Source organism: Melospiza georgiana, chromosome 14 (genome assembly GCF_028018845.1).
Source record: "Melospiza georgiana isolate bMelGeo1 chromosome 14, bMelGeo1.pri, whole genome shotgun sequence".
Classification (NCBI taxonomy): domain Eukaryota; kingdom Metazoa; phylum Chordata; class Aves; order Passeriformes; family Passerellidae; genus Melospiza; species Melospiza georgiana.
This window is the reverse complement of record NC_080443.1, coordinates 3,653,660-3,722,880: the sequence shown is the minus strand read 5'-3', so window position 1 is coordinate 3,722,880 and position 69,221 is coordinate 3,653,660. Positions and strand designations below refer to the sequence as shown.

The following is a 69,221-nucleotide window of genomic DNA, read 5'->3' as shown; positions in this document are numbered from 1 at the left end:
GCTGGGTGGTAAAGAAGGTTCTCAGGGTGAGCTTCATGGAGCATCCTCATGTGGAGAAGATCCCTCTTCGGGGGGAAGTCTGCTTCCCAAATCTCCACCTCCCCACCAAGGCCGTGGACTTTGGCTGCATCATAAATGACACTGAACAAGAGTTGAAGATGGAGATGACCAACTGCAGCCCACTCCCTGTCAACTACCACTGGTCATTCCTGACAGACAGCCAGGTGAACACCATCAGGTATGAGCATCATCATCCCCGTGCTGCTGCGAGCATGGAGCTGCTCCAGCCTGGCTCTGAGTGGCTGTCACTGAGCTCAGCACACCAGCACCCAGCCAGGGGCTGCAGTGCAGTGAGGAGCTGCTCTTGCAGGCACCTCTCTCCCCCACTACAGGTCCACCATCACAGTTATGTTATTTTCCAGGTTCATCCCTTCACCACCTAAATTCAAGCCACGGTCATTAAAGAAGAGGAGAGTGTTTCTACGGAGATACTCCATGACTGAAAGTGTGGAGGAGCCGACCAAAACCCCAGAAACAACGCAGGATTCTGCCCAGGAAGATTCTTCCCAGGAAGATTCTGCCCTGGAGGATTCTGTCCTGGAGGATTCTGCCCTGGAGGATTCTGCTCAGGAAGATCATGCCCAGGAGGGTCCTGCCCAGGAGGATGCTGCCCTGGAGGATCCTGCTCAAGAGGACTCTGATCAGGAGGATTCTGCTCAGGAGGACTCTGACCAGGAGCCAGAAGATGCAGAGCATTCCCTGGAATCAGAGGTGGATTTTCTTGTGCACCTACCACTTGCTTTGCCTCCTCAACTTGCCACCAAAAAGTCATACTCGTGCCAACCTCCCTTTTTGCTGCCCTTCCGTCCTGTGCCCTGAAAGTGGCAGTTGGGCATGGGGTGTCTGGGGAGGCAGAAATAGGAAAGTTTTGCTCAGAGAAGCTCACTCAGATCCTACACACCTATGCTGACTTTGGGACTTTTTGGCTTAATTTCTTTACAATGTAAAATGAGGTCTTTATCTGCATCATGATGAGAAGGCCTCCAGCTTCCCATGTCAGTCCATGAAGAGCCCTGATCTCTACGTAGCCCCTTCCCAACCCAGCTAGAGCACTCACATCTGTGCCTTTGCCCAAAAACTAGTATTGTAGAGACAGCTCCAGAGCAAGACTTTGCAAAGTCACTTATTATGGAGCAATAAAAGTCACTTATTATTATGCAGTTTAAAAACAAAAAAAAGATGTAAGGAAGCAGAGAGTTTCACAAAAGCCCAGTGTTGGCATTAAGTTTATGGAGAAGGGTTGTACCTGCTCACACACAAATACCAGTTGTTTCTACACTGCACAGTTTTTCTGAATCAGGAGAAACAAAGCCCTATATGAACAGTGTGGCTGAATGTTTTCAAATAGAAGCACAAAATCATCTTTATTTCCTGATTGTTGCCATGTATGCACAAGTAAACCAGGGAAATTCAGGTGGCCATCCTGGAATCCTGGAATGGCTTGGCTTGGAAGGGACTTTCAGAGATTATGTAGTTCCAACTCTCCCTGCCTGAGTGCTGGGGGCACCCAGTTCCCTCAGGCAGGTTTGATGTAGGAGGTGCAGATGGAGCCCAGGTCTGATCTGTGGCTGGGCTTGGGCCCACACTCGACTGATGGCCTGGACATTGTCACCCTTGGTTTGTGCCCAGGCCCCTTTCCAGCTGCTCCTGGTGTGGGAGGTGCTGGAGCCTGCAGCAGCGTGACCTTGCTCAGAGCAGCCAGCTCACTGCAGCCCGTGGTGCTTTTTCCAGGGGCTGTCATCCACTCCTGGGGCGTCTCAGAGGCCGCTGAGGATGAGGGGACTGAGCTGGTTCTCAGAGATGGAGCACCCCAAGCTGGGAATGCAGGAGGTAAGTGGGAATTTGTCTCACGTCCATGTTTCCAGTGTGGGAGGTGGTTCTGTAGCCCCAGTGCCACTGGTGCCCCTCAGCACTGCTCACAGAGGGGCCTCACATCCCTCCCAGTGCATCACAAAGCTCTGCTGAAGCCAGTGCTCACTGGAGAGGCCATGTGGGATGTTTTGTAGGGCTGCCCCAGGATGCTCCCTGTGCAGCCCCTGTGGCGGGCATTGCTCCCATTTACCTCATCAGGTGGTTTTCAGCACATTTTTGTAGGAACTTTGGCTGTAGCAGCTTGAGAGAACAGCACGTAAGTCAGAGAGAGGGAGAAAGGCCTCAGAAGTCAGATGAGCCTTCCCCCAGCTCCAAGGGCTCCCACCTCCAAGTCTCCTGTTTTTCTGAAGACAGTGAGAAGTGTTTCCAAAGACAAGTTCTGCAGCAGAGAGAATTTCTTGCTGCCAGGAGACATTCCAATTGACTCTAATGTAGTCTATACTCATGGATAAGTGATTATGGGAGAAGATTTTCCCCATGGTCCCTCCACTGGTCAGTGGCACGGACACAGGATGAGATCAGGGTGATTCTGGCTGTGTTTGGGGAATAGACCCCTCCAGCTGTGACTCTGCTTTATTTCAGGACACAGCTGCTCTTCTGCATCCATGTCCACTCTCACCATCTCCATCTCTCCTCCCCTCCCTGCAGGTTTTTGACGTGCGGCCGCTGTGGGGTGAGCTGCAGCCGGGAGAGAGCGAGCAGGTCACCTTCACCTTCTTTGGGCACGCCAACGTGGTGGCGCGTGTGCGGGCGCTGTGCCACGTGCAGGGAGGCCCCAGCTACGAGGTGGTGCTGACCGGGGAGGCCTCGTGCCCCAGCTACCAGCTGGACCTGCAGGAGATCGACTGGGGGCTGCAGGTACCACAGGCTGCTCCTGCCACAGCTCCTTGGCTGTCATCGTGGCCACCTCCGTCCCAGGCTCTCTCCCCCTCTCAGCCCCTCTGCTGGCTCTGGGGCTTGGAACACAACCTGTGAGAGACAGGCCAGCATCCCAGCTGGTTTGGAATGGCCATCCCCACCCCTCCCTCCCTTCCCCTGGCTGAGGGACAGGACACTGTCCTCTCCAAGGCACCTGACCCTGCCGCCTGGGGAGCACAAGGCTCCCAGGGAAGATGTCCACAGGGACCTGTCCCTGGGATATCCCTCCACTGATCTGCTCCTAAAGCTTGAGCTCCAAGGAGATGCTCTTGTCAAATGCTCTGGCTTCATCCACAAAATCATCCAGGGAGGAACTTGGGCTTTCAGTCACTTCAGTACCTGAAAACAATGTCCCACAATAATCCCCACTTTACTTCTTTACACTTTAAAGTCCACAGGTACTTCCAGCTGCTGGCACTGCCTGTGTTGTCCTGTGTGTCTCTCTTGTCACCTGTCTGTTTCTTGCCAATATTTGCATGCAGGTGCCTTTTCTCCTGGAATGCCTCTCAGAAATGCACTGACTTTTAGATACAATTCAATGGGGACAAAGTTGTCAAAGCAAAACAAAACTGTTCATTAGTAATAATTCAGCCGAGCTGGGTGTGTGTCTCCCTGTCCCCGGAGAGGAGCAAACACACCTCCAACAAAAGGGCAATCTTTGTATCCCCTTTGGGACAGTCCCTGGCCCCTTTACCCTCGGAGGGGTACTCAGGAACTTCCATTCTCTCTGATCACCAACTTTTCTGTCCCCTCCCCTCTCATCCTCTTTCCTTTTGGTCAGGTCAGGTTGTCAACCCCGTCCCTCTGCCAGCTCACAGCAACACCCAACAAACCAACCTGAACAAATCCAAACCACAAACAGCAACATGCAGAACCAACAACTTCCATTCTTTAACTCCATCAGCTTTTGGCTTCATCTCACACATCTCAGTGCCACCTCCTCTGGTTCTCCTGGCTGTTGGTGGCCCCTCAGAGTGCAGAGGACCTGGTCCCCTGGTTCATTTCTTTCTGACCTTTCCAAGGTTTTACCACCTCTCTGTAGCTGTGTGGTTGCACTGTGGCTGTGTGCTTTCAGTGCCATCAAAGAGGCAGGAGGTTGCCAGCCTCAGGCCTGTGTCTGTAACTTCTCCCTGCTCTGTCCTCTCTGCAGAGGTTTAACAAAGTCCTCAAAGCAGAGGTGACCCTGCGCAACACCGGGGTCATGGAATTCACCTTCGTGGTGCCAAACTGCAGCACTGGCACTGCAGCAAAGCCTCTGCCTGGAGTGCCCGTGGTCGTGCCCACCACAGTGAGTAGCACAAGTCATTGCCCCTGGCCCTCTGTCAGGCAGCCCAGGAGAGAATTAAAGGAAAAAAGGGGGGAAAAGAGGGAAAAAAGGGGGGGGAAAGAGGGAAAAAAGTGGGGGGAAAAGAGGGAAAAAAGTGGGGGGAAACCCCAAGCTGTGCTGAGACTGCAGCCCTGCGACAGCTCAGGAGCACACACTGCACCCCAGGGTTTTGAGCACAAGGAAGGTAGAAAGTGATGTGGTCTGATGGTTTCTTCTGCATGAGAACCTGTCCCCTCAGCCTGTCTGTCCCCTGAGCCATCCCACAGCAAAGCTCTGATGCAGTCCCTTCCTCCTCTCCTGTCCCTGCAGGGTTCCCTTGCACCTGGCCAGAAGCAAGTGTTGAAGGTCTATTATCTGCCAGGACAGCTGGGAGCCTTCCACAAGACTTTCCAGGTCAAAGTGGCTCATCTGGAACCGGCAGAAATCACCCTGAAGGGAAAGGGGACCTTCCCTGGGGTTACCAAGTACCGGCCCAGGAAGCTGAAAGGTGAGCACTGTGTTGGCTCCCAGGAAGATCCCCTGGTTTCCCCTGCCATCACACATCAGGCAGCTCACACCCATCTCCACAAGCCTGGAAGTTGCAGGGCTGCCAGACCAACACTTTGGCCTCTCTGGCTGCTTCCTGAGTTTTGAGCAGTTGAGTCCGTTTAGGCTTTTTCCCAGGATCCTTTTCCCAGGATCATGCCAGCACATTGTTGTAGTCCTGGAAAGATGATGGCCAGGCAGAAAAGCTTGGGAAAGCTGTGAGAGAGGCTGGCAGGGCTTTTGGCAGGGTTGGATGTGCGTGGCATTGCAGGGGATGAGATGATCCCCTGTGAGTGAGAATGAACATGAGGATTCAGAGAGGAGCAGCAGCATCCATTGTTTCTGGGACAGGCCACTGTTGGGGAAGTGGGACTTCTCAGCTTCAATGGGATTGGCAATGTGCCTTGTCTTCTATTCATGGATAATTCTTTCCTTCAGAAGAGGAGATACTGCAAGAAGAAGGAAAAAACCCAGAGGAAGAAGAAAAGGAAAAGGATGAATCATCTGTGACCATCTGTGACGATGGAGTCACTGATGGAGTCACTGATGGGTCACTGATTGTCACACCTGAACAACAGGCTAGTGTCCAACGTCTCCCCAGGGCCCCTTCAGCTGAGGGGTTCCCCCAGCAGCACACTGGGTCTGGTGGAACAGGTGGGAGGGTTATTCCCACTTGGGAAATTGGAGGAGTAGCAGCTGTGCTCCCTCCCAAAGCTGCCTTTGCTTGTGGCCAGCCCATCCTCCATACTTGGAGCTCTCAGATAGGTACTGCCACAATCAGATTGCCAGATTTCTGGGCCACTTGCTGCATTTGGAGAGCTTGTGCTGTGTTCTCTTTTGTGACTGAGAGAAATATTTGTATTCAAGTGTTTATACCTAGAAAGTGAGCAGAATATTCAGAGTCAGTGAAGGGCCAAGCACCAACAAACTCTTCTTCATTTGCTGTGTAAATGGCAAGAAGGGCAACTGAACTGGTGAACTTTGTGATCTCCAAATGGCCTAATTCATGATAGCCCTCATTTTTTATTGGTGTATGATTCTACAAGACATTACTGTTCTGGAATACAGAGGTTAAGGGGGAAAATTGCCTTTTTTTTTTAAAGGCAATTTCTGCACCTGTATGATGGGAATGATGTGGTTTCTTCTCCAGTGATACTGCCAACTTTGAGATTTCAGCTGAGGATAAAGAAACGGAATCATCCAAATATTCTTCAGAAGATAAACCTTGAGAAGACCAAGGGAAACTGGGAAGCTCTTTGAAGAACCTACAGAGCCATAAGAACCTCGAGGATTGGCATTGGCACATCTTGTTTATCAATAAAGCAGAGAAAGGAATCTCCTATGGGAAGAAATCTGTGAAGGCTGAGCCCTGCCCAGGCATGGTGCAAACTCCATGAGATCCTGCACTGTCTTCCTCTTCTCCCAGTGAAGCTTTTCAGGACAGAGAACTGGATCCTTTCCCCCTCTGGGAAGCACCTGGAGCTTTTATAGCCACCCTTAAGCACTACTTGAAGTCCCACCTGTCCCTTGCCCCTGGAATTGGAGAGCTAATGCTCTAAACCCCTGTCATGAAGGCAGTGACACCCTTAGGATGGTCATGGATGACAGTCTGAGAGCAGCCACGTTACCTTGGGGTACTTTGGCCCAGATAACCCTGGGGATTGTGGCAGGCTCAGAGAGAACACTCTTGGTCAGGTGTGAGATGTATGGCACTGATCATGTGGGTCATTATGACTGAACTTATTGCCAATACAGTATCTACATATTGTCAGTGCAGTATAAAATATAAGCAGGTCTAATATGACATGAGCAGCTTTGGCTAGAAACCTGCAGGTGTACAGACTGGAACTGCAGAACTCACAGGGACAATGCAACACAGCACCCGTGGAGCTGCTTCAGGATTTTATCTCTGGACATGGCTGGGTCTTAGCTGGATCTGCAGCCAGAGGCACCAGGAAGCTGCTGGGGCATGCAAGGAGCTCAGGTGGCACAGGGGAGGGTGGCAGGAGCCTTTCAGCCCTTGCTCCTTGCCAGATGCAAGGGAACCCTGCAGGGCTCGGCCTGATGCTCTTCCTCTGCCTTCTGGATGCTTTCCCATCCATCATGGCATTTCACACTCCAGAAGAGCAGCCTCTGTGAGGTGCACTCCCAAAGGCAAAGGTATTCTAAAGTGAAAATCACTGCTCTAACTTGTGCCACTTTGCTGCTGAGTTGAACAAGAGGAGCACCCCCAGCAGCACCCCTTCTTGCAGCTCTCTGGCTCCCAACTAACTGCACACGTGCCAGCTGTGCCAAGCAATGGGGATTCTAGCTGTGATCACACACTGGGCAGATTGTGCTATCATGGTAACTGATTTTCAGAGGAATGGCAGATTTGTCTTTACAAACTACCTGTGGGTCTGCTGGTAGATAAAACCAGCACTGGGAGATAAAAGAAACAAAGGAAAGGGTTCCACTGATTGATGATTGGGAAAAGATATTTGCTTTTACAAATAAACTTTAGGTTTGCTGATAAATGAAATTAGACATTGAAAATGAAAGAAACAATAGGGAAGAAAAACCCCTAAATTCCATAGGAATTAAAAATGAAAAGGGAGGGTTATACCTTAGAGGGAAATCTTTGGTATCAGGTGGTTTGGGAAGTCTGTACCTCTCATATACCTCAGTCAAGGGGAAAGAGAGAAGGGAAATGTGGCTGGAAATTGGGATGAAAAGGGAGGCTGAGTCCTCCAAAAATTGGAGAGATCCCAAGGGAATGCCCCGTGGCCTCTCCCTTTATTCAAATAAAGCCAAATAAAGCCTCTGTCTCCTTTTTGGACATAAACCTCTGGTGTTTGTGGATTAATTTTCCTAACATTTTGATTCACTGTGTTGCAATCAAGTAGAAAAAATTATTAAAGAAAGGCCTCATAAAATCAGTCCTGCTCTGTTAGATCCATGGCTGGCCTATCATTTCTTCTAAATGCAGCTAGCACTTAGCAAGTTCCCTTGTGAAAACAATCCTGGTATGAATGGTTTGTTAAGATAACAATCTATTTCTGAGTGAAAAACAACCACACCTGCATAAACACTAGATCTATCCCATGAGAATCAGGCAAGAAAATACACAAACAATTTAAGAATAAAGAGATTTGATAGATAAGTAAAATACCTTTTTCTAATCAATAGAGTAATTGGCAAAAAAGCTGCTGACCAATTGGAGGCACACACGAGGACTGTAAAACTTCTAAATGAAGTCTTGGCTACACTGAGTTACAGGGAGTGGGAACAAAGCTCTCCAGAAACTTGTAGCTAGAAAGATTTAATGATATTCCTCACTTTGAGCCTCTTCCAGAGCTTAACTGCCAACACAAAAGCTTTTCCATGATCCTTTTAAGCAAATAAATGAGATCCATGAGAATTGGGATAGACCACAAGGGTCTGGGACAGCCTCAGTGCAGAGGCCAACGGGTTGGATGTGTTACAGAAACCCATAAGATGCACACCTAGAGAGCCCTTTCCATTCCAATAGCAGCTGGGCATGGAATTCAGCACATGGAATTCAGTCCATGGAATCCAGTTCATGAAATTCCCAAGGCCTTATCAGTTTCACACAGTCACTGAAGTCTCTGCTATCACAGAAACCCAAAATCATTGGAGTTGGAAAATCCCTGCCAGCCCATGGAGTCCCAGCTGTGCCCAGTGCCCACCTTGTCCCCAGCCCAGAGCCCTGAGTGCCACCTCCAGCCCTTCCTGGGACACCTGCAGGGATGGGCACTGCAAAGCTCCCTGGGCAGCCCCTGCCAAGGCCTGAGCAGCCTTTCCATGGGCAAATTCCTGCTGGTGCCCACCCTGAGCCCAGCCTGAGGCCGTTCCCTCTGCTCCTGTCCCTGTTCCTGGGAGCACAGCCCGGCCCCCCGGCTGTCCCCTCCTGGCAGGGAGTTGTGCAGAGCCACAAGGGCCCCCTGAGCCTCCTTTGCTCCAGGCTCAGCCCCTGCCCAGCTCCCTCAGCCCCTGCTGGGGCTCCAGCCGGGATAGCATCCTAGTGCAATACAAAGAGCAGGGTATAGACCTGCCAAAGGTGCCTTTATCACCACATTTTAAACTTATACTTAGCACCAATAAATTAATAATATGGAGTGTAATACACATACTCCAGCCACATGGCTCTGTCCCATGAGTCTCTCCATGATTTGATGGGACATGGTTGGGGATTTCTGCTCTTTGGGTCTGTTTCCTCTTTCATTTCGTTGGATTGAGGCAGTGACCTTTTCAGAGAGTGGGGAGGAGCTCTCAGAAGTGCCCGAACTTCATCCCTGCACAACACTCAAAACTCACAGCCAGGAAATACAACTGCTGGCTGAGTCCAAGAGAAGCAAGCAAGAAAAGCTGTTCCAAGAGTGAGGTGCACAGATATGTGTCCAAGTTTTAGCTCTCTCTGATAATTAGCACTGGTTTTCTCTGTTCCCTCTGCTCCCGTCCCTGTTCCTGGGAGCACAGCCCGGCCCCCCGGCTGTCCCCTCCTGGCAGGGAGTTGTGCAGAGCCACAAGGGCCCCCTGAGCCTCCTTTGCTCCAGGCTCAGCCCCTGCCCAGCTCCCTCAGCCCCTGCTGGGGCTCCAGCCGGGATAGCATCCTAGTGCTACACAAAGAGCAGGGTATAGGCCTGCCAAAGGTGCCTTTATCACCACATTTTAAACTTTCATAAATACAGAAGGACTCTGCAGGAGGCAGTAAAGCCAAGTCAGCAGCCAAAGTGCCAATGCCCTGCGCCCAGCAGCGCGGCCCGGCCCGGCCCCAGGCTCGGTGCCGCGGTTGCCCGGTAACCGCGCCCGGGCCCTCAGCGTCTGTGACGGCGCCGCGGCCTCAGCGCCCGCAGCCGCCCCGATGCTCATTCGCACCCGGCGCGCTCACCGGCGGCACTCGGCCGCTGCCAGCGGAGCTGTTCGCACAACAGTGCTGTCTGTGAGCGAGAACTCGCAAAACACTGCTCTGCGAGGGACGCCTAAACTCGCAGAACAGTGGTTTCTGCCAGAGAGTCCTGAATTTCGTTTGAAGGTAAAGATTGACTCAAGTTGTACTTTCTGGTTTTGTCACAGCTGTGCTCTGAAAGAGAATGCCAAAGGGAAATACAGGATGGAATAATGCCAGTCTTCAGTTCGGTGGCATGGAAAGTTGACGGGATGAACAATACATGGTCTGCAGATGGTGTTTTTTTCTCACTGAAGAAATGCAACATTTCCTAAATATACTTGTCTATACATTTTTTCCCATAGTATTTATTTAAACTACTTATAGGTGAATGAGTTCTGTTCAAGTTTCAGTGGGTTGTTATGAATCTGGTTATTAAAATTATTAAGGAGATGCCCCTGGATTAAGGTGTAAAACGAGACCATGTGTCAAAGTCAATAGTTTGGATTTCATGGAACAGTAAATGTGAGGAAGAGAGAGGGAGAAAGAAATAGAAAAAGAAGAGGGGGAGAGAAGGGGCTGGGAAGGAGGGAATAGAGTGACAGAGACAAATTTAGTAGAAAATATCACCATTCCATGGATCCCATCCCATTCAGTCCTTTTCTGGTCTCTGTGGCGAGGTCTCACAAAATGTGAGACTCCAATGGATTAATGCAGATTTGGGCAAGGTGGGACTGCCCAGGTACCTCCCTGGGGTGGGGCAAGTTTGGCTCTGTCTCTTACTACTCTCAAATAATATAAAATCTTTAGCACCAGTATGTCCTTTGAGTCTGCCATGAATTGGGTTGTGGATTTTCAGCTCTGTTGTGTTTCTCTGCATGCCATGCAGTCATTTGGTGCAAGGCCTCAGGAATGGCTCTGGGGGCACTCTGGAGGTCTTTGCTGGGTTATGACACCCCCTCAGCTGCCCCTCATGGGAATGTCCCCTGGATGTGGCCTTCTGGGGCTGGGGGGTTTTAGAGCTGAGCCAGTTTGTCTGAGGGAGGATGGGTGTCCTCTGCCCCTTCCCAGAGGCTGTGCCTCACCCCCAAAATTTCCTCCTTCCCCCTCTGTTGATGGGAAGTTTGTGTGCCAACCTGGCCTCAGCAGACAAGTCTGTGGCTATGACTTCCCCAGCCTGAAGGCAGAGAGAGCTGATTTTCAGGACAGCTGCTGGATTTGACTTTAGTGGGGATATATTTTTCTCCCTCAGCCTTGTTCACTTCTCCCCAGACCTGAGCTAACAGGACAATAGTGTCAGCTTTATCTTGTCTCAGGCTCCCTTAGGCAGCTTAACTCCCAGTGCCAAGTGCCAGTCAGGAGGCATTTTCAGGGAATGGTGGGCTTGAGGGTCTCAGCTTCTTTATTCAATTTTGTCACAATGGGTAAAAAGTCCTTTATAGCAATACTTAAGCCATTAACCATAACATTCCAGTCTCTCACAAGTCCTGTGAGGAGCAGCTGAGAGAGCAGGGGGTGTTTAGCCAAAAAAGAGGAGGTCTACTCATGCTGTTTTTAAGTAATATTTGAGCTACAGCTTTATCTGTTCAAACTATTATTAATAGTCAGCATTTTAGCTCCAGGTTTCAGTACAATCCATCTTTGAATGGAATGAGGTACCCATATAGTTCAAATAAAGTCCAACTTGAGGCTTAACAACACTAGCTGCTTATGCCTAATGAGCACTTAGCTACTTTCAAATCATATAAAACCTTTAGCACCAGAACATCCCTTGAGTCTGCCATGAATTGGGTTCTGGATTTTCAGAGTTCCATTGTTGTTCCTTCCAGTTCTGTTGAGACGCTGTCGCTCCTCTGTGACATCATCTCTTCACAATGGCTTCTGGAGTGCCAAAGACACCAACACCTCGTATTTTGCTCAGGGAAAGACTGAAGGCTGATTCTGTGAGTAGCCCCTGGGGCTGTGTTAAGGCTGGAAACTGCCCTGCTCTCCCTGCTCTCCCTGCCCCTGCTGTCCAGCAGTGCTCTGAAGCTGCAGAGCCCCTCCCCAGCCCTTTGTGCCGTGCTGCTGTTGCTGGGGCTGTCCTGGTGCAGTAGGGAACACTGTGGGATGTGTCAGGGACAGCCCAGTGCCCTGCCTGGCTGTGCCAGCAGAGCCAAGTGAAACCAATGTACAGCTGAAGCCCTCAGCATGGGCTTCTTTCCTTCCCCTTTGCCACAGCCATTCCTTCTGTCAGTCTGGGCACTCACCTGTGCTGCTCTGACCATCCTGCCCTTGGGCACCCGGGCACGTGAGGGGGAAAGCTCAAACTCTGCCCAAAGCCTTGAGAGCCACGGCTGGTCCCAGCTGGAAGAGCTCCCAAGGCAGCTGTTCCCTCCCAGCTCCTGGGTGGGCACAGATGCAGCCCTGCAGGCAGCACTGGATGGAGCCAGGGCCACAAAGGTCCCTTGCTGTCTGCAGCTCACTTGGCTGAAGATGCCCCACTGCTGAGGCTCTGCCAAGGAGATCCCTCTGTTTTCTTCTGTCCAGGGCTCTGTCAGCCCACACAGAGAAAACCAATGCTAATTGACAGAGAGAGCTAAAACTTGGACACATTCCTGTGCACCTCACTCTTGGTACAGCTTTTCTTGCTTGCTTCCCTTGGACTCAGCCAGCAGTGCTATCTGCTGGCTGTGAGTTTTGAGTGTTGTGCAGGGATGGAGTTTGGGCAGTTCTGAGAGCTCCTCCCCACTCTCTGAAAGGTCACTGCCTCAATCCAATGAAATGTAAGAGGAAACAAATGCCCAAAGAGCAGAAATCCCCAACCATGTCCCATCAAATCACAGAGAGACTCATGGGACACAGCCATGTGGCTGGAGTATGTGTGTTCCACTCTGTGTTATTCATTTATTGGTGCTGAGTATTTCAGCAGCAAACTTCCAGGGCATCCAGAACTGTTCTAGTGGCTGTGATCACAAATCATTCATCAGTAGTAAGTGAACAAGAAAAGCCTCCATGAGCAAGGGCATTTCTGAGACTCTTGCTGGTTTTTTGCCTTCCAGCTGACTCCCTCTGCCTTCCAGAAGGAGATGTCTCTCAACACCAAGCAGAGGCTGGCCAGAGCTAAGAAGCTGAGTCTGCCTCCCATTGTCCAGCCTCAAGACAAGCCTGGGACCTCCCATCACAAGGTAGCCTTTCCCTGCCCTTGCTGTTTGATGCGATAATGGAGGAGGATGCCAAAAGAGCAGCTTGGCTTGAGCCTGCTCAGCCTGGTCCAGGAGCTTTTGGTCAGCCCAGGGCAGAGGTGGAGGAGCCACTGTTTGCCCAGCGTGGGCTGGGCTGATGTGCTCACCCAGAGTCTGCACTTCACTGGGGATCAGAGCAGAATCTTCCTTCCAGCAGCTGAACCTGTCTCTGCTCTCTCTGGCCTCTCCCTGCAGTTCTCAGCAGCTGCCCCAGAGCAGCGCTCGTTTCAGCCTTGCCCACCAGAGGTGGTGTTTCAGAACTACAGCCCCGGTGAGGTCTGTGAAGTGCCACTGGTTCTGAGGAACAGGGACAAGGTGAGTGCTGGGACTGGAGGTTCAACGCTGTGCTGGAAGAGGAGAGCAGAGAAGGGTGGTTAAGGATGGCACCAGGGCATGTCCACCTGTGCCATCACAAGTGGCAAAACCATCATTCCATGTCTGTCCTGCAGGTTCCTCACTTGGTGAAGGTCACCTTGAAGAGCTCACCTTATTTCCAGCTGGTGGGCCCCAATGACGTGTGCCGCAAGGTGCCACCAGGCCTCTACACCACTGTCCGCATCCTCTTCACCCCTGGGCAGAGAAAGGTGAGTCTGGAGGGCCCAAGAGGTTGCTGTTTGCAGTGGAAAGTGGACCTGCAAGGCTGGACTCAGGGCATCTGGCCTGGCTTTTGAGGACCTGTTTGGTTTCAGAGGATCTAGAACTGGGAGATACTCTTTGCCCGTGCTAAAGATGGAGATAAAGGCTCTGTGCTGAGACAGTTTCTTTTGCCACAGGATTATTTCCACCAGCTCCTCTGCACCACTGAAAATGAAGAGTTCATTGTGCCAATTTGGGCCATCGGTGGCCGAGCCATCCTGGACTTCCCTGACCAGCTGGACTTCTCCACCTGTCCGGTCAAGTACACGACCCAGAAGACCCTGCTGGTTCACAATGTTGGAAACCGGCCTGCTCGTTACGAGCTGAGCACCCAGAGGTGAGGCAGCTCATCTGTCCTTGTACAAAGGATATCTGTCACCCTTGGGTGATGGCAGAGTTGGGAAAGAGCAGCAAAAGGAACCAGAGCATCAGAGCTGCTGCCCCACAGCCCTGGCTGGAAGTGAGCAGGACGTGTGGCGTTTGCCGTTGCTTCTCATGGTTTAAGCAGGATGCAGTCTTTGAGCTTTCTCTGTCTCAGATTTCCTGGAGAGTGCTGGAACATGTTGATAGCTGGCTTGCACCCTCCTGAGCACAAGCAGCTTCTGAAATGCTTACTCACCACTGCCAGCCAAATAGACCCATTCTCTAGGAGGCCACAGGAACGTGGCTTTCCAGTGGTCCCCGCATCAGATGCCCAATATGAGAAGACAATCACTGTTTCTCCTGTTGGCTGAACTGGAGAGGGTAATGCATTTTTTACACCGTATCTGCAAGGAAACCAGTTCAGTTGGCTGGTGGTGTGTTGAGGGTTGTGTGATCCCAGAGGTCTTGGTGTAGGAGCTGAGCTCAGGAATGCAGCACAGACCTGCTGTCTAACCTCAGGCAGCTGAGTGGCCTTGATGGTTTTTTCTCTGGCAAAACAGAGGTCAAAAGGCAAATTGACTTTTCTGCTGTGAAACATGAGGGTCCAAGAGGAGCTTCCACCAAAGCCTGCCAGGGCTATTGGCAGCTCCAATCCAGGCTCCTCAGATGCTGCTCAAACAGGTTGCTGCTTTGGACTGTGCAAACATGTAGGCAGGAACTTGTAAATCCATGCACGGTTTTTCTCTGGGATTTCCAGATCTTGTTTTGTCACCACCAAAATAAATCCCCAATAAAGTCTGGTATCCTTTTACAATGTGCTTGCCAGCAGTTCTGATGAGTGCTACAGAGCATGTTGGATCCTGCTTGATAGGGATTTAAAGAGTTTCTGAACTTCAGGAATTAAATCTTGAAGTAGATGAAATAGAGCCTAGATGTAGTGACAGAGGGAAAGATGGAGCTTGTGAGCTGCTGACTCTGGACAGAATTTTTCAGCACAGAGATGGAGCTGCTGTAACCTAACAGACTGAATTTATTAGAATAGTTAATGCTGCTTGACATCAGAATGAACTGACCATCACTTAAAAGTAATATATGTTAAGATTAGATGATATTTGAGTTTCTTCCTGCAATAAGTGTTAGTGGACACATGAGCAATTCAATTAGCCCTATTTTTTTTTGGCTCCCTTGGTGTGGGAGGCAACTTTTAATAAGATCAATTCTCCCAAAATCAAATCATTTAATAATGGCAGTTAAGACACCAGTGGACAAAAGAATGTTTGGCTGTAGCAGATAACTGTACCATGGGACTTGAAACAGATTGCAGCCTCCTTGCACACAGCATCTACCAAAAGTGCAGGTGAATGGTGCTTTGAGAGACTTGGTCACAAAATTGCCAGCTTTGCTCACTGGTCAGCTCTGTTTGTAAATTATGTTAGGAGTACTTGGTCCTTGGTATCCATGGCCATAACTTTTGCCCAGCTCTGTCAGTAAGGGGAGCTGATATCTGATGAGAGTAAGCAAGATGCAAATGACCCTTGAGCCTCATTGCAGAGAGCTGGATACAGAGTATGGGGGAGATGAGGTCATTTCATCCCACAGGATCTTGTGAGGGCTGGATCTCCTCACACTAGAGTCAGTGGCTGTTTCTGACCCTGTCTGTTCTGTCTTCTGCTGACTGTGGTTGGTTTGCTCTTTGCTTGCACAAGTGAGCAGAACTGGACTGCAAGAGGGTTAACATCCCCAAATCTCCACCAAGAGTCCTACTGTCTCTGTGTTGCAGCCCTTTCTCTGTCACTCCGGCCATGGGAACTCTGGATGTTGGTGACGCCGTGGAGGTGGCAGTGGAATTTCGGCCACTGAAGACTGGTGACCATTCCAGGTCCCTTGTTGTGCACTACGACACAGGTGAGTGCTGGGCAGTGCTCAGGGCACTCTGTGCATCCCTCAGAGCAGAGCCTGCTCTAAGCAGAAAGGCTGGTGTGGCCGTGGGTTTCAAGAGGGAGATGATGATACTTTTCATGGGGTTCATGTTCTAGTCATCTGGTTTGTAGTCATGCAGTTTGTCATCTTGATCCTTGTAGAGCTCCATGTAAATGCCATTTCTAGAGAGCATGTCTGGTATTTGTTGTTTGCATCTCGCCTGGGTAATGCTCACCTGCAACAGGAATGGTGAGCTTGAAGTCTGAGCCCAGATGAATCCCAGGAGCTGGCTGGGAATAATGAAGCTTTGAAAGCTCTGGAAATGAGGGAGCCTTGGTAGGGGTCTGTTCTAGAGGGTGAAATGCTGGCAGGTTGTCAGGACAGCATCATGCTGTGCACATGCAGCTCTCAGCTTGTGATCCATGGACTGATCCATGGAACTGCTCGTTCAGCTAAAAGCTGTGACACTTTCTTCTGCTGCCTGTGGTGTGCTCTGTTCCTTGTGCTTCCATCAGCCAGTGAGGTGAGCAAAGACTCCCCTGTGCTTTGTTCCAGGTGAAGACACCCACACAAGCCTTCATGCCAGAGCTGTGGATGCCCACATCAGGCTGGACAGGAATACTGTGACCCTGCAGAAGACATACATCACCATGTCAAACAGCGCAACTGTGCTCATCCACAACCGCAGCGACATCACAGCCCGCTTCCAGTGGAAGGCTGTGGATACTGAGGAACAGGAGGAACAGCTGAGGCAGAGGTGGGTTTGAAAGATCCATTTCAGAGACATTCCTTGCCCAAGGGTAAAACTAACATATGGCTTCAAGAGGTACTGGTGCTTTTGAATGGCTTTGGGTAAGTAAACCAGCCCATCTCTCCTGCCTCCCCCAAGCAGTTGTGTGCCAGGAAAAGCTGCCTGAGGTGGCTGATGGATTCTCCCTCAGCTGTGGAGGAGGCTTTGAGCCAGAAGGCTCTCTTGAGGGCTGCTGCCTTTGGAAAACTCTCCTGAGCTTGCAAGTGTGGAGTGAACAAGTGACCCTCTGATCCATTTGGGACCCCATGGCTCAGGGTCAGCCCTTTGCTGTGGAGCTGCTCCTGCACTTCCACTTCTCTCTGCAAAGACGTGGCTTATTAAACAACCTGCTGGGTTTGTCTTTCCTATGCCTGCAGGCAGTATCACAGGATATACCAGCAGCAAAGGCACAAGTTGTATAGTTTTCTGAAGGAGCGTGAAGTGGACATCACTTGCCGAGAACGCCTTGCTCTTCTCAACCACACCTTCCAGAGTGAGGTAGCAAAGATCAGAGGAGATCCCATGCTGTTAGACGATGACATTTTCTCCCTTGTGCCAAAGGTAAATGATGGCTGAGAACCTCCCTTCCTGCTTCTCTCTTTCCTCTTCCTCCTCATCCCTGACTAAGGTCACTTGACTGATCCCTGCCTCAGCTGGCTTTGTGTGCCAGGAGAGAAGTCATCGGGATTCTGGTGAGGTCAGAGAGCTGGTTGCAAAAAGCATTTCTGCCCTGTGGGCTCCTGGCAGGCAGCAGGAGCCTGACTAAAGCTTCCAAACTCTGTTCTCAGTGTTATTGATGAGTGTTACTCACTCCTTGCTTGTCACTGATGCTCTAAAGAACACCTTACAGGACTGTGGTTGAAAACAAGAATTGTGGTGTCTGAAGATAAAGGTTTTGCTGTGTCCTTCTGCTTTAGGAGGGTGAGATCATGCCGAAGTGCTCGGCTGAAATCAGCGTGTTCTTCACGCCCCAGGCAGCCCAGGTCTATGAGCGAACAGTTTTCTGTGACATCTCAGGTACGGCTCCTTCCCCTGCCCCTCTCTGCAGTGAAGGCAGCTGCAAACACTCCCCCAGGTCACTGGGCTCCTGTGCCATGGCTGGGGAGGGTCTGTGCTCAGCAGGGCACTGCTGGCACATGCCCACTGTCCCTGCAGCTTCCAGGGCATCTCCTCTATTTTGATTTTTTCCCTCTCAGCTGTTCTGAATGCTGCCTGTATTTAGTCTGCTCCTCCTCCCTTGGGGAAAACACTCTGAGGTGCACCCAGAAGGAGGAAGAACAAAATTTCTGGCATTTCCTAAAGTTCCACACTCAGCACAGGGGTAGAAGAAAGGATGGTGTCTATGGATGTACTGCATCTCCTGAGGGAAGGGTCCATATCTGCTCCTGGGACATCAGGAGCTGGTCCCATGCAGCACAGAGTCAGGGACTAGCACTAAGGCAGCCTGGAAAATGCAGGAGAGCAGAAGGAATTCCTGTACTGAAATAGAAATCTCTCCCCAGGCCGTGAGAACAGGCTGCCCCTGCTCCTCATGGGGGAAGGCCTCGGGCCCCAGGTCCATTTCCACTTTGAGGAACTGAACATCGGGGAGGTTTTTGTCAGAGTAACCCACAGATATGAGGTAAGCAGAGAGATTGGGGTGGGTCCTGCTGGCTCCTAGGGTAGCAGTGAGCCTTGTGGACCTGTGGAATTCCTGGCAACTTGGGTAGTTGTGATGCTGGTCAATTTTGGGGGGATTTCTTGGAATCTGGATCTTTTGGATGGGGTCAGAAAGGTGTGTCTGTTGTTCGTGAGACCCCAGGCCCTGCTGTTGGGCAGCCTTCTTTGGAGATCAGCTGGGAGGCTTCCTGCAAAACCCCCTGACACATGAAACCAACACTGGGTCAAAAAGCTGCATGTTCAGAGGCTTTTGTTCCAGTCCCAGACACAAATCACCTTTGTGCTCAGGCTGTCCAAAAGCAGCTGGAACAAACTGGCTGCATTTGAGTTCAAGTCCATTGCAAACAGTTTTCAGCCATGTCCCTCCTGCATATTCGTGGGAGTCAGAGGAAAACCATCCACCCTCCTGGCTCAGCGCTGGTCAAAGCCCTTGGCAGTGCTTTCCCTTGCTGACCAGCCCCTCACCACACCTCAGCCATGATGTACCTCTGGCTCTAGAAAGAGCAAAGTGTTTCTGGGAAGGAGGCAAAGGAACTTCCTACATCTTTGCTTCTGGTTTCTCCCACTCCTGCTGTAAACAGGTTGGGCTGCAATGGAAGCTGAACGTGCCCTGCCCATGGTGGGGTTGGACACGTTTGAAATCTCTGTGGTGATGTCACTGGTAATGCTGTGATGCCCAGTGCTGCTCTGAGGGCCAGGTGTGAATGAACTGGGTGATGCTGAGCAGCCCCTCTGTGCTGCAGGTCAAACTGGACTGTCTCTGCCAGTGGGAAAACCCCAGAGTGCCTCTGGTTATATGAAGTTATCACTGCTTTGCATGAAACACCCAAAGCTATACAAAGCTGTATTTCAATGTTGTATTTTTGGCTTCTGCCATGCAGCAGCACAAGGCATCTTCTGTCTGTTACTGGTGTTAATAGTTTAATTTGAAAGTGACTCAGACTTCTGTAGGAAAGGAACATTCCTCTATTTCCACTTTGCTTTTCTGCTGCTGCAGGCATACCTGATCAACAAGGGGCCTATTGAGGCTCCCTTCAAACTCATCCCTCCAACCACAGCCATGGGCTCCTGCTTCACCTTCCTGCCCCAGGAGGGCATCGTGGCACCAGAGAAGCTCCAGGCCATCCGGGTCTCCTTCTGTCCCACCATCCGGGGGGAGTTTGAGGAACAATTCTATTTCCATGTGGCTGAATCCCCTAAGCCTGTGATCTTCACTGTCAGGTGAGGAGGGCTTTGGGAGCTTGTTGGGCACATCTGTAGCTGTCTCTGGGTGATCATCTTCCATCTGCCTCATTTTGTGGTGGAGCAGAGAAAAAAGGTGTTGCCTGAGGTGGCTCTGGCATCCCTTTAGTGTGGGGGTGCCTGCTGCCCTGTGTGGGTACCCAGGAGCTGCAATGACTCCTCCCTGCAGGGATGTCTCCTGCTTAGGCTGTTGCAGGCAGTGGGATGGATCAGCTTTGGGCAGCAGCTGCTCTGGGATGTCCCACCTGAACACCCAGCAAGGCCCCCAGGGCTTTGAGATGGGCCAGCCTGGGTGATTCTGCAGCAGCAGCAGTGTTTGTAAAAACTCCTGTGAATAGTCCCTGCCAGATGGGCAGCAGCAGCCTCAGGTCCCCTCTCCCAGCCATGCTGTGGGGACAAGCTGTGCTCCCAGCTCCTGTGCACAGAGGGCTCTGGTGCCTCCTTTGCACAGCCAGCAAAGGGCTGATGTGGGAGTCAGGAACTGTGCAGCAGGAACTGTGCCAAGGACTGGGGCATCTGTCAGCTGCTGAGCACTTTGCTTTGGCTGCCTCCTGCCCCCGTGGGTGCTGTGCTGAGCACAGGGTGCTGGGCTGATTTGAAACCCAGGGTGGCTCTGACAGCAGCATTTATCGACCCTCTCCCTAAGGACACCCAAACCCTTTGTGATTCCCTTTAACAGAGGCACTGCCTCCCTGCCTTTGTCCCTACAGGGGCTCTGTGATGGGACCCACTTTCCATTTTGATGTGCCTGCCCTGCACTTCGGTGACATCGCCTTTGGTGAGTGTGCCCTGGGCTGGCACCACAGTGTCAGAGCTTGCTGTGGTGCTGAAATGGAGCCCTTGAACATAAGAGCATTCATCACTCGTGTTCCTCCACCACAGCCTCTTCAGGGTGTTCATTCAGGGCTGCTGGTGCCTCAGGTACCCTTTTGTTTGATCATGAGATCAAACAGGACCAAAGGAATAAAAAGTGTCAGCATCGCTGTTTGGCCACTTCTTGTTTCCCTTTTAGTAAGTGGCACAATAAAGAAAGGCACCAGGCAGGAATATGGTTCTGTAATAGCAGATTCATCCTGCTTAATCTGATTTCATTCCTAAGGTTTCTTCAGCTGGGAGCAGCTCTTTTATCTTTGTTTCTTTAAACTGTGCTGCTGAATGTTGTCTGCATGTGTTACCTCAGTGGCATTTGAGAGCGTGACATCCTTTTTGTGCCTCTCCTGCCTCCCTGCTGCAGTCACTGTTGATGGGCATGGAGAAGCCCTGGGCTGTGCCTGCAGTTGGTTTTTCCTCCCCATCTGGGTTTAAATGACTCTTGGTAAGCAGGCTGGGAGATGTCTGCTCCACACATAGCTGGCCAGCCAAGCCATAGATCCACTGCAATGAGCTGTAGTTGAGATAACAAAGAAGTAAAATCCAAGCACAGTTTTATCCTACCAGCAGGATATTCACACCAGCAATCACGAGGTATTGATGCCTAAATGGGGATTTGTGTCATTTTCTTAGGTTTTCCTCACACCTTGAAGTGTTGCCTGTTTAACACCTCCCTGACGCCCATGGGCTTCTCCCTCTACATTCCTGGGGATGGCTTGGGAGTGCCCAGTGTCAGCAGCACTACTCAGATAGGCAAACCCAGCAGCCAGCTGTGGAGGAAGGAAGTTCGTGTTCTGAGGAGATTACAGGAATTTACCATAAACCCCCACAGCGGGACCGTCCGTGCCCTGGGATCCCAGGATATCAAGGTATGGGAAGAGTCCAGCTGCTGGGGCTGAGGCTTCACTGCAGTGTGGGAGGGCTTTAGCTCTGGTGCCAGCTTGGAGCATCCTGGGAGTGAGAGATCTGCACTGCTGGGAGGCCTCTGCTAGATGGGTTACCTGGGATGTTCCTCAGGAGCACTGTTTTGTTTCCAAAATCTTACACTGAGATCAATACCGTATGGTCAAGTCCTGAAGCCATTCTCGTGTTTTTGAGAACAATTTCTTTGATTGCAAGTGGGCAGAGGAAGGATGAAAACAGAAAGTTGCTGTTAAAGAGAGAGATATCATCGTGGAAAGCAGTTTTCTTTTCTTCCTGGTCTTGTTTCTCATCTCCTGGGCAGCAGATGAGTTGTATTCACTGCAGGAATCTTCAGTGGGGACAGAAAATACTCTGCAGCCACAAACTGCCCAGCATGTGCTGGGCCACACTCTGCCCTCAGCTTCCTGCTGTAAGGCTGGACTTGTTCCATTGGAGACAACAGACTTCTTCTGCATTTATGTCATTGTAGTCAGGTGAAAAATTAGTCCCTTTAGCAAATCTCATATTGCCAGAGGGCTTTTTTTACTCTCAAAGACTGTTGCTCTGCTTAGGGACCAGCAGAAGAATTAAAGGACAACTCTCCCTTTGTCTACCATGGAACAGGAGTTGGAGGACAGCACACATGGGTAATGAGAATTTTGGGAGTTAGGAAATACTTGCTGCACTTCATTTCTTTTCTGCCAGGTCACCCTGTGTCCCAACACTGTTGGGGACTACAATCTGGAGCTGGTGCTGGACGTGGAAGATGTTGGCAGGAAGGTGTTTGCACTGCCCCTCACAGCCAGGTACCAACACCTTTCCTGCACCTGCTTGTCTTTGCTCGGGCATCCAGCACCAGCACACTGCCTGGCTGCAGCTCCAAAGGAGAAGTGCTGCTACATGAGCTGGATCTGCCCATCTAGACATGAGAACAGTGCCAGGAAAGCAGCCCTTAGTGAGATACCCCCCTGCTCACAGCCAGCCATGGCCCTAGCCCTTTTTCTAAAGGGAGCAGGAATAACATGAATTGTTGGCCTGGGCTTTGGTGCTTGAGCTGGAACAAATTTCCAAAGGCTTGCCTGCCCCTCTTCCTGCAAGTGGTGAACTTATGCTGCTTGTGACCACCCTGCAGCAGTGGTTTGGAACACAGTGAGCAGCCTGCTGAGAGCTGGGGTCTGGGTCCCTTCAGCAGTGCATGTGCAGTGGGGAAGAGGCTCCAGGCAGGAGTGGGGAGAGCAAAAGGTCTTACAAAGAGGACTGTAGTCCTTGATGTGGAAGGTTGTGGGAACTCAGCATATCACTCCTGATGTCCAGAGTTGCCGAGATAACCCTTGGGGGGCTCGGAAATCCTGGAATGTTGCCAGAAGTGCTTGGTGGTTGGATTTTGACCCTGCAGGCCACCTCTGTGAGGACAAGAGAATCACTTGGGGATAAGTGGTGTAAGAATTAATTATTCACAGGGTGGAAATACAGGTTTTAGGATTTTGGTGCAGGGGGGTTGTAGGAGACAAGATGGAGGAATCGGGGCGTGTCTTGCCCTTCTTCTTTCTTCTTCTTGTCGTCCATCTTCTGTGGTGATGTTGGCACTTTGGGGTTGGTTCATGTTGAATGTGCACTTGTTAGTATGGGTAAAAGGTATTGGAAAGTAAAGGTAAATATATTGTACGTAGTTTTTAGTATGAAAATAGACGACCGCCCAGTGGGAGGTCAGTGTGCCCTTGGCTGCCTTGCTGGTCAGACCTCTGTCGGGCTGGAAGAAAATTTTGTAGATAAGAAATAATGAACAACACTGAAGACCGAAAAATATGAAGAGTGCACTCATCCTTTGGAGCGCGGGCTGTCCCAAGGCATAGGATGCTATGTGTGACCAGGCAGAGACAAAAGGCCGGACCGGTCAGAAGGTCAGCTCAGCTTTCGCTGCTTCCCTCTGGCTCTGTTGAGTCATGTTCTCAGAGCTGAGACCAAAAGTCATTCTTGCTGCAGCAGAATTCCATCCTGCTGTGCTGCTGTGGGTGTCAGTTTAGTGCCAAGAGGGATGCAGTTCCCTGGTGCTGTTCCCTCTCCCAGGCAGAGCCATCCAGTCAGTGCCTGGGCTGCCATTTTGTAAAGCAAGCACAAATGGGGACAGTCAGTGTAGAGACCCATGGGGGAAAGAATTGAGGCAGCTCTAGGAACTGGAAGAAGTTGATCACCTGCACTGTGGCCTTGTGCCCTTCACTGCTGGAAGAGATGATTCAGTTTTCAGGCAGGACAACAGTGCTGGAGGAGAAAAGGGAGTCATTTTCACTGATACACTGGAGTCTTGTGTTCCTTGAGCCTTGGTGGGCACTGGTCCTCACTGGAAAGGCTCCCCCAGAGCTCAGGGACCACTGGCACTGTTACGGGAGTCCTTGCAAGTGTCCTTGGGCAGAGAAGGGGCAACACTGCTGAGGCAGCTCTGGACTACTGTAGGACTGCTCTACTACTCTACTCTGTTAGATTTGCAAATACCTTACACTCCATTGCATGCTCTTGGAGGACAAAAGTTCTCCATGCTCCCAGTGTCTCTCATTCCCCTGGGGTCATTTCTTCGCCCAGGTGCATCGTTCCTACTCTGCGAGTGCTCAACCCTGTCGTGGAACTGGGGCACTGCTGCTTGAAGGTGCTCTATGATGAGAAGGTGACCCTGGTGAATGACAGTGACTTCCCTGGCTGCTACTGTCTTCTCCCTCAGGTTTGGCCTTGCATCCATCTCCTCCCCTCAGATTTTACTGGGGGGGTTATTAGGGGAATAAAAGGGTTTGGATAAGACCTTGCTGGTTTCTATTCAAAGCTAAAGGTTTTCTGAGAACAGGAACCTAAATACAAACTTTAGGAAGAAGTTTAACATCTTGAGGAAGATGTTTAGAGTCTAGTCCTTGACTTGCTTTCACGTGGCAGAGCTTCGAGGGCAGTGAAAATCCGATGCAAGGAGGCTGTCAGCACCCAAGTGGGTGTCTCTGATGCAGCAGCTTTTGGACCCCTGGGGATGCTGAGCACCTACACCTGGCATCTTGGTTTTTGCTTTCTTGCTTTCTCCTGAGAATTTTTACAAGCGTGTGGGAGTTGCTCTTGTGGTAGAGGTTAAGGAGTTTAAAGTTTCCTCCGTTCTGAAGATGCCTTTGATTCTGTCCCTGCCAGGAACACAAGGAGGAGGCTGCTGCGTGGTACTCCAGCCTTGCACCCTCTGGGATTATCGAGGCTCACAGCTCGGTGCAGATCCCAATTACAGTCCAGGCCCAGTTGCTGGGACAGTGCAGCATCACTGCCAAGCTGGCCGTGTTTGGGAGACCAGGATCCCCACTGGTGAGAGCAAGGGGACTTGTGTGCCTTGAGCAACTCCTCCCAGTGGGGTGTAAACTGCACAGGGATTCTTCCAGGAGCTTGTGATTTATGGCTGGTGTGGACAAGGACAGAAGGGACTGGTGCCACAAGCAGCAGCTCATGCCTAGGAAAGAGGAAGAGTGGAAGCCTCACAGGTGGCAATCTGAGTGCCTGACCCAGCATAGAGTTACAAATCTGGGAGATGGGATAACAAGCCCAGGCTGAAACCCAAACCAGTCCCTGGGTCTCATACTCTGCCATGTTATCAGATGAACACAAGGGCTGCTTCATTACAGCTGTTCAGCATCACATCCCTGAATCCTGCTAAAGCAAGCACTGTTTGCTAAAGGAATGTTTTGTGCAGAGCTGGACTGAGGCTTCTCTGAAAGCCAGGTCCCTCAGGTCTGAGAAATACCCAGCATATCTCCTCAAGAAAAGCCCACCCAAAACAAAATGAATGTCCGCACAACTTGCATCTGGAGCACAGGCTTTGCTTGTTTTTTCCACCAAGTTTGGAAAAAGAAAAGGCAAGCAATTACTGAACTAAAGCCTCCTAAAAGAGGACTCTGAAGATTCTGAAGAAGATTCCAAGGACTGTAAAGAAGATTCTAAAAGAGCTCCTAAAAGAGGCACATATCATAACAGCAAGTGGCTACAAAATACAGGCCCAATCTGCCAGGCATGGATGCTCTTCATCCCTCCATAGTCTGCTTTGTGCCATGAGCACCCCACAAAGGCAGCAGTGCTGCAGGATGTGGACATAGTTTAGCAAAGAATTCCATGTTCCTTGTCCCATCATCTGTGCTAGCTCTGCAAGAACAATCCTTTTGAGTTTCAGACTATTAAGTCAGTTGAGACTTTTTTTTAAGGAAAAAATACTGCTTGAATGATGCAACTACTAATTGATGCCCCTTACTCATATATATGAAGATTACACATCAGCACAAACTGAAGGCAGCTAACTTGCCTCATCTCCACTCTGAAGAGCCTGCCTTGCTTCTGGCTCGTGCTGCTTTCACCAGAGCAGCTTTTTGAATTGTAAAGAGTCTTCAAGGATGGCTGTGCAGCAGCAAAGGTTGGGAAGGTGCTTTGGGCCAAGGTGGAGCATTTGAATGAAGCAGGCAGGAGGTAAAGGAAAGAGCCATGTGGAAGAGGTGTGAAGAAGCAAGCATGGCAAACAGCAGTGCTTTGTCCTCTGATGATGGGAGCTTGTGGCTTTCAGGTGGGATCACTGCAGACCCCACACTTGCTCCAGGCCTTCTGTTTCAGTCTGCACCACTGACAACTTCCAAGGGCCATCATTGGCCCCAGTCTAGGAATGCTCTTGGAGCTGGCTGTGTTTTTAAAACTGCCTTTGTTGCGTCTTTTGACCTTTCCTACCTTCTTCCTGGAACAGGAAATCCGTTTAGAGTGCGTTGGCCAGGGCCCCGTTGTCTATGTCCATCCCAGGGAGATAAACTTTGGCTCTATCCCAGTCCTAGAGGATTGTTCCAAAACTCTCCACCTCGCCAATCAGTGTAAGATTCCTGCAGCCTTCCAGGTGGAGATGGTAAGTGTCTGTGGGGCTGTTTTCCAGGGACAGGTGCTGGTTACCAGCAGCCCTTGACTTGTTTTTGTATGCAACATTTCTGTACTGTTCTGTGTGAGTGGAAGCAAGATATTCCATCCAAGTGCAAGCAAGAGGAGCCAGGATCTCAGGCACGCCTCTGTGAAATAGTTTGCAGAGAGATTGGAGCAGAAATGAGTCTGGATCATGTTTGCAAGTTCTCTCTTTATTTTATGGAAGATACTTAGCTGTGCAAGTCCTGTTTTTGGAGCTCTGAGATCAAGAGAAGCCTGTGGCCCTTTGCTGCTAAGAGGGCATGGATTTCCCCATGGACTTCCCATTCCATCTGCATTTGTTTGTGCCAGACTTGTGTTAATGGCAGAAAGCAGGGTGTGAGATCTGCCCTCAAACTGCTCATGGGGAGGCAAGTTTCACAACTCCTGTGGGTCAAACCAGTGGTGCTGTTGCAAACAAATGCACCTGTGAGGGCTGTGCACCCCCAGAGCCTGTGGTCTCTGCAGCATTGCAGAATGGCTCTGGAGATCACCTGCAGAGGAAGGTTGTTTCATTCCTGGAGGTTACAGAGGGGGACAAGCCACAGGGCTGGAGCTACAGCTTGAAAAAAGCTTTGTAAAGAGATTTGATCTTCTGTATATTGGGTGGGTTCAACTTCTGGAGCTGGTTAAAGCCAACCCTGATCAAGTGGACTTGTTTGTATTTGTGGATAAATCATCAGGTGCTGTGTGAGAGTTCAGGCTCAGCCTCCTGGGCCAAGGAGGAGGGGCGTGAATTTTCCTCTTGCTGCTTTTCCAGCTGTTTGGGGGATAAATGTTATCCCAAAGTGGAGGACTGGCAGGGCAGTTTTTCCTGACTCCACAATGGAGTTCTGCTTTCAGCCTCTGCAGGGAGCAGTGCACCTTGGCTGGGTGCTCATGGTGTGTAAAGGTTGGCTTTCACATGCTCCTGCCAGGGCCAGACCTGCAGAGCTGTGTCTGTACAGCTGTGCTGGTGCAAGGCCTTTCCCCTCCTTTGGGCACCTTCCAGCTCCCTTGCTCAGTCCATGAAGTCCATGAGAAAGCAGATGACAAGAGTTCTTGGGAAGAGTGGGCCATGCCCACAGAGCACATGTTGTCCAGTTTTCTTTCTGCTTCCTGCTTTCCTGCTCTGCTCTAAGCATTTAGAGGTGACTTTTCCAAACAGAGGGCGCTGGGGCACCTCTCTACAGCTGATGATTGGTGGGGAGTGAGGGCTTCAGTCCTTCAGGGGGTGTTGAGAAGCACTGATGGCCCCTTGGGAAAGGAGATTTGGAATTTTGCTCAGCTGGCTTTGCAGAGTTATCCTTCAGGCTCTCAGCAGTGTCCTCCAGCTGTGTGGCTGCTGGGCTGGGATTTGAGCAGTCCTGCCTTCCTCCAGCCATGAGCCTTTGTGCACACCCAGCTCCGCTGCCAGGAAGCCAGCAGGGAGTAAACAGCTTCCCTTGGCAAGCGCTCCAAAGAGAGCCAGCAGGGGGAATTACCCTCTCCTGAGGAGGAGCTTCCCTTGGGTTGAGCAAAACAGGGCTAATGACCCGAGTCTGTTAAAGGAAGGTAAAATACAGGTTGTATAAGCTCTTGGGGAGTTGCTGTGCTGGACACCATAGCTTACATTTAGGGAAATTAAACATTTATGGTTTTTATACTCATCTCTTTAGCCTTCCCGTTTTCTGCACCTCACAGCAGAGCAGGGTCCATGGCTTCCATCTAACTTAGTGTTTGGCTTTTCCTACAGGCTGTGGAGCGTTCCTGCTGGAGGATTGAGCCCAGTAAAGGAGTGGTCCCCCCCAGTTCTGAGGTGTCCGTGGCTATTGTAGCTAACCTGAATGACACAGTGAAATTCCAGGAGAAGCTGAAGGTGTTCATTGAGAACAACCCTGTGACCATCATCCCTCTCCAGGCTGTGGGCATTGGCACCACAGTTGTCTCGGACAAACCTCTCGTTCCGAAGATCGACTTGAAGTCCTGCTTCAGGTAGGAGACTCTAGAAACTTCCACATCTCCTGTGTGTTCAGCAAGGAACAATTTTTCCATAGCCCTTCAGGCTAGATCTTCAGTACTCAAGGTCCCAGCTCTGTTTCCATGAAACCACAGGAATTCATTGAGAAATATGTCAAATATCCAGATATCCTGGAAAGCCACAGAAATGGAAAAGCTGGAAGACCTGGCAGAGCTGAAGCTTTGAGCATGGGCAGCCTTTTGGGCAGAGGTTTTATTGCAGAGTGCGCAGTCAGGGAATGCCATCGGGGTGAAGCTGAAGCTGAGTGATGCCAGGGAAATAACAGCTCCCGTGACATTTTCCATCTCTCTTCTCTTGCAGCTTCAGTCGCTGCTTTTACCACTTCCAGCTGACGAACAGAGGCCGCCGCACGCAGCGGCTCTACTGGAGCACGGAAGGGTTCCGCACCTTCCGCCGCAGCGCGCGGGCCCCGGCCCCCGCGGGCCCCCCGGGCAAAGGGGCTCCCCCCATGCCCAGGCCTGGCAGCCCCGTGTTCAAGCTGTGCCCAGTGCAGGTGGACCTGAGGCCGGGCCAGACTGTGGACATGGTGCTGGAAGGCTGCTCCAGCACTGTCCAGGTGAGGCCCTGCCCAGGGCTGAGCCCTCCCCATCAGATCCCCTCCACTGCAGCTTCTTCTGCAGCCCCTTGACACTGGCCTGGAACAAGGAGCAAGTGACTTCAAGAAACTGTTTCAAAGCCAGTTGCTTTCCTTGCTGGCCACCATCAGTTGCTAAGGCTCTTTTGTGTTTCCCTAGCTACCATAAACCCAACTTGCTGATCCCAAAATACAGACTGAAGGAAGTACTGCTCCTTTGGGCAAACAGGGCTTACCTGTGTCATGTGCTGAGGCAGAAAGGGAGAGCAGAGAAAAGAAGTTGCACTTAGGCTAGAAGCCCAGGCAGGAAGCAAATTAAACTACTGTCAAGTGCTTTTTCTGAGGGAAAAACCCTTTACCCAGGCAGTAAAACAAATGCCCTGGGAATGGCAGGAGCGTCTGGGAGCAGCATTGCTTTTCCTCTGAAGACAAATGTGGGCACAGGGCTGCTCTAGCTATGAGTCCTGGAGGGGGAAAACACAGTGTGCCAGCTCTAATGATCAGTGCAATGTCCATCCAGGCAGGAAACTGTTCCCAGACATCGTCAGAATTGACAGTTTGACTTTGGTCAACTTTTCTATCACTGCTTGCCCCAGTGTCTCAGCCACCCCTGGTGTCCCAGGGACAGCCAGGTTCTGCAGAACCCCTGGAGAGCAGCTCAGAGGGGGAGATTTTAGCAGGGTCTGGGAGTGTTCTCCTACCTGGACCTTTCTTTCCAGGGGAAATGAAACTCTGCAGAGAAGATGCCAGCTAAGTCTGGTATGCATTCCCTGGCTCCAGGAGCCCTGGGCACAGATATTTAGAATAAACAGGTGGCAGCACAGAAAGAAAAGAGAGCTATTGAGGAGAGCAGAGACTAATTACAGTCCCTAATAACAAGTGACAGGAATGGGGCCCATGGGTGGGTGGCAAGGCAGTGTGGGGTGTTGGGCCTGCCAGCACACACTGGGACACAAGGGAATCTTGTGTGCAGGAGGTGAAGGAGCGGCTGCTGTGCCACGCTGTGGTGGGGAAAGAGACAGCAAAGAAACAGATCCTGCAAACAGATGTCATCTGCAACTTCATCTGCCCTGCAGTGCAAATGTCCCCCAGAGCCATCGCTTTCCGTGTGGAAAAGGTAAAGTCACCAGATTGCATCCTGGCATTTAAAGGTGTAACTCTTAACTTGGCTGGAAGTAAATAGAAATATATGCACTTCTGGGGCTGAAAAGTGTGAAATGCATTGGAAAGGGAAGGAGGTCTATGGCACTTGAGGTTGTTTTCCCTTGTCTCCTGTTTCTGTAGAAACCCAGTGATGTCCTGACACTGCAGTACCAGCCACTGACATTAAAAAACACCAGCTCCCTGCCATTCAGCGTGGTGCTGGACGTGGAGCAGCCCTTCCTGGTCTGCAATGTGAAACGGAAGCCCCTCCCTGCAAATTGCAAGGTGAGCCTCTGTGGGCTTGTGCAGTGGGGTTTGAGGAGGAGGGATGTGGTGCTGCACTTCTGCTGGGAGCTCCTCAAGTTGAGAAGCACATTCTGTAGTGTCAGCAGTGGATTGGCCTGAGCTGAATCAGCAGAGCTGCTGAAGGAATCAAAATCTTATCTGAATTGGTAACATCCATGCTGGCTCTAAAACACGAGGAGAGGGGAGCAGGAAAGCAGACTGAGGCAAGCCATGCAGTAAAGGTGTCTCCTGGAAAGCATGCCAGCTCTCCAGCAGCCACCCCCTTGGATTGGGGCTGAGCACAGCAACGGGAGCCTGAGGGATCCTGGGCTGGACTGTGGTGCCTGCAGTCAGACCCCTGCTGTAGAGAGATGAACCATGAACTGAGGAGCCCATGCTGGGCTCACTTGGAGCATTTACTGTTTGCTGCTGTCAGGCCTTGGGACATCATCCCACAGGTGATTAATTACTGCTCATCTCCTTGCAGCCTGTGAGAGTGGGTGTAGGGAAGGAACTTCATCTCTGCATCTGCTTTAACCCAGCTTATAAGAACAGTCTGATCAGCTGGGTGGTAAAGAAGATTCTCAGGGTGAGCTTCATGGAGCATCCTCATGTGGAGAAGATCCCTCTTCGGGGGGAAGTCTGCTTCCCAAATCTCCACCTCCCCACCAAGGCCGTGGACTTTGGCTGCATCATAAATGACACTGAACAAGAGTTGAAGATGGAGATGACCAACTGCAGCCCACTCCCTGTCAACTACCACTGGTCATTCCTGACAGACAGCCAGGTGAACACCATCAGGTATGAGCATCATCATCCCCATGCTGCTGCGAGCATGGAGCTGCTCCAGCCTGGCTCTGAGTGGCTGTCACTGAGCTCAGCACACCAGCACCCAGCCAGGGGCGGCAGTGCAGTGAGGAGCTGCTCTTGCAGGCACCTCTCTCCCCCACTACAGGTCCACCATCACAGTTATGTTATTTTCCAGGTTCATCCCTTCACCACCTAAATTCAAGCCACGGTCATTAAACAAGAGGAGAGTGTTTCCATGGAGATACTCCATGACTGAAAGTGTGGAGGAGCCGACCAAAACCCCAGACACAACGCAGGATTCTGCCCAGGAAGATTCTGCCCAGGAAGATTCTTCCCAGGAAGATTCTGCCCTGGAGGATTCTCTCCTGGAGGATTCTGCCCTGGAGGATTCTGCCCTGGAGGATCCTGCTCAGGAAGGTCCTGCCCAGGAGGATGCTGCCCTGGAGGATCCTGCTCAAGAGGACTCTGACCAGGAGGATTCTGCTCAGGAGGACTCTGACCAGGAGCCAGAAGATGCAGAGCATTCCCTGGAATCAGAGGTGGATTTTCTTGTGCACCTACCACTTGCTTTGCCTCCTCAACTTGCCACCAAAATGTCATACTCGTGCCAACCTCCCTTTTTGCTGCCCTTCCGTCCTGTGCCCTGAAAGTGGCAGTTGGGCATGGGGTGTCTGGGGAGGCAGAAATAGGAAAGTTTTGCTCAGAGAAGCTCACTCAGATCCTACACACCTATGCTGACTTTGGGATTTTTTGGCATATTTTCTTTACAATGTAAAATGAGGTCTTTATCTGCATCATGATGAGAAGGCTTCCAGCTTCCCATGTGTGTCAGTCCATGAAGAGTCCTGATCTCCACGTAGCCCCTTCCCAACCCAGCTAGAGCACTCACATCTGTGCCTTCACCCAAAAGCTGGTATTGCAGTGACAGCTCCAGAGCAAGACTTTGCAAAGTCACTTATTATGGAGCAATAAAAAGTCACTTATTATTATGCAGTTTAAAAAAAAAAAGATGTAAGGAAGCAGAGAGTTTCTCAAAAGCCCAGTGTTGGCATTAAGTTTATGGAGAAGGGTTGTACCTGCTCACACACAAATACCAGTTGTTTCTACACTGCACAGTTTTTCTGAATCAGGAGCAACAAAGCCCTATATGAACAGTGTGGCTGAATGTTTTCAAATAGAAGCGCAAAATCATCTTTATTTCCCGATTGTTGCCACGTATGCACAAGTAAACCAGGGAAATTCAGCTGGCCATCCTGGAATCCTGGAATGGCTTGGCTTGGAAGGGACTTTCAGAGATTATGTAGTTCCAACCCTCCCTGCCTGAGTGCTGGGGGCACCCAGTTCCCTCAGGCAGGTTTGATGTAGGAGGTGCAGATGGAGCCCAGGTCTGATCTGTGGCTGGGCTTGGGCCCACACTCGACTGATGGCCTGGACATTGTCACCCTTGGTTTGTGCCCAGGCCCCTTTCCAGCTGCTCCTGGTGTGGGAGGTGCTGGAGCCTGCAGCAGCGTGATCTTGCTCAGAGCAGCCAGCTCACTGCAGCCCGTGGTGCTTTTTCCAGGGGCTGTCATCCACTCCTGGGGCGTCTCAGAGGCCGCTGAGGGTGAGGGGACTGAGCTGGTTCTCAGAGATGGAGCACCCCAAGCTGGGAATGCAGGAGGTAAGTGGGAATTTGTCTCACGTCCATGTTTCCAGTGTGGGAGGTGGTTCTGTAGCCCCAGTGCCACTGGTGGCCCTCAGCACTGCTCACAGAGGGGCCTCACATCCCTCCCAGTGCATCACAAAGCTCTGCTGAAGCCAGTGCTCACTGGAGAGGCCATGTGGGATGTTTTGTAGGGCTGCCCCAGGATGCTCCCTGTGCAGCCCCTGGGGAGGGCATTGCTCCCATTTACCTCATCAGGTGGTTTTCAGGACATTTTTGTAGGAACTTTGGCTGTAGCAGCTTGAGAGAACAGCACGTAAGTAAGAGAGAGGGAGACAGGCCTCAGAAGTCAGATGAGCCTTCCCCCAGCTCCAAGGGCTCCCACCTCCAAGTCTCCTGTTTTTCTGAAGACAGTGAGAAGTGTTTCCAAAGACAAGTTCTGCAGCAGAGAGAATTTCTTGCTGCCAGGAGACATTCCAGTTGACTCTAATGTAGTCTATACTCATGGATAAGTGATTATGGGAGAAGATTTTCCCCATGGTCCCTCCACTGGTCAGTGGCACGGACACAGGATGAGATCAGGGTGATTCTGGCTGTGTTTGGGGAATAGGCCCCTCCAGCTGTGACTCTGCTTTATTTCAGGACACAGCTGCTCTTCTGCATCCATGTCCACTCTCACCATCTCCATCTCTCCTCCCCTCCCTGCAGGTTTTTGACGTGCGGCCGCTGTGGGGTGAGCTGCAGCCGGGAGAGAGCGAGCAGGTCACCTTCACCTTCTTTGGGCACGCCAACGTGGTGGCGCGTGTGCGGGCGCTGTGCCACGTGCAGGGAGGCCCCAGCTACGAGGTGGTGCTGACCGGGGAGGCCTCGTGCCCCAGCTACCAGCTGGACCTGCAGGAGATCGACTGGGGGCTGCAGGTACCACAGGCTGCTCCTGCCACAGCTCCTTGGCTGTCATCGTGGCCACCTCCGTCCCAGGCTCTCTCCCCCTCTCGGCCCCTCTGCTGGCTCTGGGGCTTGGAACACAACCTGTGAGAGACAGGCCAGCATCCCAGCTGGTTTGGAATGGCCATCCCCACCCCTCCCTCCCTTCCCCTGGCTGAGGGACAGGACACTGTCCTCTCCAAGGCACCTGACCCTGCCGCCTGGGGAGCACAAGGCTCCCAGGGAAGATGTCCACAGGGACCTGTCCCTGGGATATCCCTCCACTGATCTGCTCCTAAAGCTTGAGCTCCAAGGAGATGCTCTTGTCAAATGCTCTGGCTTGATCCACAAAATCATCCAGGGAGGAACTTGGGCTTTCAGTCACTTCAGTACCTGAAAACAATGTCCCACAATAATCCCCACTTTACTTCTTTACACTTTAAAGTCCACAGATACTTCCAGCTGCTGGCACTGCCTCTGTTGTCCTGTGTGTCTCTCTTGTCACCTGTCTGTTTCTTGCCAATATTTGCATGCAGGTGCCTTTTCTCCTGGAATGCCTCTCAGAAATGCACTGACTTTTAGATACAATTCAATGGGGACAAAGTTGTCAAAGCAAAACAAAACTGTTCATTAGTAACAATTCAGCCCAGCTGGGTGTGTGTCTCCCTGCCCCTGGAGATGAGCAAACACCCCTCCAACAAAAGGGCAATCTTTGTATCCCCTTTGGGACAGTCCCTGGCCCCTTTCCTGGTACTCAGGAACTTCCATTCTCTCTGACCACCAACTTTTCTGTCCCCTCCCCTCTCATCCTCTTTCCTTTTGGTCAGGTCAGGTTGTCAACCCTGTCCCTCTGCCAGCTCACAGCAACACCCAACAAACCAACCTGAACAAATCCAAACCACAAACAGCAACATGCAGAACCAACAACTTCCATTCTTTAACTCCATAAGCTTTTGGCTTCATCTCACACATCTCAGTGCCACCTCCTCTGTTTCTCCTGGCTGTTGGTGGCCCCTCAGAGTGCAGAGGACCTGGTCCCCTGGTTCATTTCTTTCTGGCCTTTCCAAGGTTTTACTACCTCTCTGTAGCTGTGTGGTTGCACTGTGGCTGTGTGCTTTCAGTGCCATCAAAGAGGCAGGAGGTTGCCAGCATCAGGCCTGTGTCTGTAACTTCTCCCTGCTCTGTCCTCTCTGCAGAGGTTGAACAAAGTCCTCAAAGCAGAGGTGACCCTGCGCAACACCGGGGTCATGGAATTCACCTTCGTGGTGCCAAACTGCAGCACTGGCACTGCAGCAAAGCCTCTGCCTGGAGTGCCCATGGTCGTGCCCACCACAGTGAGTAGCACAAGCCATTGCCTCTGGCCCTGTGTCAGGCAGCCCAGGAGAGAATTAAAGGAAAAAACGGGGGGAAAAGAGGGAAAAAAGTGGGGGGAAAAGAGGGAAAAAAGTGGGGGGAAACCCCAAGCTGTGCTGGGGCTGCAGCCCTGCGAGAGCTCAGGAGCACACACTGCACCCCAGGGTTTTGAGCACAAGGAAGGTAGAAAGTGATGTGGTCTGATGGTTTCTTCTGCATGAGAACCTGTCCCCTCAGCCTGTCTGTCCCCTGAGCCATCCCACAGCAAAGCCCTGATGCAGTCCCTTCCTCCTCTCCTGTCCCTGCAGGGTTCCCTTGCACCTGGCCAGAAGCAAGTGTTGAAGGTCTATTATCTGCCAGGACAGCTGGGAGCCTTCCACAAGACTTTCCAGGTCAAAGTGGCTCATCTGGAACCGGCAGAAATCACCCTGAAGGGAAAGGGGACCTTCCCTGGGGTTACCAAGTACCGGCCCAGGAAGCTGAAAGGTGAGCACTGTGTTGGCTCCCAGGAAGATCCCCTGCTTTCCCCTGCCATCACACATCAGGCAGCTCACACCCATCTCCACAAGCCTGGAAGTTGCAGGGCTGCCAGAACAACACTTTGGCCTCTCTGGCTGCTTCCTGAGTTTTGAGCAGTTGAGTCCATTTAGGCTTTTTCCCAGGATCCTTTTCCCAGGATCTTGCCAGCACATTGTTGTAGTCCTGGAAAGATGATGGCCAGGCAGAAAAGCTTGGGAAAGCTGTGAGAGAGGCTGGCAGGGCTTTTGGCAGGGTTGGATGTGCGTGGCATTGCAGGGGATGAGATGATCCCCTGTGAGTGAGAATGAACATGAGGATTCAGAGAGGAGCAGCAGCATCCATTGTTTCTGGGACAGGCCACTGTTGGGGAAGTGGGACTTCTCAGCTTCAAGGGGATTGGCAATGTGCCTTGTCTTCTATTTATGGATAATTCTTTCCTTCAGAAGAGGAGATACTGCAAGAAGAAGGAAAAAACCCAGAGGAAGAAGAAAAGGAAAAGGATGAATCATCTGTGACCATCTGTGATGACGGAGTCACTGATGGAGTCACTGATGGGTCACTGATTGTCACACCTGAACAACAGGCTAGTGTCCAACATCTCCCCAGGGCCCCTTCAGCTGAGGGGCTCCCCCAGCAGCACCCTGGGTCTGGTGGAACAGGTGGGAGGGTTATTCCCACTTGGGAAATTGGAGGAGTGGCAGCTGTGCTCCCTCCCAAAGCTGCCTTTGCTTGTGGCCAGCCCATCCTCCATACTTGGAGCTCTCAGATAAGTACTGCCACAATCACATTGCCAGATTTCTGGGCCACTTGCTGCATTTGGAGAGCTTGTGCTGTGTTCTCTTTTGTGACTGAGAGAAATATTTGTATTCAAGTGTTTATACCTAGAAAGTGAGCAGAATATTCAGAGTCAGTGAAGGGCCAAGAACCAGCAAAGTCTTCTTCATTAGCTGTGTAAATGGCAAGAAGGGCAACTGAACTGGTGAACTTTGTGATCTCCAAATGGCCTTATTCATGATAGCCCTCATTTTTTATTGGTGTATGATTCTACAAAACATTTCTCTCCTGTTTTGGAATACAGAGGATAAGGGGAAAAAATATTTTTTTTTAAAAGGCAATTTCTGCACCTGTATGATGGGAATGATGTGGTTTCTTCTCCAGTGATACTGCCAACCTTGAGATTTCAGCTGAGGATAAAGAAACGGAATCATCCAAATATTCTTCAGGAGACAAACCTTGAGAAGACCAAGGGAAACTGGGAAGCTCTTTGAAGAACCTACAGAGCCATAAGAACCTCGAGGATTGGCATTGGCACATCTTGTTTACCAATAAAGCAGAGAAAGGAATCTCTTATGGGAAGAAATCTGTGAAGGCTGAGCCCTGCCCAGGCATGGTGCAAACTCCATGAGATCCTGCACTGTCTTCCTCTTCTCCCAGTGAAGCTTTTCGGGACAGAGAACTGGATCCTTTCCACCTCTGGGAAGCACCTGGAGCTTTTATAGCCACCCTTAACCACTACTTGAAGTCCCACCTGTCCCTTGCCCCTGGAATTGGAGAGCTAAGGCTGTAAACCCCTGTCATGAAGGCAGTGCCACCCTTAGGATGGTCATGGATGACAGTCTGAGAGCAGCCACGTTACCTTGGGGTACTTTGGCCCAGATAACCCTGGGCATTGTGGCAGGCTCAGAGAGAACACTCTTGGTCAGGTGTGAGATGTATGGCACTGATCATGTGGGTCATTATGACTGAACTTATTGCCAATACAGTATCTACATATTGTCAGTGCAGTATAAAATATAAGCAGGTCTAATATGACATGAGCAGCTTTGGCTAGAAACCTGCAGGTGTACAGACTGGAACTGCAGAGCTCACAGGGACAAAGCAACACAGCACCCGTGGAGCTGCTTCAGGATTTTATCTCTGGACATGGCTGGGTCTTAGCTGGATCTGCAGCCAGAGGCACCAGGAAGCTGCTGGGGCATGCAAGGAGCTCAGGTGGCACAGGGGAGGGTGGCAGGAGCCTTTCAGCCCTTGCTCCTTGCCAGATGCAAGGGAACCCTGCAGGGCTCGGCCTGATGCTCTTCCTCTGCCTTCTGGATGCTTTCCCATCCATCATGGCATTTCACACTCCAGAAGAGCAGCCTCTGTGAGGTGCACTCCCAAAGGCAAAGGTATTCTAAAGTGAAAAGCACTGCTCTAACTTGTGCCACTTTGCTGCTGAGTTGAACAAGAGGAGCATCCCCAGCAGCACCCCTTTTTGCAGCATCTGGCTCCCAACTAACTGCACACGTGCCAGCTGTGCCAAGCAATGGGGATTCTAGCTGTGATCACACACTGGGCAGATTGTGCTATCATGGTAACTGATTTTGAGAGGAATGGCAGATTTGTCTTTACAAACTACCTGTGGGTCTGCTGGTAGATAAAACCAGCACTGGGAGATAAAAGAAACAATGGGAAGGATTCCACTGATTGATGATTGGGAAAAGATATTTGCTTTTACAAATAAACTTTAGATTTGCTGATAAATGAAATTCGACATTGAAAATGAAAGAAACAATAGGGAAGAAAAACCCCTAAATTCCATAAGAATTAAAAATGAAAAGGGAGGGTTATACCTTAGAGGAAAATCTTTGGTATCAGGTGTATTGAGAAGTCTGTACCTCTCATATACCTCAGTCAAGGGGAAAGAGAGAAGGGAAATGTGGCTGGAAATTGGGATCAAAAGGGAGGCTGAGTCCTCCAAAAATTGGAGAGATCCCAGGGGAATGCCCCGTGGCCTCTCCCTTTATTCAAATAAAGCCAAATAAAGCCTCTTTCTCCTTTTTGGACATAAACCTCTGGTGTTTGTGGATTAATTTTCCTAACATTTTGATTCACTGTGTTGCAATCAAGTAGAAAAATTATTAAAGAAAGGCCTCATAAAATCAGTCCTGCTCTATGTTAGATCCATGGCTGGCCTATCATTTCTTCTAAGTGCAGCTAGCACTTAGCAAGTTCCCATGTGAAAACAATCCTGGTATGAATGGTTTGTTAAGATAACAATCTATTTCTGAGTGAAAAACAACCACACCTGCATAAACACTAGATCCATCCCATGAGAATCAGGGAAGAAAATACACAAACAATTTAAGAATAAAGAGATTTGATAGATAAGTAAAATACCTTTTTCTAATCAATAGAGTAATTGGCAAAAAAGCTACTGACCAATTGGAGGCACACACGAGGTCTGTAAAACTTCTAAATGAAGTCTTGGCTACACTGAGTTACAGGGAGTGGGAACAAAGCTCTCCAGAAACTTGTAGCTAGAAAGATTTAATGATATTCCTCACTTTGAGCCTCTTCCAGAGCTTAACTGCAAACACAAAAGCTTTTCCAAGATCCTTTTAAGCAAATAAATGAGATCCATGAGAACTGGGATAGACCACAAGGGTCTGGGACAGCCTCAGTGCAGAGGCCAACGGGTTGGATGTGTTACAGAAAGCCATAAGATGCACACCTAGAGAGCCCTTTCCATTCCAACAGCAGCTGGGCATGGAATTCAGCACATGGAATTCAGTCCATGGAATCCAGTTCATGAAATTCCTAAGGCCTTATCAGTTTCACACAGTCACTGAAGTCTCTGCTATCACAGAAACCCAAAATCATTGGAGTTGGAAAATCCCCCCCAGGCCATGGAGTCCCAGCTGCGCCCGATGCCCACCTTGTCCCCAGCCCAGAGCCCTGAGTGCCACCTCCAGCCCTTCCCGGGACACCTGCAGGGATGGGCACTGCAAAGCTCCCTGGGCAGCCCCTGCCAAGGCCTGAGCAGCCTTTCCATGGGCAAATTCCTGCTGCTGCCCACCCTGAGCCCAGCCTGAGGCCGTTCCCTCTGCTCCTGTCCCTGTTCCTGGGAGCACAGCCCGGCCCCCCGGCTGTCCCCTCCTGGCAGGGAGTTGTGCAGAGCCACAAGGGCCCCCTGAGCCTCCTTTGCTCCAGGCTCAGCCCCTTCCCAGCTCCCTCAGCCCCTGCTGGGGCTCCAGCCGGGATAGCATCCTAGTGCTATACAAAGAGCAGGGTATAGGCCTGCCAAAGGTGCCTTTATCACCACATTTTAAACTTTCATAAATACAGAAGGACTCTGCAGGAGGCACTAAAGCCAAGTCAGCAGCCAAAGTGCCAATGCCCTGCGCCCGGCAGCGCGGCCCGGCCCGGCCCCAGGCTCGGTGCCGCGGTTGCCCGGTAACCGCGCCCGGGCCCTCAGCGTCTGTGACGGCGCCGCGGCCTCAGCGCCCGCAGCCGCCCCGATGCTCATTCGCACCCGGCGCGCTCACCGGCGGCACTCGGCCACTGCCAGCGGAGCTGTTCGCACAACAGTGCTGTCTGTGAGCGACAACTCGCAAAACACTGCTCTGCGAGGGACGCCTAAACTCGCAGAACAGTGGTTTCTGCCAGAGAGTCCTGAATTTCGTTTGAAGGTAAAGATTGACTCAAGTTGTACTTTCTGGTTTTGTCACATCTGTGCTCTGAAAGAGAATGCCAAAGGGAAATACAGGATGGGATAATGCCAGTCTTCAGTTCGGTGGCATGTACAGCTGAGGGGATGAACAATACATGGTCTGCTGATGGTGCTTTTTTCTCACTGAGGAAATGCAACATTTCCTAAATATACTAGTCTATACATTTTTTCCTATAGTATGTATTTAAACTACTTATAGGTGAATGAGTTCTGTTCAAGTTTCAGTGGGTTGTTATGATCTGGTTATTAATATTATTAAGGAGATGCCCCTGGATTAAGGTGCAAACCGAGACCATGTGTCAAAGTCAATAGTTTGGATTTTATGGAACAGCAAATGTGAGGAAGAGAGAGGGAGAAAGAAATAGAAAAAGAAGAGGGGGAGGGAAGGGGCTGGGAAGGAGGGAATAGAGTGATAGAGACAGATTTAGTAGAAAATATCACCATTCCATGGATCCCATCCCATCACATTCAGTCCTTTTCTGGTCTCTGTGGTGAGGTCTCACAAAATGTGAGACTCCAATGGATTAATGCAGATTTGGGCAAGGTGGGACTGCCCAGGTACCTCCCTGGGGTGGGGCAAGTTTGGCTCTGTCTCTTACTACTCTCAAATAATATAAAATCTTTAGCACCAGTATGTCCTTTGAGTCTGCCATGAATTGAGTTGTGGATTTTCAGCTCTGCTGTGTTTCTCTGCATGCCATGCAGTCATCTGGTGCAAGGCCTCAGGAATGGCTCTGGGGGCACTTTGGAGGTCTTTGCTGGGTTATGACACCCCCTCGGCTGCCCCTCATGGGAATGTCCCCTGGATGTGGCCTTCTGGGGCTGGGGGGTTTTAGAGCTGAGCCAGTTTGTCTGAGGGAGGATGGGTGTCCTCTGCCCCTTACCAGAGGTTGTGTTTCACCCCCAAAATTTCCTCCTTCCCCCTCTGTTGATGGGAGATTTGTGTGCCAACCCGGCCTCAGCAGACGAGTCTGTGGCTATGACTTCCCCAGCCTGAAGGCAGACAGAGCTGATTTTCAGGACAGCTGCTGGATTTGACTTTAGTGGGGATATATTTTTCTCCCTCAGCCTTGTTCACTTCTCCCCAGACCTGAGCTAACAGGACAATAGTGTCACCTTTATCTTGTCTCAGGTTCCCTTAGGCAGCTTAACTCCCAGCGCCAAGTTCCAGTCAGGAGGCATTTTCAGGGAATGGTGGGCTTGAGGGTCTCAGCTTCTTTATATAGTTTTGTCACAATGGGCAAAAAGTCCTTTATAGCAATACTTAAGCCATTAACCATAACATTCCAGTCTCTCACAAGTCCTGTGAGGAGCAGCTGAGAGAGCAGGGGGTGTTTAGCCAAAAAAGAGGAGGTCTACTCATGCTGTTTTTAAGTAATATTTGAGCTACAGCTTTGTCTGTTCAAACTATTATTAATATTCAGCATTTTAGCTCCATGTTTCAGTACAATCCATCTTTGAATGGAATAAGGTACCCATATAGTTGCAATAAAGTCCAACTAGAGGCTTAACAACACTAGCTGCTTATGCCTAATGAGCACTTAGCTTCTTTCAAATCATATAAAATCTTTAGCACCAGCATATCCCTTGAGTCTGCCATGAATTGGGTTCTGGATTTTCAGAGTTCCATTGTTGTTCCTTCCAGTTCTGTTGAGGCCCTGTCGCTCCTCTGTGACATCATCTCTTCACAATGGCTTCTGGAGTGCCAAAGACACCAACACCTCGTATTTTGCTCAGGGAAAGACTGAAGGCTGATTCTGTGAGTAGCCCCTGGGGCTGTGTTAAGGCTGGCACTGCCCTGCTCTCCCTGCTCTCCCTGCCCTGCTGTCCAGCAGTGCTCTGAAGCTGCAGAGCCCCTCCCCAGCCCTTTGTGCCGTGCTCCTGTTGCTGGGGCTGTCCTGGTGCAGTAGGGTACACTGTGGGATGGGTCAGGGACAGCCCAGCGCCCTGCCTGGCTGTGCCAGCAGAGCCAAGGGAAACCAATGTACAGCTGAAGCCCTCAGCATGGGCTTCTTTCCTTCCCCTTTGCCACAGCCATTCCTTCTGTCAGGCTGGGCACTCACCTGTGCTGCTCTGACCATGCTGCCCTTGGGCACCCGGGCACGTGAGGGGGAAAGCTCAAACTCTGCCCAAAGCCTTGAGAGCCACGGCTGGTCCCAGCTGGAAGAGCTCCCAAGGCAGCTGTTCCCTCCCAGCTCCTGGGTGGGCACAGATGCAGCCCTGCAGGCAGCACTGGATGGAGCCAGGGCCACAAAGGTCCCTTGCTGTCTGCAGCTCACTTGGCTGAAGATGCCCCACTGCTGAGCCTCTGCCAAGGAGATCCCTCTGTTTTCTTCTGTCCAGGGCTCTGTCAGCCCACACAGAGAAAACCAATGCTAATTGACAGAGAGAGCTAAAACTTGGACACATTCCTGTGCACCTCACTCTTGGTACAGCTTTTCCTGCTTGCTTCCCTTGGACTCAGCCAGCAGTGCTATCTGCTGGCTGTGAGTTTTGAGTGTTGTGCAGGGATGGAGTTTGGGCAGTTCTGAGAGCTCCTCCCCACTCTCTGAAAGGTCACTGCCTCAATCCAGGGAAAAGTAAGAGGAAACAAATGCTCAAAGAGCAGAAATCCCCAACCATGTCCCATCAAATCACAGAGAGACTCATGGGACACAGCCATGTGGCTGGAGTATGTGTGTTCCACTCTGTGTTATTCATTTATTGGTGCTGAGTATTTCAGCAGCAAACTTCCAGGGCATCCAGAACTGTTCTAGTGGCTGTGATCATAAATCATTCATCAGTAGTAAGTGAACAAGAAAAGCCTCCATGAGCAAGGGCATTTCTGAGACTCTTGCTGGTTTTTTGCCTTCCAGCTGACTCCCTCTGCCTTCCAGAAGGAGATGTCTCTCAACACCAAGCAGAGGCTGGCCAGAGCTAAGAAGCTGAGTCTGCCTCCCATTGTCCAGCCTCAAGACAAGCCTGGGACCTCCCATCACAAGGTAGCCTTTCCCTGCCCTTGCTGTTTGATGCGATAATGGAGGAGGATGCCAAAAGAGCAGCTTGGCTTGAGCCTGCTCTGCCTGGTCCAGGAGCTTTTGGTCAGCCCAGGGCAGAGGTGGAGGAGCCACTGTTTGCCCAGCGTGGGCTGGGCTGATGTGCTCACCCAGAGTCTGCACTTCACTGGGGATCAGAGCAGAATCTTCCTCCCAGCAGCTGAACCTGTCTCTGCTCTCTCTGGCCTCTCCCTGCAGTTCTCAGCAGCTGCCCCAGAGCAGCGCTCGTTTCAGCCTTGCCCACCAGAGGTGGTGTTTCAGAACTACAGCCCCGGTGAGGTCTGTGAAGTGCCGCTGGTTCTGAGGAACAGGGACAAGGTGAGTGCTGGGACTGGAGGTTCAACGCTGTGCTGGAAGAGGAGAGCAGAGAAGGGTGGTTAAGGATGGCACCAGGGCATGTCCACCTGTGCCATCACAAGTGGCAAAACCATCATTCCATGTCTGTCCTGCAGGTTCCTCACTTGGTGAAGGTCACCTTGAAGAGCTCACCTTATTTCCAGCTGGTGGGCCCCAATGACGTGTGCCGCAAGGTGCCACCGGGCCTCTACACCACTGTCCGCATCCTCTTCACCCCTGGGCAGAGAAAGGTGAGTCTGGAGGGCCCAAGAGGTTGCTGTTTGCAGTGGAAAGTGGACCTGCAAGGCTGGACTCAGGGCATCTGGCCTGGCTTTTGAGGACCTGTTTGGTTTCAGAGGATCTAGAACTGGGAGATACTCTTTGACCATGCTAAAGATGAAGATAAAGGCTCTGTGCTGAGACAGTTTCTTTTGCCACAGGATTATTTCCACCAGCTCCTCTGCACCACTGAAAATGAAGAGTTCATTGTGCCAATTTGGGCCATCGGTGGCCGAGCCATCCTGGACTTCCCTGACCAGCTGGACTTCTCCACCTGTCCGGTCAAGTACACGACCCAGAAGACCCTGCTGGTTCACAATGTTGGAAACCGGCCTGCTCGTTACGAGCTGAGCACCCAGAGGTGAGGCAGCTCATCTGTCCTTGTACAAAGGATATCACCTTTGGGTGATGGCAGAGTTGGGAAAGAGCAGCAAAAGGAACCAGAGCATCAGAGCTGCTGCCCTGCAGCCCTGGCTGGAAGTGAGCAGGACGTGTGGCGTTTGCCGTTGCTTCTCATGGTTTAAGCAGGATGCAGCCTTTGATCTTTCTCTGTCTCAGATTTCCTGGAGGGTGCTGGAACATGTTGGTAGCTGGCTTGCACCCTCCTGAGCACAAGCAGCTTCTGAAATGCTTACTCACCACTGCCAGCCAAATAGACCCATTCTCTAGGAGGCCACAGGCACGTGGCTTTCCAGTGGTCCCCGCATCAGATGCCCAACATGAGAAGACAATCACTGTTTCTCCTGTTGGCTGAACTGGAGAGGGTAATGCATTTTTGACACCGTACCTGCAAGGAAACCAGTTCAGTTGGCTGGTGGTGTGTTGAGGGTTATGAGATCCCAGAGGTCTTGGTGTAGGAGCTGAGGTCAGGAATGCAGCACAGACCTGCTGTCTAACCACAGGCAGCTGAGTGGCCTTGATGTTTTTTTCTCTGGCAAAACAGAGGTCAAAAGGCAAATTGACTTTTCTGCTGTGAAACATGAGGGTCCAAGAGGAGCTTCCACCAAAGCCTGCCAGAGCTATTGGCAGCTCCAATCCAGGCTCCTCAGATGCTGCTCAAACAGGCTGCTGCTTTGGACTGTGCAAACATGTAGGCAGGAACTTGTAAATCCATGCACGGTTTTTCTCTGGGATTTCCAGATCTTGTTTTGTCACCACCAAAATAAATCCCCAATAAAGTCTGGTATCCTTTTACAATGTGCTTGCCAGCAGTTCTGTTGAGTGCTACAGAGCATGTTGGATCCTGCTTGATAGGGATTTAAAGAGTTTCTGAACTTCAGGAATTAAATCTTGAAGTAGATGAAATAGAGCCTAGATGTAGTGACAGAGGGAAAGATGGAGCTTGTGAGCTGCTGACTCTGGACAGAATTTTTCAGCACAGAGATGGAGCTGCTGTAACTAAACAGACTGAATTTATTAGAATAGTTAATGCTGCTTGACGTCAGAATTAACTGACCATCACTTAAAAGTAATAGATGTTAAGATTAGATGATATTTGAGTTTCTTCCTGCAATAAGTGTTAGTGGACACATGAGGCAATTCAATTAGCCCTATTTTTTTTGTCTCCCTTGGTGTGGGAGGCAACTTTTAATGAGATCAATACTCCCAAAATCAAATCATTTAATAATGGCATTTAGACACCAGTGGACAAAAGATCGTTTGGCTGTAGCAGATAACTGTACCATGGGACTTGAAACAGATTGCAGCCTCCTTGCACACAGCATCTACCAAAAGTGCAGGTGAATGGTGCTTTGAGAGACTTGGTCACAAAATTGCCAGCTTTGCTCACTGGTCAGCTCTGTTTCAAAATTACGTTAGGAGTACTTGGTCCTTGGTATCCATGGCCATAACTTTTGCCCAGCTCTGTCAGTAAGGGGAGCTGATATCTGATGAGAGTAAGCAAGATGCAAATGACCCTTGAGCCTCATTGCAGAGAGCTGGATACAGAGTATGGCGGAGATGAGGTCATTTCATCCCACAGGATCTTGTGAGGGCTGGATCTCCTCACACTAGAGTCAGTGGCTGTTTCTGACCCTGTCTGTTCTGTCTTCTGCTGACTGTGGTTGGTTTGCTCTTTGCTTGCACAAGTGAGCAGAACTGGACTGCAAGAGGGTTAACATCCCCAAATCTCCACCAAGAGTCCTACTGTCTCTGTGTTGCAGCCCTTTCTCTGTCACTCCGGCCATGGGAACTCTGGATGTTGGTGACGCTGTGGAGGTGGCAGTGGAATTTCGGCCACTGAAGACTGGTGACCATTGCAGGTCCCTTGTTGTGCACTACGACACAGGTGAGTGCTGGGCAGTGCTCAGGGCACTCTGTGCATCCCTCAGAGCAGAGCCTGTTCTAAGCAGAAAGGCTGGTGTGGCCGTGGGTTTCAAGAGGGAGATGATGATACTTTTCATGGGGTTCATGTTCTAGTCATCTAGTTTGTAGTCATGCAGTTTGTCATCTTGATCCTCGTAGAGCTCCATGTAAATGCCATTTCTAGAGAGCATGTCTGGTATTTGTTGTTTGCATCTCGCCTGGGAAATGCTCACCTGCAACAGGAATGGTGAGCTTGAAGTCTGAGCCCAGATGAATCCCAGGAGCTGGCTGGGAATAATGAAGCTTTGAAAGCTCTGGAAATGAGGGAGCTTGGTAGGGGTCTGTTCTAGAGGGTGAAATGCTGGCAGGTTGTCAGGACGGCGTCATGCTGTGCACATGCAGCTCTCAGCTTGTGATCCATGGACTGATCCATGAAACTGCTCGTTCAGCTAAAAGCTGTGACACTTTCTTCTGCTGCCTGTGGTGTGCTCTGTTCCTTGTGCTTCCATCAGCCAGTGAGGTGAGCAAAGACTCCCCTGTGCTTTGTTCCAGGTGAAGACACCCACACAAGCCTTCATGCCAGAGCTGTGGATGCCCACATCAGGCTGGACAGGAATACTGTGACCCTGCAGAAGACGTACATCACCATGTCAAACAGCGCAACTGTGCTCATCCACAACCGCAGCGACATCACAGCCCGCTTCCAGTGGAAGGCTGTGGATACTGAGGAACAGGAGGATCAGCTGAGGCAGAGGTGGGTTTGAAAGATCCATTTCAGAGACATTCCTTGCCCAAGGGTAAAACTAACATATGGCTTCAAGAGGTACTGGTGCTTTTGAATGGCTTTGGGTAAGTAAACCAGCCCATCTCTCCTGCCTCCCCCAAGCAGTTGTGTGCCAGGAAAAGCTGCCTGAGATGGCTGATGGATTCTCCCTCAGCTGTGGCAGAGGCTTTGAGCCAGAAGGCTCTGTTGAGGGCTGCTGCCTTTGGAAAACTCTCCTGAGCTTGCAAGTGTGGAGTGAACAAGTGACCCTCTGATCCATTTGGGACCCCATGGCTCAGGGTCAGCCCTTTGCTGTGGAGCTGCTCCTGCCCTTCCACTTCTCTCTGCAAAGACGTGGCTTATTAAACAACCTGCTGGGTTTGTCTTTCCTATGCCTGCAGGCAGTATCACAGGATATACCAGCAGCAAAGGCACAAGTTGTATAGTTTTCTGAAGGAGCGTGAAGTGGACATCACTTGCCGAGAACGCCTTGCTCTTCTCAACCACACCTTCCAGAGTGAGGTAGCAAAGATCAGAGGAGATCCCATGCTGTTAGACGATGACATTTTCTCCCTTGTGCCAAAGGTAAATGATGGCTGAGAACCTCCCTTCCTGCTTCTCTCCTTCCTCTTCCTCCTCATCCCTGACTAAGGTCACTTGACTGATCCCTGCCTCAGCTGGCTTTGTGTGCCAGGAGAGAAGTCATCGGGATTCTGGTGAGGTCAGAGAGCTGGTTGCAAAAAGCATTTCTGCCCTGTGGGCTCCTGGCAGGCAGCAGGAGCCTGACTAAAGCTTGCTTGTCACTGACGCTCTAGATAACAGCTTACAGGACTGTGGTTGAAAACAAGAATTGTGGTGTCTGAAGATAAAGGTTTTGCTGTGTCCTTCTGCTTTAGGAGGGTGAGATCATGCCGAAGTGCTCGGCTGAAATCAGCGTGTTCTTCACGCCCCAGGCAGCCCAGGTCTATGAGCGAACAGTTTTCTGTGACATCTCAGGTACGGCTCCTTCCCCTGCCCCTCTCTGCAGTGAAGGCAGCTGCAAACACTCCCCCAGGTCACTGGGCTCCTGTGCCATGGCTGGGGAGGGTCTGTGCTCAGCAGGGCCCTGCTGGCACATGCCCACTGTCCCTGCAGCTTCCAGGACATCTCCTCTATTTTGATTTTTTCCCTCTCAGCTGTTCTGAATGCTGCCTGTATTTAGACTGCTCCTCCTCCCTTGGGGAAAACACTCTGAGGTGCACTCAGAAGGAGAAAGAACAAAATTTCTGGCATTTCCTAAAGTTCCACACTCAGCACAGGGGTAGAAGAAAGGATGGTGTCTATGGATGTACTGCATCTCCTGAGGGAAGGGAAGGGTCCCTATCTGCTCCTGGGACATCAGGAGCTGGTCCCATGCAGCACAGAGTCAGGGACTAGCACTAAGGCAGCCTGGAAAACGCAGGAGAGCAGAAGGAATTCCTGTACTGAAATAGAAATCTCTCCCCAGGCCGTGAGAACAGGCTGCCCCTGCTCCTCATGGGGGAAGGCCTCGGGCCCCAGGTCCATTTCCACTTTGAGGAACTGAACATCGGGGAGGTTTTTGTCAGAGTAACCCACAGATATGAGGTAAGCAGCAGGATTGGGGTGGGTCCTGCTGGCTCCTAGGGTAGCAGTGAGCTTTGTGGACCTGTGGAATTCCTGGCAACTTGGGTAGTTGTGATGCTGGTCAATTTTGGGGGGATTTCTTGGAATCTGGATCTTTTGGATGGCGTCAGAAAGGTGTGTCTGTTGTTCGTGAGATCCCAGGCCCTGCTTTTGGGCAGCCTTCTTTGGAGATCAGCTGGGAGGCTTCCTGCAAAACCACTTGACACATGAAACCAACACTGGGTCAGAAAGCTGCATGTTCAGAGGCTTTTGTTCCAGTCCCAGACACAAATCACCTTTGTGCTCAGGCTGTCCAAAAGCAGCTGGAACAAACTGGCTGCATTTGAGTTCAAGTCCATTGCAAACAGTTTTCAGCCATGTCCCTCCTGCATATTCGTGGGAGTCAGAGGAAAACCATCCACCCTCCTGGCTCAGCGCTGGTCAAAGCCCTTGGCAGTGCTTTCCCTTGCTGACCAGCCCCTCACCACACCTCAGCCATGATGTACCTCTGGCTCTAGAAAGAGCAAAGTGTTTCTGGGAAGGAGGCAAAGGAACTTCCTACATCTTTGCTTCTGGTTTCTCCCACTCCTGCTGTAAACAGGTTGGGCTGCATTGGAAGCTGAACGTGCCCTGCCCATGGTGGGGTTGGACACGTTTGAAATCTCTGTGGTGATGTCACTGGTAATGCTGTGATGCCCAGTGCTGCTCTAAGGGCCAGGTGTGAATGAACTGGGTGATGCTGAGCAGCCCCTCTGTGCTGCAGGTCAAACTGGACTGTCTCTGCCAGTGGGAAAACCCCAGAGTGCCTCTGGTTATATGAAGTTATCACTGCTTTGCATGAAAACCCCAAAGCTACACAAAGCTGTATTTCAATGTTGTATTTTTGGCTTTTGCCATGCAGCAGCACAAGGCATCTTCTGTCTTTTACTGGTGTTAATAGTTTAATTTGAAAGTGACTCAGACTTCTGTAGGAAAGGAACATTCCTCATGTATTTCCACTTTGCTTTTCTGCTGCTGCAGGCATACCTGATCAACAAGGGGCCTATTGAGGCTCCCTTCAAACTCATCCCTCCAACCACAGCCATGGGCTCCTGCTTCACCTTCGTGCCCCAGGAGGGCATCGTGGCACCAGAGAAGCTCCAGGCCATCCGGGTCTCCTTCTGTCCCACCATCCGGGGGGAGTTTGAGGAACAATTCTATTTCCATGTGGCTGAATCCCCTAAGCCTGTGATCTTCACTGTCAGGTGAGGAGGGCTTTGGGAGCTTGTTGGGCACATCTGTAGCTGTCTCTGGGTAATCATCTTCCATCTGCCTCATTTTGTGGTGGAGCAGAGAAAAAAGGTGTTGCCTGAGGTGGCTCTGGCATCCCTTTAGTGTGGGGGTGCCTGCTGCCCTGTGTGGGTACCCAGGAGCTGCAATGACTCCTCCCTGCAGGGATGTCTCCTGCTTAGGCTGTTGCAGGCAGTGGGATGGATCAGCTTTGGGCAGCAGCTGCTCTGGGATGTCCCACCTGAACACCCAGCAAGGCCCCCAGGGCTTTGAGATGGGCCAGCCTGGGTGATTCTGCAGCAGCAGCAGTGTTTGTAAAAACTCCTGTGAATAATCCCTGCCAGATGGGCAGCAGCAGCCTCAGCTCCCCTCTCCCAGCCATGCTGTGGGGACAAGCTGTGCTCCCAGCTCCTGTGCACAGAGGGCTCTGGTGCCTCCTTTGCACAGCCAGCAAAGGGCTGATGTGGGAGTCAGGAACTGTGCAGCAGCAACTGTGCCAAGGACTGGGGCATCTGTCAGCTGCTGAGCACTTTGCTTTGGCTGCCTCCTGCCCCCATGGGTGCTGTGCTGAGCACAGGGTGCTGGGGTGATTTGAAACCCAGGGTGGCTCTGACAGCAGCATTTATCCACCCTTTCCCTAAGGACACCCAAACCCTTTGTGATTCCCTTTAACAGAGGCACTGCCTCCCTGCCTTTGTCCCTACAGGGGCTCTGTGATGGGACCCACTTTCCATTTTGATGTGCCTGCCCTGCACTTCGGTGACATCGCCTTTGGTGAGTGTGCCCTGGGCTGGCACCACAGTGTCAGAGCTTGCTGTGGTGCTGAAATGGAGCCCTTGAACATAAGAGCATTCATCACTCGTGTTCCTCCACCACAGCCTCTTCAGGGTGTTCATTCAGGGCTGCTGGTGCCTCAGGTACCCTTTTGCCATCATGAGATCAAACAGGACCAAAGGAATAAAAAGTCAGCATCACTGTTTGGCCACTTCTTGTTTCCCTTTTAGTAAGTGGCACAATAAAGAAAGGCACCGGGCAGGAATATGGTTCTGTAATAGCAGAGTCATCCTGCTTAATCTGATTTCATTCCTAAGGTTTCTTCAGCTGGGAGCAGCTCTTTAATCTTTGTTTCTTTAAACTGTGCTGCTGAATGTTGTCTGCATGTGTTACCTCAGTGGCATTTGAGAGCGTGACATCCTTTTTGTGCCTCTCCTGCCTCCCTGCTGCAGTCACTGTTGATGGGCATGGAGAAGCCCTGGGCTGTGCCTGCAGTTGGTTTTTCCTCCCCATCTGGGTTTAAATGACTCTTGGTAAGCAGGCTGGGAGATGTCTGCTCCACACATAGCTGGCCAGCCAAGCCGTAGATCCACTGCAATGAGCTGTAGTTCAGATAACAAAGAAGTAAAATCCAAGCACAGTTTTATCCTACCAGCAGGATATTCACACCAGCAATCACGAGGTATTGATGCCTAAATGGGGATTTGTGTCATTTTCTTAGGTTTTCCTCACACCTTGAAGTGTTGCCTGTTTAACACCTCCCTGACGCCCATGGGCTTCTCCCTCTACATTCCTGGGGATGGTTTGGGAGTGCCCAGTGTTAGCAGCACTACTCAGATAGGCAAACCCAGCAGCCAGTTGTGGAGGAAGGAAGTTCGTGTTCTGAGGAGATTACAGGAATTTACCATAAACCCCCACAGCGGGACCGTCCGTGCCCTGGGATCCCAGGATATCAAGGTATGGGAAGAGTCCAGCTGCTGGGGCTGAGGCTTCACTGCAGTGTGGGAGGGCTTTAGCTCTGGTGCCAGCTTGGAGCATCCTGGGAGTGAGAGATCTGCACTGCTGGGAGGCCTCTGCTAGCTGGGTTACCTGGGATGTTCCTCAGGAGCACTGTTTTGTTTCCAAAATCATACGCTGAGATCAATACCATATGGTCAAGTCCTGAAGCCATTCTTGTGTTTTTGAGAACAATTTCTTTGATTGCAAGTGGGCAGAGGAAGGATGAAAACAGAAAGTTGCTGTTAAAGAGAGAGATATCATTGTGGAAAGCAGTTTTCTTCTCTTCCTGGTCTTGTTTCTCATCTCCTGGGCAGCAGATGAGTTGTATTCACTGCAGGAATCCTCAGTGGGGACAGAAAATACTCTGCAGCCACAAACTGCCCAGCATGTGCTGGGCCACACTCTGCCCTCAGCTTCCTGCTGTAAGGCTGGACTTGTTCCATTGGAGACAACAGACTTCTTCTGCATTTATGTCATTGTAGTCAGGTGAAAAATTAGTCTCTTTAGCAAATCTCATATTCCCAGAGGGCTTTTTTTACTCTCAAAGACTGTTGCTCTACTTATGGACCAGCAGAAGAATTAAAGCAAATCCTCCCTTTGTCTACCATGGAACAGGAGTTGGAGGACAGCACACATGGGTAATGAGAATTTTGGGAGTTAGGAAATACTTGCTGCACTTCATTTCTTTTCTGCCAGGTCACCCTGTGTCCCAACACTGTTGGGGACTACAATCTGGAGCTGGTGCTGGACGTGGAAGATGTTGGCAGGAAGGTGTTTGCACTGCCCCTCACAGCCAGGTACCAACACCTTCCTGCACCTGCTTGTCTTTGCTCGGGCATCCAGCACCAGCACACTGCCTGGCTGCAGCTCCAAAGGAGAAGTGCTGCTTCATGAGCTGGATCTGCCCATCTAGACATGAGAACAGTGCCAGGAAAGCAGCCCTTAGTGAGATACCCCCCTGCTCACAGCCAGCCATGGCCCTAGCCCTTTTTCTAAAGGGAGTAGGAATAACATGAATTGTTGGCCTGGGCTTTGGTGCTTGAGCTGGAACAAATTTCCAAAGGCTTGCCTGCCCTTCTTCCTGCAAGTGGTGAACTTATGCTGCTTGTGACCACCCTGCAGCAGTGGTTTGGAACACAGTGAGCAGCCTGCTGAGAGCTGGGGTCTGGGTCCCTTCAGCAGTGCATGTGCAGTGGGGAAGAGGCTCCAGGCAGGAGTGGGGAGAGCAAAAGGTCTTACAAAGAGGACTGTAGTCCTTGATGTGGAAGGTTGTGGGAACTCAGCATATCACTCCTGATGTCCAGAGTTGCCGAGATAACCCTTGGGGGGCTTGGAAATCCTGGAATGTTGCCAGAAGTGCTTGGTGGTTGGATTTTGACCCTGCAGGGGATGTGCCACCTCTGTGAGGACAAGAGAATCACTTGGGGATAAGTGGTGTAAGAATTAATTATTCACAGGGTGGAAATACAGGTTTTAGGATTTTGGTGCAGGGAGGTTGTAGGAGACAAGATGGAGGAATCGGGGCGTGTCTTGCCCTTCTTCTTTCTTCTTCTTGTCGTCCATCTTCTGTGGTGATGTTGGCACTTTGGGATTGGTTCATGTTGAATGTGCACTTGTTAGTATGGGTAAAAAGGTATTGGAAAGTAAAGGTAAATATATTGTACGTAGTTTTTAGTATAAAAATAGACGACCGCCCAGTGGGAGGTCATTGTGCCCTTGGCTGCCTTGCTGGTCAGACCTCTGTCGGGCTGGAAGAAAATTTTGTAGATAAGAAATAATGAACAACACTAAAGACCGAAAAATATGAAGAGTGCACTCATCCTTTGGAGCGCGGGCTGTCCCAAGGCATAGGATGCTATGTGTGACCGGGCAGAGACAAAAGGCCGGACCGGTCAGAAGGTCAGCTCAGCTTTCGCTGCTTCCCTCTGGCTCTGTTGAGTCATGTTCTCAGAGCTGAGACCAAAAGTCATTCTTGCTGCAGCAGAATTCCATCCTGCTGTGCTGCTGTGGGTGTCAGTTTAGTGCCAAGAGGGATGCAGTTCCCTGGCGCTGTTCCCTCTCCCAGTCAGAGCCATCCAGTCAGTGCCTGGGCTGCCATTTTGTAAAGCAAGCACAAATGGGGACAGTCAGTGTAGAGACCCATGGGGAAAGGAATTGAGGCAGCTCTAGGAACTGGAAGAAGTTGATCACCTGCACTGTGGGCCTTGTGCCCTCCACCGATGGAAGAGATGATTCAGTTTTCAGGCAGGACAACAGTGCTGGAGGAGAAAAGGGAGTCATTTTCACTGATACACTGGAGTCTTGTGTTCCTTGAGCCTTGGTGGGCACTGGTCCTCACTGGAAAGGCTCCCCCAGAGCTCAGGGACCACTGGCACTGTTACAGGATTCCTTGCAAGTGTCCTTGGGCAGAGAAGGGGCAACACTGCTGAGACAGCTCTGGACTACTGTAGGACTGCTCTACTACTCTACTCTGTTAGATTTGCAGATATCCTCCATTGCATGCTCTTGGAGGACAAAAGTTCTCCATGCTCCCAGTGTCTCTCATTCCCCTGGGGTCATTTCTTCGCCCAGGTGCATCGTTCCTACTCTGCGAGTGCTCAACCCTGTCGTGGAACTGGGGCACTGCTGCTTGAAGGTGCTCTATGATGAGAAGGTGACCCTGGTGAATGACAGTGACTTCCCTGGCTGCTACTGTCTTCTCCCTCAGGTTTGGCCTTGCATCCATCTCCTCCCCTCAGATTTCACTGGGGGGGTTATTAGGGGAATAAAAGGGTTTGGATAAGACCTTGCTGGTTTCTATTCAAAGCTAAAGGTTTTCTGAGAACACGAACCTAAATACAAACTTTAGGAAGCAGTTTAACATCTTGAGGAAGATGTTTAGAGTCTAGTCCTTGACTTGTTTTCACGTGGCAGAGCTTCGAGGGCAATGAAAATCCGATGCAAGGAAGCTGTCAGCACCCAAGTGGGTGTCTCTGATGCAGCAACTTTTGGACCCCTGGGGATGCTGAGCACCTACACCTTGCATCTTGGTTTTTGCTTTCTTGCTTTCTCCTGAGAATTTTTACAAGCGTGTGGGAGTTGCTCTTGTGGTAGAGGTTAAGGAGTTTAAAGTTTCCTCCGTTCTGAAGATGCCTTTGATTCTGTCCCTGCCAGGAGCACAAGGAGGAGGCTGCTGCGTGGTACTCCAGCCTTGCACCCTCGGGGATTATCGAGGCTCACAGCTCGGTGCAGATCCCAATTACAGTCCAGGCCCAGTTGCTGGGACAGTGCAGCATCACTGCCAAGCTGGCCGTGTTTGGGAGACCAGGATCCCCACTGGTGAGAGCAAGGGGACTTGTGTGCCTTGAGCAACTCCTCCCAGTGGGGTGTAAACTGCACAGGGATTCTTCCAGGAGCTTGTGATTTATGGCTGGTGTGGACAAGGACAGAAGGGACTGGTGGCACAAGCACCAGCTCACGCCTAGGAAAGAGGAAGAGTGGAAGCCTCACAGGTGGCAATCTGAGTGCCCGACCCAGCATAGAGTTACAAATCTGGGAGATGGGATAACAAGCCCAGGCTGAAACCCAAACCAGTCCCTGGGTCTCATACTCTGCCATGTTATCAGATGAACACAAGTGCTGCTTCATTACAGCTGTTCAGCATCACATCCCTGAATCCTGCTAAAGCAAGCACTGTTTGCTAAAGGAATGTTTTGTGCAGAGCTGGACTGAGGCTTCTCTGAAAGCCAGGTCCCTCAGGTCTGAGAAATACCCAGCATATCTCCTCAAGAAAAGCCCAACCAAAACAAAATGAATGTCCGCACAACTTGCATCTGGAGCACAGGCTTTGCTTGTTTTTTCCACCAAGTTTGGAAATGGATAAGGCAAGCAATTCCTGAACTAAAGCCTCCTAAAAGAGGACTCTGAAGATTCTGAAGAAGATTCCAAGGATTGTAAAGAAGATTCTAAAAGAGCTCCTAAAAGAGGCACATATCATAACAGCAAGTGGCTACAAAATACAGGCCCAGTCTGCCAGGCGTGGATGCTCTTCATCCCTCCATAGTCTGCTTTGTGCCATGAGCACCCCACAAAGGCAGCAGTGCTGCAGCATGTGGACATAGTTTAGCAAAGAATTCCATGTTCCTTGTCCCATCATCTGTGCTAGCTCTGCAAGAACAATCCTTTTGAGTTTCAGACTATTAAGTCAGTTGAGACTTTTTTTTAAGGAAAAAATACTGCTTGAATGATGCAACTACTAATTGATGCCCCTTACTCATATATATGAAGATTACACATCAGCACAAACTGAAGGCAGCTAACTTGCCTCATCTCCACTCTGAAGAGCCTGCCTTGCTTCTGGCTCGTGCTCTTTTCACCAGTGCAGCTTTTTGAATTGTAAAGAGTCTTCAAGGATGGCTGTGCAGCAGCAAAGGTTGGGAAGGTGCTTTGGGCCAAGGTGGAGCATTTGAATGAAGCAGGCAGGAGGTAAAGGAAAGAGCCATGTGGAAGAGGTGTGAAGAAGCAAGCATGGCAAACAGCAGTGCTTTGTCCTCTGATGATGGGAGATTGTGGCTTTCAGGTGGGATCACTGCAGACCCCACACTTGCTCCAGGCCTTCTGTTTCAGTCTGCACCACTGACAACTTCCAAGGGCCATCATTGTCCCCAGTCTAGGAATGCTCTTGGAGCTGGCTGTGTTTTTAAAACTGCCTTTGTTGCATCTTTTGACCTTTCCTACCTTCTTCCTGGAACAGGAAATCCGTTTAGAGTGCGTTGGCCAGGGCCCCGTTGTCTATGTCCATCCCAGGGAGATAAACTTCGGCTCTGTCCCAGTCCTAGAGGATTGTTCCAGAACTCTCCACCTCGCCAATCAGTGTAAGATTCCTGCAGCCTTCCAGGTGGAGATGGTAAGTGTCTGTGGGGCTGTTTTCCAGGGACAGGTGCTGGTTACCAGCAGCCCTTGACTTGTTTTTGTATGCAACGTTTCTGTACTGTTCTGTGTGAGTGGAAGCAAGATATTCCATCCAAGGGCAAGCAAGAGGAGCCAGGATCTCAGGCACGCCTCTGTGAAATAGTTTGCCGAGAGATTGGAGCAGAAATGAGTCTGGATCATGTTTGCAAGTTCTCTCTTTATTTTATGGAAGATACTTAGCTGTGCAAGTCCTGTTTTTGGAGCTCTGAGATCAAGAGAAGCCTGTGGCCCTTTGCTCCTAAGAGGGCATGGATTTCCGCATTTACTCCCCATTCCATCTGCATTTGTTTGTGCCAGACTTGTGTTAATGGCAGAAAGCAGGGTGTGAGATCTGCCCTCAAACTGCTCATGGGGAGGCAAGTTTCACAACTCCTGTGGGTCAAACCAGTGGTGCTGTTGCAAATAAATGCACCTGTGAGGGCTGTGCACCCCCAGAGCCTGTGGTCTCTGCAGCATTGCAGAATGGCTCTGGAGATCACCTGCAGAGGAAGGTTGTTTCATTCCTGGAGGTTACAGAGGGGGACAAGCCACAGGGCTGGAGCTACAGCTTGAAAAAAGCTTTGAAAAGAGATTTGATCTTCTGTATATTGGGTGGGTTCAACTTCTGGAGCTGGTTAAAGCCAACCCTGATCCAGTGGACTTGTTTGTATTTGTGGATAAATCATCAGGTGCTGTGTGAGAGTTCAGGCTCAGCCTCCTGGGCCAAGGAGGAGGGGCGTGAATTTTCCTCTTGCTGCTTTTCCAGCTGTTTGGGGAATAAATGCTATCCCAAAGTGGAGGACTGGCAGGGCAGTTTTTCCTGACTCCACAATGGAGTTCTGCTTTCAGCCTCTGCAGGGAGCAGTGCACCTTGGCTGGGTGCTCATGGTGTGTAAAGGTTGGCTTTCACATGCTCCTGCCAGGGCCAGACCTGCAGAGCTGTGTCTGTACAGCTGTGCTGGTGCAAGGCCTTTCCCCCTCCTTTGGGCACCTTCCAGCTGCCTTGCTCAGTCCATGAAGTCCATGAGAAAGCAGATGACAAGAGTTTTTGGGAAGAGTGGGCCATGCCCACAGAGCACATGTTGTCCAGTTTTCTTTCTGCTTCCTGCTTTCCTGCTCTGCTCTAAGCATTTAGAGGTGACTTCTCCAAAGCAGAGGGCCCTGGGGCACCTCTCTACAGCTGATGATTGGTGGGGAGTGAGGGCTTCAGTCCTTCAGGGGGTGTTGAGAAGCACTGATGGCCCCTTGGGAAAGGAGATTTGGGATTTTGCTCAGCTGGCTTTGCAGAGTTATCCTTCAGGCTCTCAGCAGTGTCCTCCAGCTGTGTGGCTGCTGGGCTGGGATTTGAGCAGTCCTGCCTTCCTCCAGCCATGAGCCTTTGTGCACACCCAGCTCCGCTGCCAGGAAGCCAGCAGGGAGTAAACAGCTTCCCTTGGCAAGGGCTCCAAAGAGAGCCAGCAGGGGGAATTACCTTCTCCTGAGGAGGAGCTTCCCTTGGGTTGAGCAAAACAGGGCTAATGACCCGAGTCTGTTAAAGGAAGGTAAAATACAGGTTGTATAAGCTCTTGGGGAGTTGCTGTGCTGGACACCATAGCTTACATTTAGGGAAATTAAACGTTTATGGTTTTTATACTCATCTCTTTAGCCTTCCCGTTTTCTGCACCTCACAGCAGAGCACGGTCCATGGCTTCCATCTAACTTTGTGTTTGGCTTTTCCTACAGGCTGTGGAACGTTCCTGCTGGAGGATTGAGCCCAGTAAAGGAGTGGTCCCCCCCAGTTCTGAGGTGTCCGTGGCTATTGTAGCTAACCTGAATGACACAGTGAAATTCCAGGAGAAGCTGAAGGTGTTCATTGAGAACAACCCTGTGACCATCATCCCTCTCCAGGCTGTGGGCATTGGCACCACAGTTGTCACAGACAAACCTCTCGTTCCAAAGCTCGACTTGAAGTCCTGCTTCAGGTAGGAGACTCTAGAAACTTCCACATCTCCTGTGTGTTCAGCAAGGAACAATATTTCCATAGCCCTTCAGGCTAGATCTTCAGTACTCAAGGTCCCAGCTCTGTTTCCATGAAACCACAGGAATTCATTGAGAAATATATCAAATATCCTGGAAAGCCACAGAAATGGAAAAGCTGGAAGACCTAGCAGGGCTGAAGCTTTGAGCCTGGGCAGCCTTTTGGGCAGAGGTTTTATTGCAGAGTGCGCTGTCAGGGAATGCCATCGGGGTGAAGCTGAAGCTGAGTGATGCCAGGGAAATAACAGCTCCCGTGACATTTTCCAACTCTCTTCTCTTGCAGCTTCAGTCGCTGCTTTTACCACTTCCAGCTGACGAACAGAGGCCGCCGCACGCAGCGGCTCTACTGGAGCACGGAAGGGTTCCGCACCTTCCGCCGCAGCGCGCGGGCCCCGGCCCCCGCGGGCCCCCCGGGCAAAGGGGCTCCCCCCATGCCCAGGCCTGGCAGCCCCGTGTTCAAGCTGTGCCCAGCGCAGGTGGACCTGAGGCCGGGCCAGACTGTGGACATGGTGCTGGAAGGCTGCTCCAGCACTGTCCAGGTGAGGCCCTGCCCAGGGCTGAGCCTTCCCCATCAGATCCCCTCCACTGCAGCTTCTTCTGCAGCCCCTTGACACTGGCCTGGCACAAGGAGCAAGTGACTTCAAGAAACTGCTTCAGGGCCAGTTGCTTTCCTTGCTGGCCACCATCAGTTGCTAAGGCTCTTTTGTGTTTCCCTAGCTACCATAAACCCAACTTGCTGATCCCAAAATACAGACTGAAGGAAGTACTGCTCCTTTGGGCAAACAGGCCTTACCTGTGTCATGTGCTGAGGCAGAAAGGAAGAGCAGAGAAAAGAAGTTGCACGTAGGCTAGAAGCCCAGGCAGGAAGCAAATTAAACTACTGTCAAGTGCTTTTTCTGAGGGAAAAACCCTTTACCCAGGCAGTAAAACAAATGCCCTGGGAATGGCAGGAGCGTCTGGGAGCAGCATTGCTTTTCCTCTGAAGACAACCGTGGGCACAGGGCTGCTCTAGCTATGAGTCCTGGAGGGGGCAAACACAGTGTGCCAGCTCTAATGATCAGTGCAATGTCCATCCAGGCAGGAAACTGTTCCCAGACATCATCAGAATTGACAGTTTGACTTTGGTCAACTTTTCTATCACTGCTTGCCCCAGTGTCTCAGCCACCCCTGGTGTCCCAGGGACAGCCAGGTTCTGCAGCACCCCTGGAGAGCAGCTCAGAGGGGGAGATTTTAGCAGGGTCTGGGAGTGTTCTCCTACCTGGACCTTTCTTTCCACGGGAAATGAAACTGCAGAGAAGATGCCAGCTAAGTCTGATATGCATTCCCTGGCTCCAGGAGCCCTGGGCACAGATATTTAGAATAAATAGGTGGCAGTACAGAAAGAAAAGAGAGCTATTGAGGAGAGCAGAGACTAATTACAGTCCCTAATAACAAGTGACAGGAATGGGGCCCATGGGTGGGTGGCAAGGCAGTGTGGGGTGTTGGGCCTGCCAGCACACACTGGGACACAAGGGAATCTTGTGTGCAGGAGGTGAAGGAGCGGCTGCTGTGCCACGCTGTGGTGGGGAAAGAGACAGCAAAGAAACAGATCCTGCAAACAGATGTCATCTGCAACTTCATCTGCCCTGCAGTGCAAATGTCCCCCAGAGCCATCGCTTTCCGTGTGGAAAAGGTAAAGTCACCAGATTGCATCCTGGCATTTAAAGGTGTAACTCTTAACTTGGCTGGAAGTAAATAGAAATATATGCACTTCTGGGGCTGAAAAGTGTGAAGTGCATTGGAAAGGGAAGGAGGTCTATGGCACTTGAGGTTGTTTTCCCTTGTCTCCTGTTTCTGTAGAAACCCAGTGATGTCCTGACACTGCAGTACCAGCCGCTGACATTAAAAAACACCAGCTCCCTGCCATTCAGCGTGGTGCTGGACGTGGAGCAGCCCTTCCTGGTCTGCAATGTGAAACGGAAGCCCCTCCCTGCAAATTGCAAGGTGAGCCTCTGTGGGCTTGTGCAGTGGGGTTTGAGGAGGAGGGATGTGGTGCTGCACTTCTGCTGGGAGCTCCTCAAGTTGAGAAGCTCATTCTGTAGTGTCAGCAGTGGATTGGCCTGAGCTGAATCAGCAGAGCTGCTGAAGGAATCAAAATCTTATCTGAATTGGTAACATCCATGCTGGCTCTAAAACACGAGGAGAGGGGAGCAGGAAAGCAGACTGAGGCAAGCCATGCAGTAAAGGTGTCTCCTGGAAAGCATGCCAGCTCTCCAGCAGCCACCCCCTTGGATTGGGGCTGAGCACAGCAACGGGAGCCTGAGGGATCCTGGGCTGGACTGTGGTGCCTGCAGTCAGACCCCTGCTGTAGAGAGATGAACCATGAACTGAGGAGCCCATGCTGGGCTCACTTGGAGCATTTCCTGTTTGCTGCTGTCAGGCCTTGGGACATCATCCCACAGGTGATTAATTACTGCTCATCTCCTTGCAGCCTGTGAGAGTGGGTGTAGGGAAGGAACTTCATCTCTGCATCTGCTTTAACCCAGCTTATAAGAACAGTCTGATCAGCTGGGTGGTAAAGAAGGTTCTCAGGGTGAGCTTCATGGAGCATCCTCATGTGGAGAAGATCCCTCTTCGGGGGGAAGTCTGCTTCCCAAATCTCCACCTCCCCACCAAGGCCGTGGACTTTGGCTGCATCATAAATGACACTGAACAAGAGTTGAAGATGGAGATGACCAACTGCAGCCCACTCCCTGTCAACTACCACTGGTCATTCCTGACAGACAGCCAGGTGAACACCATCAGGTATGAGCATCATCATCCCCGTGCTGCTGCGAGCATGGAGCTGCTCCAGCCTGGCTCTGAGTGGCTGTCACTGAGCTCAGCACACCAGCACCCAGCCAGGGGCTGCAGTGCAGTGAGCAGCTGCTCTTGCAGGCACCTCTCTCCCCCACTACAGGTCCACCATCACAGTTATGTTATTTTCCAGGTTCATCCCTTCACCACCTAAATTCAAGCCACGGTCATTAAAGAAGAGGAGAGTGTTTCCATGGAGATACTCCATGACTGAAAGTGTGGAGGAGCCGACCGAAACCCCAGAAACAACGCAGGATTCTGCCCAGGAAGATTCTGCCCAGGAAGATTCTGCCCTGGAGGATTCTGTCCTGGAGGATTCTGCCCTGGAGGATTCTGCCCTGGAGGATCCTGCTCAGGAAGGTCCTGCCCAGGAGGATGCTGCCCTGGAGGATCCTGCTCAGGAGGATCCTGCTCAAGAGGACTCTGACCAGGAGGATTCTGCTCAGGAGGACTCTGACCAGGAGCCAGAAGATGCAGAGCATTCCCTGGAATCAGAGGTGGATTTTCTTGTGCACCTACCACTTGCTTTGCCTCCTCAACTTGCCACCAAAAAGTCATACTCGTCCCAACCTCCCTTTTTGCTGCCCTTCCGTCCTGTGCCCTGAAAGTGGCAGTTGGACATGGGGTGTCTGGGGAGGCAGAAATAGGAAAGTTTTGCTCAGAGAAGCTCACTCAGATCCTACACACCTATGCTGACTTTGGGATTTTTTGGCATATTTTCTTTACAATGTAAAATGAGGTCTTTATCTGCATCATGATGAGAAGGCCTCCAGCTTCCCATGTCAGTCCATGAAGAGTCCTGATCTCCACGTAGCTCCTTCCCAACCCAGCTAGAGCACTCACATCTGTGCCTTCACCCAAAAGCTGGTATTGCAGTGACGGCTCCAGAGCAAGACTTTGCAAAGTCACTTATTATGGAGCAATAAAAAGTCACTTATTTTTATGCAGTTTAAAAAAAAAAAGATGTAAGGAAGCAGAGAGTTTCTCAAAAGCCCAGTGTTGGCATTAAGTTTATGGAGAAGGGTTGTACCTGCTCACACACAAATACCAGTTGTTTCTACACTGCACAGTTTTTCTGAATCAGGAGAAACAACAGTGTGGCTGAATGTTTTCAAATAGAAGCACAAAATCATCTTTATTTCCTGATTGTTGCCATGTATGCACAAGTAAACCAGGGAAATTCAGGTGGCCATCCTGGAATCCTGGAATGGCTTGGCTTGGAAGGGACTTTCAGAGATTATGTAGTTCCAACCCTCCCTGCCTGAGTGCTGGGGGCACCCAGTTCCCTCAGGCAGGTTTGATGTAGGAGGTGCAGATGGAGCCCAGGTCTGATCTGTGGCTGGGCTTGGACCCACACTCGACTGATGGCCTGGACATTGTCACCCTTGGTTTGTGCCCAGGCCCCTTTCCAGCTGCTCCTGGTGTGGGAGGTGCTGGAGCCTGCAGCAGCGTGATCTTGCTCAGAGCAGCCAGCTCACTGCAGCCCGTGGTGCTTTTTCCAGGGGCTGTCATCCACTCCTGGGGCGTCTCAGAGGCCGCTGAGGATGAGGGGACTGAGCTGGTTCTCAGAGATGGAGCACCCCAAGCTGGGAATGCAGGAGGTAAGTGGGAATTTGTCTCACGTCCATGTTTCCAGTGTGGGAGGTGGTTCTGTAGCCCCGGTGCCACTGGTGGCCCTCAGCACTGCTCACAGAGGGGCCTCACATCCCTCCCAGTCCATCACAAAGCTCTGCTGAAGCCAGTGCTCACTGGAGAGGCCATGTGGGATGTTTTGTAGGGCTGCCCCAGGATGCTCCCTGTGCAGCCCCTGTGGAGGGCATTGCTCCCATTTACCTCATCAGGTGGTTTTCAGCACATTTTTGTAGGAACTTGGGCTGTAGCAGCTTGAGAGAACAGCACGTAAGTAAGAGAGAGGGAGACAGGCCTCAGAAGTCAGATGAGCCTTCCCCCAGCTCCAAGGGCTCCCACCTCCAAGTCTCCTGGTTTTCTGAAGACAGTGAGAAGTGTTTCCAAAGACAAGTTCTGCAGCAGAGAGAATTTCTTGCTGCCAGGAGACATTCCAGTTGACTCTAATGTAGTCTATACTCATGGATAAGTGATTATGGGAGAAGATTTTCCCCATGGTCCCTCCACTGGTCAGTGGCACGGACACAGGATGAGATCAGGGTGATTCTGGCTGTGTTTGGGGAATAGGCCCCTCCAGCTGTGACTCTGCTTTATTTCAGGACACAGCTGCTCTTCTGCATCCATGTCCACTCTCACCATCTCCATCTCTCCTCCCCTCCCTGCAGGTTTTTGACGTGCGGCCGCTGTGGGGTGAGCTGCAGCCGGGAGAGAGCGAGCAGGTCACCTTCACCTTCTTCGGGCACGCCAACGTGGTGGCGCGTGTGCGGGCGCTGTGCCACGTGCAGGGAGGCCCCAGCTACGAGGTGGTGCTGACCGGGGAGGCCTCGTGCCCCAGCTACCAGCTGGACCTGCAGGAGATCGACTGGGGGCTGCAGGTACCACAGGCTGCTCCTGCCACAGCTCCTTGGCTGTCATCGTGGCCACCTCCGTCCCAGGCCCTCTCCCCCTCTCAGCCCCTCTGCCGGCTCTGGGGCTTGGAACACAACCTGTGAGAGACAGGCCAGCATCCCAGCTGGTTTGGAATGGCCATCCCCACCCCTCCCTCCCTTCCCCTGGCTGAGGGACAGGACACTGTCCTCTCCAAGGCACCTGACCCTGCCGCCTGGGGAGCACAAGGCTCCCAGGGAAGATGTCCACAGGGACCTGTCCCTGGGATATCCCTCCACTGATCTGCTCCTAAAGCTTGAGCTCCAAGGAGATGCTCTTGTCAAATGCTCTGCCTTCATCCACAAAATCATCCAGGGAGGAACTTGGGCTTTCAGTCACTTCAGTACCTGAAAACAATGTCCCACAATAATCCCCACTTCTTTACACTTTAAAGTCCACAGATACTTCCAGCTGCTGGCACTGCCTGTGTTGTCCTGTGTGTCTCTCTTGTCACCTGTCTGTTTCTTGCCAATATTTGCATGCAGGTGCCTTTTCTCCTGGAATGCCTCTCAGAAATGCACTGACTTTTAGATACAATTCAATAGGGACAAAGTTGTCAAAGCAAAACAAAACTGTTCATTAGTAATAATTCAGCCAAGCTGGGTGTGTGTCTCCCTGCCCCTGGAGAGGAGCAAACACATCTCCAACAAAAGGGCAATCTTTGTATCCCCTTTGGGACAGTCCCTGGCCCCTTTCCTGGTACTCAGGAACTTCCATTCTCTCTGACCACCAACTTTTCTGTCCCCTCCCCTCTCATCCTCCTTCCTTTTGGTCAGGTCAGGTTGTCAACCCTGTCCCTCTGCCAGCTCACAGCAACACCCAACAAACCAACCTGAACAAATCCAAACCACAAACAGCAACATGCAGAACCAACAACTTCCATTCTTTAACTCCATAAGCTTTTGGCTTCATCTCACACATCTCAGTGCCACCTCCTCTGTTTCTCCTGGCTGTTGGTGGCCCCTCAGAGTGCAGAGGACCTGGTCCCCTGGTTCATTTCTTTCTGGCCTTTCCAAGGTTTTACCACCTCTCTGTAGCTGTGTGGTTGCACTGTGGCTGTGTGCTTTCAGTGCCATCAAAGAGGCAGGAGGTTGCCAGCATCAGGCCTGTGTCTGTAACTTCTCCCTGCTCTGTCCTCTCTGCAGAGGTTTAACAAAGTCCTCAAAGCAGAGGTGACCCTGCGCAACACCGGGGTCATGGAATTCACCTTCGTGGTGCCAAACTGCAGCACTGGCACTGCAGCAAAGCCTCTGCCTGGAGTGCCCGTGGTCGTGCCCACCACAGTGAGTAGCACAAGTCATTGCCTCTGGCCCTCTGTCAGGCAGCCCAGGAGAGAATTAAAGGAAAAAAAGGGGGGGAAAAGAGGGAAAAAAGTGGGGGGAAAAGAGGGAAAAAAGTGGGGGGAAACCCCAAGCTGTGCTGGGGCTGCAGCCCATGAGAGCTCAGGAGCACACACTGCACCCCAGGGGTGGAGGTGCCAGCTTTTGGGTACAAGGAAGGTAGAAAGTGATGTGGTCTGATGGTTTCTTCTGCATGAGAACCTGTCCCCTCAGCCTGTCTGTCCCCTGAGCCATCCCACAGCAAAGCCCTGATGCAGTCCCTTCCTCCTCTCCTGTCCCTGCAGGGTTCCCTTGCACCTGGCCAGAAGCAAGTGTTGAAGGTCTATTATCTGCCAGGAAAGCTGGGAGCCTTCCACAAGACTTTCCAGGTCAAAGTGGCTCATCTGGAACCGGCAGAAATCACCCTGAAGGGAAAGGGGACCTTCCCTGGGGTTACCAAGTACCGGCCCAGGAAGCTGAAAGGTGAGCACTGTGTTGGCTCCCAGGAAGATCCCCTGGTTTCCCCTGCCATCACACATCAGGCAGCTCACACCCATCTCCACAAGCCTGGAAGTTGCAGGGCTGCCAGACCAACACTTTGGCCTCTCTGGCTGCTTCCTGAGTTTTGAGCAGTTGAGCCCATTTAGGCTTTTTCCCAGGATCCTTTTCCCAGGATCTTGCCAGCACATTGTTGTAGTCCTGGAAAGATGATGGCCAGGCAGAAAAGCTTGGGAAAGCTGTGAGAGAGGCTGGCAGGGCTTTTGGCAGGGTTGGATGTGCGTGGCATTGCAGGGGATGAGATGATCCCCTGTGAGTGAGAATGAACATGAGGATTCAGAGAGGAGCAGCAGCATCCATTGTTTCTGGGACAGGCCACTGTTGGGGAAGTGGGACTTCTCAGCTTCAAGGGGATTGGCAATGTGCCTTGTCTTCTATTTATGGATAATTCTTTCCTTCAGAAGAGGAGATACTGCAAGAAGAAGGAAAAAACCCAGAGGAAGAAGAAAAGGAAAAGGATGAATCATCTGTGACCATCTGTGATGACGGAGTCACTGATGGAGTCACTGATGGGTCACTGATTGTCACACCTGAACAACAGGCTAGTGTCCAACATCTCCCCAGGGCCCCTTCAGCTGAGGGGCTCCCCCAGCAGCACACTGGGTCTGGTGGAACAGGTGGGAGGGTTATTCCCACTTGGGAAATTGGAGGAGTGGCAGCTGTGCTCCCTCCCAAAGCTGCCTTTGCTTGTGGCCAGCCCATCCTCCATACTTGGAGCTCTCAGATAGGCACTGCCACAATCAGATTGCCAGATTTCTGGGCCACTTGCTGCATTTGGAGAGCTTGTGCTGTGTTCTCTTTTGTGACTGAGAGAAATATTTGTATTCAAGTGTTTATACCTAGAAAGTGAGCAGAATATTCAGAGTCAGTCAAGGGCCAAGAACCAACAAACTCTTCTTCATTAGCTGTGTAAATGGCAAGAAGGGCAACTGAACTGGTGAACTTTGTGATCTCCAAATGGCCTTATTCATGATAGCCCTCATTTTTTATTGGTGTATGATTCTACAAAACATTTCTCTCCTGTTCTGGAATACAGAGATTAAGGGGAAAAGATATTTTTTTTTTAAAAGGCAATTTCTGCACCTGTATGATGGGAATGATGTGGTTTCTTCTCCAGTGATACTGCCAACCTTGAGATTTCAGCTGAGGATAAAGAAACTGAATCATCCAAATATTCTTCAGAAGACAAACCTTGACAAGACCAAGGGAAACTGGGAAGCTCTTTGAAGAACCTACAGAGCCATAAGAACCTCGAGGATTGGCATTGGCACATCTTGTTTACCAATAAAGCAGAGAAAGGAATCTCTTATGGGAAGAAATCTGTGAAGGCTGAGCCCTGCCCAGGCATGGTGCAAACTCCATGAGATCCTGCACTGTCTTCCTCTTCTCCCAGTGAAGCTTTTCGGGACAGAGAACTGGATCCTTTCCCCCTCTGGGAAGCACCTGGAGCTTTTATAACCACCCTTAAGCACTACTTGAAGTCCCACGTGTCCCTTGCCCCCAGAATTGGAGAGCTAATGCTCTAAACCCCTGTCATGAAGGCAGTGACACCCTTAGGATGGTCATGGATGACAGTCTGAGAGCAGCCACGTTACCTTGAGGTACTTTGGCTCAGATAATCCTGGGGATTGTGGCAGGCTCAGAGAGAACACTCTTGGTCAGGTGTGAGATGTATGGCACTGATCATGTGGGTCATTATGACTGAACTTATTGCCAATACAGTACCTACATATTGTCAGTGCAGTATAAAATATAAGCAGGTCTAATATGACATGAGCAGCTTTGGCTAGAAACCTGCAGGTTTACAGACTGGAACTGCAGAGCTCACAGGGACAAAGCAACACAGCACCCGTGGAGCTGCTTCAGGATTTTATCTCTGGACATGGCTGGGTCTTAGCTGGATCTGCAGCCAGAGGCACCAGGAAGCTGCTGGGGCATGCAAGGAGCTCAGGTGGCACAGGGGAGGGTGGCAGGAGCTTTTCAGCCCTTGCTCCTTGCCAGATGCAAGGGAACCCTGCAGGGCTCGGCCTGATGCTCTTCCTCTGCCTTCTGGATGCCTTCCCATCCATCATGGCATTTCAGACTCCAGAAGAGCAGCCTCTGTGAGGTGCACTCCCAAAGGCAAAGGTATTCTAAAGTGAAAATCTCTGCTCTAACTTGTGCCACTTTGCTGCTGAGTTGAACAAGAGGAGCATCCCCAGCAGCACCCCTTTTTGCAGCTCTCTGGCTCCCAACTAACTGCACACGTGCCAGCTGTGCCAAGCAATCGGGATTCTAGCTGTGATCACACACTGGGCAGATTGTGCTATCATGGTAACTGATTTTCAGAGGAATGGCAGATTTGTCTTTACAAACTACCTGTGGGTCTGCTGGTAGATAAAACCAGCACTGGGAGATAAAAGAAACAAAGGGAAGGATTCCACTGATTGATGAATGGGAAAAGATATTTGCTTTTACAAATAAACTTTAGGTTTGCTGATAAATGAAATTCGACATTGAAAATGAAAGAAACAATAGGGAAGAAAAACCCCTAAATTCAATAAGAATTAAAAATGAAAAGGGAGGGTTATACCTTAGAGGGAAATCTTTGGGATCAGGTGTTTTGGGAAGTCTGTACCTCTCATATACCTCAGCCAAGGGGGAAAGAGAGAAGGGAAATGTGGCTGGAAATTGGGATAAAAAGGGAGGCTGAGTCCTCCAAAAATTGGAGAGATCCCAGGGGAATGCCCCATGGCCTCTCCCTTTATTCAAATAAAGCCAAATAAAGCCTCTGTCTCCTTTTTGGACATAAAACCTCTGGTGTTTGTGGATTAATTTTCCTAACGTTTTTATTCACTGTGTTGCAATCAAGTAGAAAAAATTATTAAAGAAAGGCCTCATAAAATCAGTCCTGCTCTGTTAGATCCATGGCTGCCCTATCATTTCTTCTAAGTGCAGCTAGCACTTAGCAAGTTCCCATGTGAAAACAATCCTGGTATGAATGGTTTGTTAAGATAACAATCTATTTCTGAGTGAAAAACAACCACACCTGCATAAACACTAGATCTATCCCATGAGAATCAGGGAAGAAAATACACAAACAATTTAAGAATAAAGAGATTTGATAGACAAGTAAAATACCTTTTTCTAATCAATAGAGTAATTGGCAAAAAAGCTACTGACCAATTGGAGGCACACACGAGGTCTGTAAAACTTCTAAATGAAGTCTTGGCTACACTGAGTTACAGGGAGTGGGAACAAAGCTCTCCAGAAACTTGTAGCTAGAAAGATTTAATGATATTCCTCACTTTGAGCCTCTTCCAGAGCTTAACTGCCAACACAAAAGCTTTTCCATGATCCTTTTAAGCAAATAAATGAGATCCATGAGAATTGGGATAGACCACAAGGGTCTGGGACAGCCTCAGTGCAGAGGCCAACGGGTTGGATGTGTTACAGAAACCCATAAGATGCACACCTAGAGAGCCCTTTCCATTCCAACAGCAGCTGGGCATGGAATTCAGCACATGGAATTCAGTCCATGGAATCCAGTTCATGAAATTCCTAAGGCCTTATCAGTTTCACACAGTCACTGAAGTCTCTGCTATCACAAAAACCCAAAATCATTGGAGTTGGAAAATCCCTGCCAGGCCATGGAGTCCCAGCTGTGCCCAGTGCCCACCTTGTCCCCAGCCCAGAGCCCTGAGTGCCACCTCCAGCCCTTCCCGGGACACCTGCAGGGATGGGCACTGCAAAGCTCCCTGGGCAGCCCCT

The 69,221-nt window shown here is 50.8% G+C and overlaps 2 protein-coding genes across 2 annotated transcripts; both read left to right on the top strand.

Annotated features, from left to right (window-relative positions):
• Positions 1–11,464: 11,464 nt before the first annotated feature.
• LOC131089624 (hydrocephalus-inducing protein homolog) lies at positions 11,465–31,596 on the top strand. Its single transcript, XM_058034453.1, has 24 exons — positions 11,465–11,533; positions 12,632–12,757; positions 13,010–13,129; positions 13,264–13,398; positions 13,588–13,787; positions 15,594–15,718; positions 16,289–16,490; positions 16,901–17,084; positions 17,441–17,540; positions 18,026–18,144; positions 19,180–19,403; positions 20,135–20,202; positions 20,928–21,163; positions 21,770–21,844; positions 21,903–22,003; positions 23,775–23,910; positions 24,357–24,521; positions 25,936–26,088; positions 27,853–28,091; positions 28,438–28,693; positions 29,685–29,828; positions 29,996–30,139; positions 30,813–30,940; positions 31,125–31,596. The coding sequence occupies exons 1-24, from the start codon at positions 11,465–11,467 to the stop codon at positions 31,594–31,596; spliced, it is 3,921 nt and encodes a 1,306-aa protein (XP_057890436.1).
• Positions 31,597–39,667: 8,071 nt separating this feature from the next.
• LOC131089623 (hydrocephalus-inducing protein homolog) lies at positions 39,668–60,309 on the top strand. The gene is made up of 21 exons (XM_058034451.1): positions 39,668–39,745; positions 42,735–42,860; positions 43,113–43,232; positions 43,367–43,501; positions 43,691–43,890; positions 45,692–45,816; positions 46,386–46,587; positions 46,998–47,181; positions 47,493–47,592; positions 48,083–48,201; positions 49,240–49,463; positions 50,195–50,262; positions 50,984–51,219; positions 51,958–52,058; positions 53,833–53,968; positions 54,415–54,579; positions 55,994–56,146; positions 57,913–58,151; positions 58,490–58,745; positions 59,735–59,878; positions 60,046–60,309. Exons 1-21 carry the CDS (start codon positions 39,668–39,670, stop codon positions 60,307–60,309), a joined length of 3,375 nt encoding a protein of 1,124 aa, XP_057890434.1.
• The last annotated feature ends 8,912 nt before the right edge of the window (positions 60,310–69,221 follow it).

Bases quoted from the DNA above. Each gene is read 5' to 3' on its own strand.
- LOC131089623 (XM_058034451.1), top strand. From the start codon at position 39,668: ATGCTCATTCGCACCCGGCGCGCTCACCGGCGGCACTCGGCCACTGCC. The intron at 43,891-45,691 runs GTGAGGCAGCTC...TCTGTGTTGCAG, and splicing joins TACGAGCTGAGCACCCAGAG to CCCTTTCTCTGTCACTCCGG. The intron at 58,152-58,489 runs GTAGGAGACTCT...CTTCTCTTGCAG, and splicing joins GACTTGAAGTCCTGCTTCAG to CTTCAGTCGCTGCTTTTACC.
- LOC131089624 (XM_058034453.1), top strand. From the start codon at position 11,465: ATGGCTTCTGGAGTGCCAAAGACACCAACACCTCGTATTTTGCTCAGG. The intron at 17,541-18,025 runs GTACGGCTCCTT...ATCTCTCCCCAG, and splicing joins AGTTTTCTGTGACATCTCAG to GCCGTGAGAACAGGCTGCCC. The intron at 28,694-29,684 runs GTGAGGCCCTGC...TCTTGTGTGCAG, and splicing joins GCTGCTCCAGCACTGTCCAG to GAGGTGAAGGAGCGGCTGCT.